The sequence below is a fragment of the Numenius arquata genome, chromosome 11 (genome assembly GCF_964106895.1).
Source record: "Numenius arquata chromosome 11, bNumArq3.hap1.1, whole genome shotgun sequence".
Taxonomy (NCBI): Eukaryota; Metazoa; Chordata; class Aves; order Charadriiformes; family Scolopacidae; genus Numenius; species Numenius arquata.
The window spans coordinates 40,329,081-40,401,013 of record NC_133586.1 but is presented as its reverse complement, the minus strand read 5'-3'; the positions used below and the strand labels follow the sequence as shown (position 1 = coordinate 40,401,013).

At 43.4% G+C, this 71,933-nt stretch overlaps 2 protein-coding genes across 2 annotated transcripts; both read right to left on the bottom strand.

Moving 5' to 3' along the window:
• Positions 1–7,197: 7,197 nt before the first annotated feature.
• On the bottom strand, positions 7,198–19,204 carry CLK4 (CDC like kinase 4). Its single transcript, XM_074155380.1, has 14 exons — positions 19,088–19,204; positions 16,987–17,046; positions 16,189–16,346; positions 14,897–15,122; positions 13,592–13,682; positions 13,128–13,194; positions 11,321–11,437; positions 11,061–11,227; positions 10,865–10,959; positions 9,999–10,128; positions 9,571–9,653; positions 8,996–9,075; positions 7,636–7,723; positions 7,198–7,550 (listed from the first exon to the last, which is right to left on the bottom strand). Exons 2-14 carry the CDS (start codon positions 17,038–17,040, stop codon positions 7,413–7,415), a joined length of 1,494 nt encoding a protein of 497 aa, XP_074011481.1. The 5' UTR covers positions 17,041–17,046; positions 19,088–19,204; the 3' UTR covers positions 7,198–7,412.
• Positions 19,205–31,130: 11,926 nt separating this feature from the next.
• RASGEF1C (RasGEF domain family member 1C) lies at positions 31,131–59,548 on the bottom strand. Its single transcript, XM_074155862.1, has 13 exons — positions 59,357–59,548; positions 57,610–57,732; positions 54,890–55,027; positions 49,282–49,494; positions 47,084–47,158; positions 43,370–43,465; positions 42,198–42,300; positions 42,017–42,096; positions 41,271–41,366; positions 36,002–36,097; positions 34,689–34,812; positions 32,549–32,621; positions 31,131–32,117 (listed from the first exon to the last, which is right to left on the bottom strand). Exons 1-13 carry the CDS (start codon positions 59,531–59,533, stop codon positions 32,093–32,095), a joined length of 1,419 nt encoding a protein of 472 aa, XP_074011963.1. The 5' UTR covers positions 59,534–59,548; the 3' UTR covers positions 31,131–32,092.
• Positions 59,549–71,933: the final 12,385 nt, after the last annotated feature.

The window sequence follows — 71,933 nt, the reverse complement described above, 5'->3', positions numbered from 1 at the left end:
GCGGGGTGGACACTGAAAGTGAGCCCGGGGTGCTCACCCACCCCCAGATCCCCCCAAAGCCCAGTGTTTCCATCTCCAAGGTGGAAAGCTCATCACTGGAACTACTAGAACATGTAAAAATTCACAAAACTAAAGCAACGTCTACGTGGCATACTGCAGGCAGATGTGAGCGCGCTCTGCCTGCTCTATAAGCCAACCAAAATGTTCATGCCTGCATTCAGGACACTGCCAAGCCCCAGTTAATAAGCCCTGATGACAGGTAAGTTATATTAGCTCAGGCTTCGCGGCTGGGGCAGCCCAGCAAGGGTGGGAACAGCTCATCTTCACCCCCAATCCTTGCGCTCTCAGTCCCCCAGGAATGCCCTGTCTCACCTAAAGTATTTACCAGGAGAGAAACCAATAATCTGATAACTGGAGTCCCTACATTTCAAAGCGAGAAAATTCAGAGTACTGATTGAATTCAGGGCGTTCAGACTTGAATTTTATACTGCTGGCGACCCGGTCTGTGTGCAAATATTTGAACACTGGACTATTTGGGAACTAGGCTACCTGGGAATTAGGCTCTTTTCCTTTTATTCTGGGGATTAAGTGGTTTTATCTGTTGTCGGAATCCCATGCTAGAATTCCTCTCCAGCTGCTCAGATATGATGCTAAGAGGTCCTGAAAGTATCAATGCGGTTTCATAGCACCTGACAGAGGAGTTGTCCTGAGGGAAGTCTGAAGAGGAGACGGATCCAAGCTGCCTCCTGCAGCGTGTGTGCTTTCCTTGAGAAAAAGCGTCAAGAAAGTATCTAAAGGGACTTTTCTGACAGCCAGCCTAAATGTTAGGGAGTTGCTCAATTTTTCTGTGTTTATTTTAAAGTAATTTGGATGATGAAGATGCTCGAGGAAATGAAAATAAGTTCTTCTATCCTTTTAGTTCAGCGGCAGCACTGGGAACAGCAGAGGGGTCTGAATCCTGAATCCTGGAGCGAGTCCTCTGTTCTCCCATTGAATTGTTCTTGTCATGAAACTGATTAATCTGGACACTCTCTCCCTACCGTGGACAATAAATCCTTTGTGAACAAAACGGTCCAGCTTTGTTTACAACAACTGGATGCTTCTATAATCCTCCCGTTAACATCTTCCCTCCAGTACGAAAAGCACGCGCTTCAAATTGGGGCTTTTGACGTAGAGCAAGTGGAGATGCTGCCACAGTTGGACCACGCTGTTCCAGAGGGCATCAAAGCAGGACCCAGCAGCATATCCTCCTAAAGGAACAGCCAAGGGAAGGGCAAGGTCCCACCGCATGAAAATCAGCGATTTCTCCAAAGTCAGATGGATGCCTGTCACGGGGCCAGAAACTAAATCCTAGTTGTCCAAATCGGCTTTCATTGCCTTAACTACACACTCACCCTTCCTTTATTATTTCCTATCCTCTTTTACTTGCCAAACATTAAAACAACACTGGAAGGAACAGAGCCAGCATGTTGGTGTTGTAGCTGCTGCTCTTTATAGGCAGCTTTGCCATAAATTACGCCGGCAAAGCCCTCGATCGGGATATGGGGTAATGCTTTTTGGGCAGCAACAGAGAACAAAAGTCTGCCGGGTCATGCACAGGGAGCGTATGGAGCTTTGGTTTCGCTTCTGAAATGTTGTGGTAAACTTCAAAGGAGGACCAACGCAGAATTTAACAAAAAAAAAAAAAAAAAAAAAAAAACAAAACCAAAAAAAACAACTGACCCCAGGCACCAGTTGATGTTCACGATGATGGAAATACTCTCTCGCTCTCTCCAGAAACTCCCAAGCACAGAGAGGAGAGAAGTCGCCCGATGAGCGAGGGGCTTATGTAACAGAGAGGAGTTTGGTCAAGAAACAGACACTTTCTGAAACTTTAATATAGATGAATAACTTCATTTCAAATGACTGTTAATAGATAGCACAATCGCGACCACGCAATTCCTTCAATCTGTAACTCGTTTCAAAATTTGCTTTCAGTATTGACAAAAGTTTGGGCATACTAAATGTTTCAACAAGCTCACTCTTGCATTAGAGACCCAATTATGTGGTTTTGCTTTATTTTCCCCTGTACAATCTCCATCTGAGCGTTCCCAGTACAAAACAAGCTTTCCACACTTAACTAAATCTCAGCAAGAGGTTGCACATGATCTTAGGCAGTGCCACAGAAACCATTCCCATTGCTAAGCACATTTATTGGAGTAATTGGAAGAGAACCACTGCCACGACTGGCAGGCTAATTCCTGCCTGGAGAAAAAGACGTTAACTAGGTTTTGGGATTACGCCTCACAAGCACCCCTCTGTTCTGGTATTCAGAGTTTTCACACACACAAAAAAAATATTTTTTAACATTTCCCTTTTATCAAGGCACATCCACCAAGTTTCCAGGAGGACGGACACGCTGCGGCGGTGCCAGCAGTGCCCTCGCCGTAACTCCCAACAGTAAGACGCAGCGGGAGGGACCGTGTCCCCGTCCCCCCAGTGCTGCTTCCATCCCCCCTCCGTCCCACCCCGCTCCCCAGAGCCGCTCGCAGCTGGAAGGCACTGCATAAAAAAAATACATTTTTGCACGATTGAGGCTCCGTGGCTGTAACGATTTTAATGCCGTGCCGTGTTTTGCACCCCAGTCAGGCCATTAATAAAATCCCAGTGTAAAACCTTCCCCAGATGTCAGAATCGATCACTGGGGAGCGTCCCGCGGCAGCTCCCTGAGCCGTGTTGGATTTTCCTGCGCTTTATGAACTACTGTTTACACAAATCCAGCAAACCGACTGCGGGATCTTCAAGTGTTTCCTATGAGTGATGGGAGCCCTCCCCATCCCCCTTGCCTGTAAAAAGCCCCAAACCTAAACACCAGAGTCGGGGGAAAAATATAACCCTGGGATCAAGGGTAACTTCTCCCAGAGATTTGGTTTAGTTACGGAGAAGGGCGTCAGTGTGGATAATTGTCCTCCGAGTAGGAGAAACCTTTCAGCACTGAAATCCTTATTGAATAATTTCAGAAAACCCTGGGACTGAAAGTGAAGTAACCAGTTGCTGGTCTTCTCTACCCGCCATAAATCAGTTCAGCACCGCTGGACCACATGATACCCTGCGATAGACAGTCCAGATAACAGGGATCACGTTCATAAATTTCTAACAAGGAAATTATAGTCCATTACATCCAAAGATAAACAGTATTTAAGCGCTCGGGTTACCTTTGCCAGTGAATAGAACGAGGGAGAGAGTGGCGTGTTCTCAAAGATTACCCTGCTCGCCTTTCCACCTGGGGCATTTGCCCTGCTAAAAACCAGACGGGCTTTGCCCCGCCTCGCCCCACGGTCTCATTGACGGCAGCGGCAAGAAAAAGGGGAAAAAAAAAAAAAAAAAAAGAGTTTGGTAAAAGGGAGTAAGTTTTTCCAAAGGGGAAGTTTTTCCACAGGGGAAGCGAAGCCGGTGGCAGAGGGAGCGAGCCCGGGAGCTCCCCGCGCCGCAGCGGGACCGGAGCTCCCTCCCCAGGCTTCTCCCCCCGGTCCCGCCCGTGGGTGCCGCGGGGGCCACTCACCTCGCGGAAGATCCGCTCCACGCGCGGCTGCAGCGCGTCCAGCAGCGGCCCGTGGCCGGCGGCGCCCCGCTCCTCCAGCGCGGCCAACCGGCCCTGCAGCTCCGCCGTCTTGGCGCCCAGCAGCAGGGAGACGGCCACGGCGGTGAGGGAGAGGAGCAGGCAGAGGGCGGAGGTGGCGGTGCCGGCCGCGGCGGCGGCCCCGCTGCCCGCGCTCATCGCGCCCCGCTCCGCGCCGCTGCGCGGGGACCCGCTCGGCAGCCGCCCGCCTCCCCCCGCATCCAGCGCCCGCCCTGCGCGCTGCGCGCCCCGCCGCGGAAGTGGGGCCGGCAGCTGCGGAGCGGCCGCTTCTCCTCCGCTCGCCCCGCCGGCCCGGGTCTTAAACGGAGGAAGCGGGGGGTGGCGGCTCCCCCGCCGCCTCCCCCGCGCCGGGGAAGGGGGGGATGCTCCGAGCGCGGCCCGCCGCCCCCCATGGGGGATTTACGCCGAACAGATCCCACCCCCGCTGCCCGGCCCCCCCCGCGGGGACCGTTCCCCTTTTCCCTCCCCCCGGGGATGCCGGCGGTGCCCTGCGGGGCGCGGGCGGTGCGGGGCAGGGTGAGAGCCGGTGCGGGGTGCTGCGGGATCGGGCGCCCTCCAGCGGGGCCGGGGCGGGCGGAGCGGGAGCCCCCGGCCGGACAACGGGCACCCGGCCTCCCGCGGGGGGAGGCGCACCAGGCTGGGAAACGACCTCTCCCCCCCCACCCACCCCAACGAGCAGGACCTGGAAAAGGTGTCAACCGCTGGGGATTTTCGCTCCTTCTGTGCTACAGCCCCTGGTCGGGCTGCGAGGCGTGATCTGCAGAGCCTTCCACCACCGACACTTACCGATTTTACCCCAGGAAAGTGGCCCATCTGCTTCAGGGAGCCTCCGAAGGAGAGAAACTCCTTACACGAAAGCAGTTAAGTACCCCCAGATTTTGCCAAACACCCCTCGCTGCTACAGACTGCATCGCACCAACCCTTAGCTCACCTGTAAAACACCCCCAGATAACTTAATGCCTGTCTGGACTCTGAGCACGAACTATTCGAACCCAAAGCTAGTCTTCGCCTCTGGAAGTCCCTGCCCTTCTCGGAGCAACTCTTACTTCTCCAAGAGGTAGGTGAAGCCCAGGACAGAGTCAGAAAATGCTCGCAGGGCTGGTGACACTATCTGGTGACTGTGGTAGCGAAACACCCGCCTGCAGACCGCTCGACTGCTGTGTTGGACATCTACACTCCTTTTTTGTAGCCACTATTTCCAAAGCAGTTAGCCAGGCAAATCTGTGTCACCCGTGTCACAACTATTTCCTGCTCTTCCTCACATGCCTGAAGACACAAGGAAGAGAACTCCAGGTTTTTGTGAGCAATTCTCTTCCTTACCTTCCCCCCCCCCCTCCTTTCTATGAACCTGCTCAGACTTTGCTTATGAGCTCCATCGATCGCACACACAGAACCATCACCATGGGGGAGCTCCCAGGGCACAAAGCACCTTGTCCTCAAAGGCGTCAGGAGAACCTGAGCCCTCCTTACACCAGAGATGACCCCCATGAAGGAAGGACCGATCACAACCGTAAGCTGCTAAACCCTCCGCCCAGAACTATCTAACCCTTTCCTGTGAAGTCGAACCTCCCGCTCAGCTTCTGAAGTTCTGGACCTCGTACGTTGTTTGCACTTCAGAGGCAAAGCCTGCTCCGTTCACTTAAAAATAAACCCCAGCTTTACTTTGCCTTATCATCCGTGTTTGATAACCCACGTTAACGACCCGTTATGGAAATACACGCTGTCGGTCTGCCTGGCTCAACCATTCCCATTTACAGGCTCTATTTCTAGAGCTAAAAATGAGAAGAGTGGCGAAAGACGCGAATGGATAACTATTTTCCAACAGCTACAGGCAGTTAGTACAAAAATCTCATCCCTAGTAAAGACAAACCACCACCACCCCCCCCCGAGGGGCAGAGGGCAGGAAGAATCAGACCTGTTAGACACAGACCCCCCCCGGCTGCTCCCCCGGGAGCCTCGGGATCCCGGATTTGTGCCCCTTCAAACTAACACTGCTTTTGTACACACCCTAAGGCCTGCAAAACTACTCAGCGCCTCGCTGCAGATGCCGTATTCATCTCAACAGCACGTTTTTTTAAGTTTATGGGGAGGAGGAAAGTGGATTTTAACAGGTTTTTATAACACTTTTTTTTTTTTCCTTTAGCAAGTGCAATGCACTTTAGTAACTACATTAACAAAGGCTAGCGCTACTCCTTAAGCAAAAGTACACAATCTTTCCCTAATTTTGATAGAACTGTTTTATAGCTACAGTTTTACAGTTATAACAGCACATAAACTCTTCCCCCCCCCCCCCCCCCATCTGCCTTTGATTTGCATTGCTCAGCTGATAGGCTCAGCCAAGTGCTTTGCCTCTGGAGGTGTGGGAAGAAGCGAGGGAAGGAATTCACTCCTGTCCTCCCGTGGTCACCGCTGCCCTGGAAGGTACCAGCTGTTACGTTTGCTGTCACGCAGAGAAGAAACAATGATGTAAATATCAACATCCCAGGAAGGAGGGTGTCTATTATGAGACAGAATCGCGCACGGCAGGTGGCACTGCTTACAGAAGATAAGCTTTCAAAGCCCGGTCCCGGCTACGTTCTACCCCCAAGCCAGAGATATGCGTGCCTGAAGCCTCTTGCAAATTAAGCCTCCTCCACATCAGCGGAACAAGGACATCGGTTTAAAACCTTACCGTGCATTAGGACTTACTCAGCAAGCACAAAACCTGAAGTCAGGCTCCTGCGGAGCTGAAACAATTTACTGTTTCCTTAAGAAAGCCTTGCGTGGTAAAAGCCAGAACCGCAATAAAAGGCCACAACTTACACATTACACCTACACGGACAGCCTGGACGAACCCCACCACGGGTCCTTCCTCCTGCTCAGAGAGCCGTCCAGGCTGTGTCACACGGGCTAAGGGAGCCTTGAGCAAGACCAAGAGAACATCAACTTAAACAGGGAAGAGCAAAAACTACCAAAGTGCATTAAAGGGGCTTGGAAAGCAGTGCCATTTTCTTCTCAACTCGGCATCCGAGTTCAGAGTCTCAACTGAGAATCCATCCTTCTCCTTCCTGTGTTACAGTCCGATAACAGCGTTTCTCAGTTGCCAAGGTTACTAACCAGTAACTAGAGATCAAGCTCTACAGAAATATGAAGACTTCAGGATAACTTTGTTACTATTGCAAGAGAAGGGCTTAACTGTACCACAACTCTGCAGCGTGTGTTTTTCTCCAGGGGCAGTACAGTCCTTTCAAAAACCTTATGAGAACGCTGGAAATTCAATGGATCAAAATGATACTGTAAATATGTTACTTTTCAGACCTTAACAAAAAAAACTACCTATAAATACTTAACAGTGAAAGCATCGGACAAAATTCCAGAGACAAATTAGCAGCCACCAAAGAGATACCTACTTCGAACACACACTGCTTCCAACCACGTTTCAGAATGCTGTCACCAAGTACTACACAGCACGACCAGGCAGCCTTAGCCCTTCACATCTTTTCTTTATGACTAATAAAAGGAAGGTAGTTCTCAAGTCAGATGCTTAACTAGCCCCATCTGCAAAAGGAGATGGATAGTTTCAAAGAGAAACCCATTTTCAAAAATGAAAATTACTTTTATTTTTCACTTCGATACCCATAAGACTACAACAGTTCAACAAGGTAAACGTAACAGTTATACAAAACATATATAACTATTTACAGGCTTAACTGTACAAAATAATTTAAAGTTTACAAAAGTTTCATGCAACCTCTGTTGACTGACACAGTCTAGGAAATCTCCCTGGAGAAGCATAAAAGATCTTCAAATGTATTTATTTATTTAATGGTTCAAAAAAAGGATGCTGCAAGGCTTCATCAAGAGTAATTCTTTTGGCAGGGTCATATTCCAGCATCCTGCGAACAAGGTCAAACAGACTCTGATGATCCGTGTCTTGGCAATGCATGAATTCCTGAAAGAAGGAAAAAAAGGAAGTATTTTAGAGAGATCTTTCACAACTGCCAATCGCACAAAATGATAAAAATGCTGTCTCCTACCTTTAAGGGCTTACAGCGTCTCCGAACATATCGTCCTGCAGAGCTGTGTTCATCCCAGTCCAATTGATCGTGGTGAAAATAATGCTTTCTGCATGACGAGGAAAATAATTTTAAAATAGCGCCAGTGTGTAAAGTTCTAAGTTACGTAAAAAGTGGTCCTGCACATCTGCATCTGGGAGCTACCATCTCTTTTAGCTAATATTTATTCAGAGACCTGTTGCTTTTATATTCTCATTGTCACATTATATAGAAAGCAGATCCTTCGGTACCCCAATCACCAACCCAGCCACTGAAAACATGTTTTCCATTACTGACATTTAAAGAAATGGATGCTTTCAGGTGTTCCAAGAGAACAACTCGATCTCATCTGCTAGTAACAAAGTCAGCTTGTCAAGCTATCAACTTCTAAAAAACACTTCTTATAAAATATGCAGTGTTAAATAGTTGCTAACCACTTAAAAAAAAATCAGGTATTCCTAAATGTCTTCAAAAACCGTACTGTCGATACATGAGACTACCACTGCAAACCAAGTTCTGACAAATCCACACCTCAGCATCGCATTAAACACTGCTATATAAGTAGCATCTTATTTTTTAATACTACCCGAATCCATTCCAATTGCAGCTTTCAAAGTTTTTTCTCATTTTTTTTAAAATGCATTATCAATCAGCTGGAAAACTGTAAAAAACTAAATACACCACCCAACCCAGAATTATTGGAAATCTACTATAACACGAGTGACAGGAATATCTAGATTAGCTGGCAAGAGGACAACTTGTTTCAGAAAGAGAATGGACCATCAAGTCTCATGAGCTCTAGATTTTGGACATCAGGGTTAGGGGAAAATCCCATGCTGGCTGCTTCTCCTGGCAATGGAGGTGGGAACCTCCTGCTGCATGTAGTTGTCTTTGAGGAAGAAGGAAAGATCACTGCAGCATGTGCCTGAGGGATATGAAGGGACAGTGGAAGAGGCTGGCAGCTGTATTAGCAAGACAGGACCCTCTTTTTCCTCTCAATATAAATGTGGTCGCAGCAGGTTCTTTATTCTCACAGTTTATAGAAAAATGGGTGTCTAGTCCTGTTGTGGTGACCATACCAAACTTAGCTTTAAAGACTCTGAATATTCATACTCAGTTATTGTTCAAGAGGCTGACATTTAGACTAAAACCTGAAAAGAGGACTACTGTCAGCTGTTTAATTCACCTAAATCTGACACGATTTCTTGCAACAGAGTAATAGGTAACGAGAAGCCTGCAACTCTTTCTTGATCTTCAGAAGCTCACGGCTAACAATGAAAACGTTAAAGACTTCTCTTATAAGAGGAAAGTATTAGGCAACTTACTTCTATGACAAACTTACCTGGATTTCTTGATCATGTGAGTTGGCAGAGGCCCTAGTATTCTTTCCATCATTGCCAAGTGCTCTTTACTATCATGTGTCTGTGGAAAAAGCAGTGAATACACTTAACACATTTTTCTACTCTCAGCCTCTTGGTAACAACACTCATCTACAAACAGGGTGTTTGCTGGAGTACCATCGCAGTATCTTTATACATCATTACCTTAAATTATTACAAATAGATCATGCAGTGCAGCTTGTTATAGAGCACTTTCCACAGTTAAGATGGACCCTGAACAACAGAGTTCATACACTAAGTTTTGTACATTTTATTTACTCTTATTGCAATAGCATCCTCAGAATCTAGACAGGCTTCGTCACCCAAAAAGCCACAAGAGATCATCTTATGTAGTCTGAAGGATGTATCCCAGACATCAAATTACCATATACACATGCTGTCTTTCCAATCTCAGGTACATAACCTTCAAAAAGCCTGTAAGATCATGCCTTTTACAGTAATAGTTAAGTACACGTCATTAAAAGATGAAATCAGTAGTCTGGTAACAAAACCGTTCAATTTGATTTTATCTACATACCTGAAACACTGTAAATCCCAGGTAATACTCAATTAGAATACACCCAATACTCCAAACATCACAAGGCTGAGACCAACCCAGTGCTGCAAAAGAGGCAAAGTTTACATGTTACTTTTTAATACATTCTCAAAACTTGTAATCCACAAAGCATATGCCCAGTTTCCATGCATTTACTGATGCCCATTTTCCCCTCAACACCTCTCCTAAAACCTTGGTGGGAGAGGAACTCATTTGGACTTTGTTTTTTAGAGTACTGCTAAAATAGTTTAGACTATTTCTTTTACTGTTTAGTCTCAAGAATTCTAACATCACAATCTGTGAGAGAGGACTTTATTATTAGAAGCACGAGCAACTGCTCCAGTTTATGAAGTAAAGGCATCTGAATGAACCGTAATTAACTGTCAGAAGGTTTACAAGCCTTTACTGACCTAAAATAACCTCAGGAGCTCTATAATGTCTTGTAGACACTAGTGTGCTGTGATGCTCATCATCAAAAGTTGCACTTCCAAAATCAACGACTTTGATGTCTGTGTTCTTTAAAGTGCGTTCATCTCGCTTCTGCAAGAAAATCAAAATGCTATTTGTTAGTGTATTTTAAAGGCATGCTTAGGCAAAAGGTATACATGACATTATTTCATCTTCAAAATATCAGTTAACATAAAACATTAAAAATTAAACCTATGTAAAAGAACACTCCTTCCAAATACATCAATTCTTATTCAGCTCAAGGTCTAAGAAAGAGGAGCTGGTAACAAAGTGACTGAATCTGAATACTCCAAGCAACTGAGCGAAGGCCTTTCCCACAGTAACAGAGCTCCTTTCCTCTTTTATTAACCCTCAAGTTAACTTCAGTTAGTTGTTACCTTAATTTTTTCTATCTATTGGTGCATATACTCATTTATGTAATTTTAGCTCTAAAATAAAAAAAATAAAATCAAGCCTTATGCATAAGCTAGAGAGAGACTGAAGTCCATATTGCTTCTCTGTCTCAAATAGGTTTTTATACTTTGAAAAAAGATCAGCAACATGAAAAGAAACTTGTACTTCGGTCACCACTACAAGTGATTTGCGCAGACGAGTTCCCATCCTAACATCATGTCTTCGTGTTTTATTCAGTTTAGTTTGAATCAAAGCAAAGTTACTTCCTTAGCAAAAAGCCAGCACATCTCAAAGAGCATAAAAAAATTCAAGGAAACATCACTTGATGTTTCTACACAGACTTTTTTTTAATAAAAGTTTAGATGAAGACAGAAGTAGCCCGACTCAAGTTGGGAGAAACAAAGAACAAACTTACCATTTTGGCATTGTACTTCACTATGTAATCAGACTCCACAAACAAAATATTTTCAGGCTTTAAATCAGTATGAGTTAGTTTATTATGGTGTAAAACTAAAAGGAAAAAAAAAGAACAGTATGTCGTAATTAATCCATTTCTTTCCTAAAGAAAAAAAAAAAGAATATATGTGGTAAGAGTATTGAGATTTACTTACAGTTTATAGATTGGCAGATTTGATAAGCCATATTTCTAATGTCATTAATATGAAATGGCAGAAAGCTGTTTTCCTTAATGAAGTCGTAAGTACTAAGTCCCAGTAGCTCAAAAACAATGCAAACATGGCCATGATGATCAAACCACTCCAGCATCTGGACGCAGCGGCTTAAAAAAGAAACAAAAACCAAACCAAATGAAAATTTAATTTATTGAATAATTATCTTCTGCAAATCCGTAGTATTCTAATTTTATACTTACAAAGTGCTGCTTGGATCCATGGTGTTTAAGTGTTCCAACACCTGTATTTCTGAACGGGCTGCTTCCCGGTATCTACCAACATTTTTCACAATTTTAACTGCTACATGCATTCCTCTCCTTTAAAAGAAAGTAAAGCATCACAAACTGAGCCAATTATTGTTTAAAGACCAACAACCCCAAAGCAGCTCGATTTTAATAAAAAAAATACAGGAAGTTTAAAGGTCACAGAGAATTTTGAGTTGTATTACGGGAATTTGTCTTAAGCACACTGCACTTAACCAGAACTGTTTTTATGAAGAAATGCAATACTGATCTTTCCTTTGTCAAATACTCATAGCATAAATTAACTACTTCTCAGTCTTACTGTCTCATCTGAGGCAGAATAAATATCAGGAATCCACCTGCAACGTGATTAAAAAAGTTCAGCAAAGTTCTCATTTGAGGAAAGCACTGCAAAAATCTGGCATTTTTTCCTGCAACTTGCAGAACTTGTTCTGGTTCTTTTCCAGTTCTCCTATGGCATCAGGGGAATTGAATAACTTCTGAAGTTTAGATTCTGAGTATTGTGTACCAGTGAAAACTGACCTGCACTCACCGTAACATTCAAAATGTAAGGCTGTTACTGAAATGGAACACAGATACACATCGTTCAATCTATCCTATTCAGTGACAGACAATTTTTAATCGTCTCTATATTTAGACTCCAATGACTTAAGCATACAGTCTCTCCTCACAACATGATCTCAAGCTCCTGAACACACTTATTTTGTGAAACGACACAACAAACAAACCAAAGGCAGAGGAAAAAAAACACTAAAACCATGTCACAGAACTGCAGATATAAAACATAAGGTTATGTGTTAAAATAATCTGAGGTTTACTGTTTAAATCTCCTAGCACATACAGAAGTAGTGGAAACACAGTAATTTTCTTCTCCTCCACCAAACACATCATTACCATTCCATCAAAAAAAGATTGGATACTGGAGTACTGTGCATTCAGTAAAAGTTCAAAGGATAATTCTGATTATGGAGACAGAGGAGAGAAATTTACAGCTCAACCAATTCCATGCAGTTGCTTTCACTAAGAATCAAAACTACTTTCTCAGCATATCATTGCACCATCTTCTCAGTCTCCCAGATCAATTCTGCACTCCTTACATACCCTCAAATTCTCTAGTTAAGGCAACAGCACTTGTAGAACCAATAGAAAAACATAATGAAGCAGAACATAGTTCTCCCTCTTCAAAAAGGGTGGATGACATCTATTTAGTAATTAGTAGTTTGCACCATGCAGTTATATAGTTTGCATAGAAAAAAACTAAAATCAGGACAGTTATAAAAAGGTTTATTTTTCAAATAAACCATTTCCAGGCAGGTATTTCCCAAGAAAAACATAGTTAAAGAAGTGTATTGTTGTTAAAGACAGATTCTCAAAAAAAGAAATTTTCTCAGAGGAAAAACAAAGTCTATATAAAATCTTGTATGAAGTCAATACCACAAAAGGGCCTTTCACAGAGCAACAGGAGAAACAAAACACATTTTTAGTATTGGAAAAGATGACTGAAGAACCTTAAAAACTATCAGAGACAGATTGGTATCCCCTGAAAATCCTTAAACATTTTCAACTAGAAATAAGCTTAAAAGGTAGCTCTCAAAACCAGTATAATTTCTTTCCTAAATATACTGCAACACTGCAATTGACTGTGCTTAAAGTCAATTAAAGAAAACATCCCTGAGCCTTAATTTCTGAGCTAAGGGGTGTCTTCTGTCACGAGATCCACTTATAAAAGATAATCGACACTTACATATCATGATCTATGCACTCCACTACTTTTCCAAAAGCTCCTTCTCCTAAAGTTGCAACAATTTCATCTAAAAAGAACAAACACAAGTTAGAATTATATAACAATTCAAACAAGAACGAATATTATTAATGTAGATTTAAAAATGTGCCATTACAAAAGCATAATTACTTTAAATCTCAGCATCTGAATGCATTATTTTATTGGACAGGTGTCATGAAAACAGTTAGCCAAAAAACTATCTCTTGTTCTAATCTCAAGATTCAAGTTCAGTTACTAATTGGAACTTTTTGAACACAGTATTTAAATTCTACAGAAAAGAAGATATGCAAAAAAACAAAAAAGCACAAAAAAAAACAGAACAAAAAGAGCAATGAAGATTTCTTTAGCCCCCCTCCTCTGACATACTATTCTAAACAGATTTTTTGCTGAAAAGTTTTTAAAAAGTGTTGAAAAATGTTCTATACATCTTGCTCTTAGAACGTCTCCACTTTCACAGATCAGGTGACCCTCCTCATCATCCTCTACACTCCTGGATCTTTTCCTTCGGTGACTCTTCTGGAAACGGCACCAAGATCGTCCAGCCAATCAATATATCAGAGTGAATTCAGGGCAGAATACGCAATTCATTCAGCGGGGAGATATTCAGGCATTCAGTTACACACCAGGCCACGAACAGTTGGCAGGAGCAATTTCAAATTCAGTCCCCAGAAATTCACAGGGCACAGTTTATGTTACAGAAGAAAAACATGGCAAGGAACAGATTTTCAGATAAATACTTAAAGTGATAAAGCAACAGAAAAAAACAACACAATTTTGTCTCTCAAACAGTGGCATAACTGAAGACAGATTAAGAATGCAACATCACTATTTCTAATACTTTGCTAGCAAATAGCAACAAACAGTATTTATTTACATATCTAAGCTTACAGTCAGGTGAAACGTTTCTTTTCTCTAAAACATACATTTTATATAATCTAAACATTAAAATATATCATGTAATTTTACTTCTCTCATGTTTAGAGAGAGAAGAAAAATTATTCTGAAGTCCTCAATTTGGACTGTATAATCTAATACAATTTGCTGTTTTCTATTGCAGAAATGCGACATAAAACACCTGGAGCTGAAGATGTATCAGTGTGTATCATGTCAATACTAAGAAATTGAGAGAGCATGCCTTCAAAGGAGGCAAGCAGCAAACTTATCCCATCTTCAGTAAAACATTAGCTACCATTAGCCAGGCACTTGGCTTATCAATTTTCTGGAATCAGGTATAGAACTGTAGAGTTTGTTCTTACCAATTTACCAGACATGCACGTTTCATAGCTCCAATTAAGCTTACATTAGAAAGGCATGTCACTTCAATTACTTTTACTAATAGGATGTATGGAAACTCACAGTCCACCTGAGAAAACACAGTTCACTATGCTGTAACACCAAAAAGGGACAACTGTACTTTGAGATAGGATAGTTACCTGTTTTCAATTCTGAGACAACATTTTTTCTGATTAATCCCACAGATTTTTAACTACTGGCCGCCTCTGTTCCCATTGTATAACTAGTACTAATGATAATGCCACCCCCCACCCAACACTCTGATCCAAAAGGCTTAAGAACATATTTATATGCTCATAAACGGACTCAACTACAAATCCTTTTTTAATAATATAGTATTTCTTAAAGTACTGTGACCAGGAATTGAAATTCTAACACTCACTTAAGACGTCTATTACCACTAATTCATTAATAGTAAAGTTAAAAATTACTCATACCGAATGCGATTGGTGACTGGAGCAATGATGCCTCTTATGCTTCCTTTTATGACTACTTTTCCTGCTCCGACCAGAGGATTTGCTATAGTGATGATGGTGACTCTTTTCATAGTCTCTGTGATAATGCCTGTGGTCATATACTTCACAGAAGTCATTTCTGTATTCCTCAACATATCTCCGGTCGTGATGGTCTCTTTCATCTATGGCTCTATCGTCCAAATAATGACTGAAAATATATTTTAAGTGAATGTTCTCCACTTCAAAAACTTGAGGTTCCAACAAGATAAGTGACTTGAGCTGAGTTACAGAGTTACATGGTATGTCTTTACATCAAGAATGTTTTCTAATTGACTCCCTCCCCAAAAACAGCGAAGCTTTTGATGTTACTTTATTAGGAATCTAACATTTGTCAGTCTCAAATACATCGCAGCCATCCACATGAACAACATATAATTCGTCCACAGTTTGAACAGTAAGAAAGAAACTCAGACTCAAAAAGGAGAAACGCTTCCTAAAATATACTAATTACAATCTCCAAAGTCACAGGATAAAACTCCATACAGCAACAATCCCTTTCTATGCTTTCAAGGCTCAAAGTGTTAAAATGGAAAAATAAAAACTGGAGACTGAAATAAGTAGCATTAGTCTTAGTGCTCTGCATTAAACATTAAAATCCTCAGAGAGTATCTGGATCAAGGATCTTCTGCACAGAAAAAAAACCTTTAAGAAAGCTGCTGAGGCCAAGAGCCTCCATATTGCTGTACACCTACCCCTCCCAGCATTTTATAAGCATAAGCTTTTAAAAGAATTCCATGGGGTCTTCTTCTCAAGGAAAAAAAAAAAACCAAACCAAAAACAAGAACAGAAAAAACACATCTTTCCAGTGAAGGCAATTTAGGAAAAAGGCAAACCATCTCCAAATTAGTAAGAGAAACTCATACTTACCATTGTATTAAATGATTTAACAAACCTTCTCTTCCTTTTGTTCACATTAAGTAAATTAAAAGGCATACTTTTTACTTGAAATGTAATACTGAATGTATTCAATACACCAATACTAAACTGACAACAGTGAAATGAACTACTAACATTTACTGGTTTTTATTAAAGAATTTCTATTTTATGTTTCAGGTACTGTGTTAACAAAACCAACTACCTCTTAAGCTTGTCTTAAAGTGAGCCAAACCTTAAGGAATTGCCAACTTTGGGCACTCAAAAACTCTTATCCTGAAAATATATTTATTGTAGACACAATAAGAAACATCAGCGCTACTCAATTCAGAGTCTTATACCTTTCTGAAATGTGATTTGGTTTATAGTGCTTGCTTTCTTGTCCACTGCTGTGGGACCTTTTCCTGCGCTTACGGCTGCTACTGTGCTTTCTTTGATCCCAGCTCTTTCTGTCGTCCCATTCAGGACAATGAGATTGCTTTGAGTGACGCATCTGCGACTGAAAAAAAAGAAATCAACAAAAACACATAAAAGACAAAAGCATTAACACTGGTATCTGCAGATGCAAGTCAACTACTGTAATTTGATCAAATACAACTGAACTAGAAAGAACCATTTCCTCAATTTTTTTGTCCTCAGCTTCCCCACATATTATTTTGGTTTGGCAAATAGACGTAGCTTGCTCATCCTAACACTGTTACGAAACACAAATCAAGATTAAATAGGCCAACTCATCTTCACCTAATAGCTTCAAACAGGTCATAAAGCGTTGTTTTAAATAAACTCTCAAGTGACTAAACAGAATAATTTCCTTAAGGAGTCTTCTGTTAGAGAGAGGCCTTAATCTTCAAATATCCTCTCTGACAAAATCTGAATTTAGCTCTTCATACTATATTGTACATAAATTACTACATGGAAGTCAAACGTACAATTAGTCTAAAACCTTCTCTCACAAATCTGTTTACAGATCACTGTTAAATAGACACTTTTTGAAGTTTTCGCGACTATCACAGTGAACTCCGACATATTAACATATAATTCTGTAGTACTATGAGCCAAGATACAGTTTTTAAACCCTATTAGCATGCAAGTATGAGGGTGCTTTATAATTAAGCTGATTCGCCAATGACAAAACCCACCAACTTCTGCTGCTGGATCTCAGATGCAGGAATTCTGTGTTCAAACAGGTACATGCACAACTGAGAAAAAAAAAAAAAGGAAGGTAAAGCACAGCTATAGAATTAAGAGTATAATAAAACCAACCATCATTTGTTTACTCTTCTTTCACAGGAGTTTTTGAAAATAAGAATAAACTACGTAGCTATTTCAGTATATTTTGAAGAAAGAACTAACACAGGACAAATAAAAGTTTCCCATAGTAAGCACTGACAGCAAGAAAAGTAGTTTAAAAATAGACAGCACTAAAAAAAAATAAATATCACTATTGTGTAAAGTTACACAGAACAAAGTTGGTCACCTCTATACCAACTGGAGGCATTAAGAAGCAAACTTTTAGAACATGTAAGTGGTAAGCCTGTTCTGAAAAACACATTTTCTGATACTTTCGTAATATTTTTGACAGGCTGGTAGTTAAAAATAAACCACAACTGACACCTGCACCAATGCTTTTTCACAGAAATCTGTTTTTAAAATACAAATAAAATGGAATCAGAGTGACAAACTGTGCAAAAATAAGTGACTGGTACACCCTTTGAGTCAGTCATGATCTAGGTCTCCTAAAAAATTTTCTTCACTTACGATATGTTAATAAGAAATAAAAATACTAATATATTGAATGCCTGAAGGATAAAGACAAAATTAAAACCAATTATTGTTTCATTTACATGGCTGAATTTCTTCTTACCCAGCTCCAAAGCCATTTTCCTCTATTTTCAGCCTACATAACTCAAATTATGAAACACACTCAGGCTTCAGTTATTTTACTTTTGAGGTGAAGAGTTCCCACACTCAGTTATAGGCAAACTAAGGATTTTATTCAGGATTGCCTTTTTCTTTTTCTTCCCCATTTGGCAGAAGACAGGCTGCATTAAGGTTCTATAGTGGACAAATATCTAAATAAATATCTAAATAAATTCACCATTTAAGCGTCATGCAGAGGGGGGGTTGGGAGTGTGAAAAGATGGACATTTGGCACAGAAAACTAGAGAAAAGGTTTAGCTGAAGACTAACTGCTGCCTAACCACGGTTAAGTGCACACAGAATTACTGGAATTAAGGCAGAAGTTGCCAATTCTGCCCCTAAAGGAGCCAAGTAAATGCAAATGAAGAGGAAATCGTTAGAATCGGTCTATGCAAGGCCTGAAGTGTCCACAATCCATTTTACAGTAGGAGCCACCTTAAGATTTTTTGACTATCGTGCACTCCCTCTAAATTTATGCACCGAAGCGCTTCGATTATGTAATACTGACAGCTGACACGAACATATGCATTCCTATACGGCATGTGGTCCTACTCCATATCACAGGCCGTTTTCACTCCCACATTTTGCCATAAGGATCCTCAAATAGGAACCATGGACCTTTTGTAAAAGATCCACACGTAAAGCGCGTCAGGAAGGCCACAAACGTCCTGCCATAAGCTGCCTACGCAGCAATTTCTAAATGTCTCTCCTCGAAAACTTGGCAGGCTGTACGAAACGGAGGAGGTCAAAGGCTTATTCTTTTGAAATGACCAAAGTCCTCCGGGCCAGGCCGATCTGAGCCCCTGGGGCCCAGACAGGCAAGAGCAGGTCCCACAAAAGACACACACTACCCCAACCCACGGCCACTGCCACGCCGGCCTTCCCTCGGGAGGCCTCTGAAACCGGGGGGAGGGGACGACGACACCCCCGTGAAGGCCGAGCTGAGCAGCCGAGCTGCCCTCCACCCCCCACCCTCTCCCCAAAGTAACTACCACACACGAGGCCCCAGCTCTGCCCGCCCTCCTCCGCCCCCCCCCCCCCCCCCCGGCACCTCCCCAGAAGCCTTCTTCCCCCTGACGGGGGGGGTGTCCTGTACCGAGAATCCCTCCTCCCACCCTAACACCTCCTCAAACAACGCCTCACGCAGGCCTCTACCCTCATCCTGCTCCCCAGGCCGCAGAGGCGAAGCGACTCGAGCAGCCCCCTCCCCCAAACCCTCTGCTCCCCCCTCTGCTTCAGCCCCCTAGAAACGTAAAGGAGAAAGGAAAAAAGCGAAGATAAGAAAAAAGCCCGAGGAGGAAGGCCACTCCCGCCACTTACAGCTCAAAAAAAACAGGCGAGCGAGCCCCGTGTCCGCCCTGCGCGCACAAACAAAATGGCGGCCGCGACCGAGCGCGCAGAAACCGCTTCCTCTTCTCCCCCTCTCGCGTCTTCTCTGCGGCGTGACGTCAGACGCACAAAGGACAGGCCCCGCCCCTCTGCGGCCCCGCCCCGGCCCTGAGGCCCTGCTCCCGTCACAGAGGCCGCCACGGCCGGCCCAGCGTACACCCCTCGGCCTGGCTTTTCCCCGCGCCCCTCTGAGAGGGGAAACCTCAAAGGAGCTGAGGCCTTGTGGTTTGGGGACCCAAATTCATGCAGGGGTTCAAGCAGGGAGGTCGGGTTCAAAGGTTGCCACCGAGCGGCGGGGCCGCCCTCTTCTGGCGCCCAGCGTAGCCTCACATCACACTTCCTCCTAAGGAACTCGCCAAACGTTGTGTTTTAAGCAGTTCGGTGTCCAGGTTGATTCCACTGTTAGGCCTGACTTCAAGCTCACGCTAATTGTTTAAGGTAAGTCCTGGGGGAGTCATTCCTGCGTGATGCTAACAGGCCGTACAGTAAAAAAAAATAATAAAATTGATGATCTGCTCAAGTCTGCAAGTTACAACTGCCCCGTTGTTCCCTGAGTAATTGCTCTGACCGCTGAAGAGAGTTTGTGAGTTGCTGCGTGCAAGCAAATGGATGTTCCCTTGTCTCCGGAACAGGTCTGGGGTGGCCGCAGTGATGTGAGGAAGGCGGGGAGCCAGGCCTGACCGTCTGGGCCTTCCACTGCTGGTGCACTTACTCATTCATACCCCTAAAAATGTAATGTGGGGAGTCAAGCTCAGTCGTGTGCTTCCAGCAGAGAGAAACGCTCGCCCTGAGAAAAGCAAAACCCTGGTGTCCCAGGTCTGCGTTAATGCAGTACGGTACAGTGGAAAAAATATTATTACCAACTCCTCTAGCAGTCATTCAGACGGAGAATTGTAGTAAGCCCAAAGAGATTGTTTTAAAGCAAAAGGAGGCAAACGCAACACAAGGTGAAAGTGGAACTGAAACGCAAGCTTCACATTTATTAGCTCATGTTTTATCCGGGGAAAATTACAAATCTCGGAAGGCTAATGGATAAATTGAAAAAATCATGAACTCAGTGACTGAATAATTTTAGCAAGTTTTACTTCTAATACAGTAAGATTTTGCAACTGAAGCAAAACCCAGAATACCTAAGGTATAGTGTAAGTGTACTTTTTATTGAACGAGTGCTGGTGTCTTTTTAATGTCAGTCCCCCAAAGTATTAGCAAATAGTACTAAAATGCAAACATACATTTGGTTTTGTGTTTTTAAAATTTCCATTAAAATTTGTTTGCCAGTGAGCTTAAGATAAGCATTTAAAAGCAGTTTGCACTGAAGTGAAAATCCTGTTTCTCTTCTTCGTTTGTTTTTTGGGGTTTTTTTTGAGAGAGACTAAGATACGGAGCACTGATGGCTGTTTGTTGCTACGTGGTTTTTTTAAAAACCTTTTAACCTCATAGTCCTTGTCATACATCAAATCTGTCAATGCCAAATATGGCTTTGGTGCCAGTGGTTTACTGTTTCTCATTTAGCATGTAAATGATTGGTTATTATTTATAAAACTAGCTATAACATCTGCAAAGTGTTAAGAGTTTTCCCAACACCCGCTGATACAGCCCCCTGCCTGAGGAATTCTCTCAGACCGAAGCAGCAGAAAAAAGATAGAGGAATAAAGTTAAATACAGAGAGTGAGCATGCACAGGGGAACATGCCTGCATAAGTGTTGGGAACATGCAGAAAAATACCCGTTGACCTGACACTGACCAACTGTGCCAGATAATTACAGTTTCTCACTGATTTCTTATTCCAAGAGGAATGTCTAGGAAGAGTACCTGGATTTTATGGAAAGTTCCTTGCTGATGACAAAGCAGTAGCTAGGATCCCTGGCAGGGGGGAGAGGATGGGATGTGGCAGGATCATGTTATCCGCCTTCCTTGCCTCATTGCCCCTTCTAGGGTTTTACTAGGTCTTACCTTTGCTATTTTTGTCTTCCTGTATAAATAGATGACAGGCCCTCTGACAGGGTACAGCAGCTCTGGGACGTCCCATTTAATGGGAAAAAGTAAGCTAATGCTGAAGAGACTATCGGAACTGACTATCTTGAAGCAGGAAAATTTTGGTTCTGGGGTATTTTACTTCTCTCCTATCAGGAAGAAGGATCTTCAGCCTGGAATAGAAGAAGGAAAAATAACTATTGTTCATTATGAAAATGCAAGGAATGGGAGCTAGTAAAAATGTGTAATTTTCAATCAGAGGTTTTCAGCTGACAATTGAAAGAGGAACAAATCTATCAGGAGAATAATTAACTTTTCGTTTGAAACTGTTGTGAACAAAACTGTGTAAAGGTTGTACCACCTTCACATCAAACATACATAAAGGAAAGAAATTTCACTCTGAAGCAAAAGCCTTACAACAGATTTTATAGAAAGTAGTCTCTATAGGCAGGCTGCAAAGCAATTTCAGCTACTGCTCTTTGTGCTGAACAAAGTGCTTTCACAAATACCTCTAGAGACATTCAAAAGAAAAGCAGTACTGAAAGCAGTTAATTTTCCTTCCTATTCAGGAGGTGGCAGTGGAGACCTAGCAGCAGAGGAATCTCCGCTAGAATTTAAGCGGTGTCTCGGAGAAGGATAAAGTCAGGAGAAATTCACTGGCTGTGACAGGTTACGTCGTGCAAACAAAGCCACAGCCCCTCTAGGAATGGCCATTTTTAGGATAGGAACAATCTAACTGTGAAGAATCAAATTAGTCTTCACAAAACTGGGAAGGAAACTCATTTGAGTGTAGTGACAGCTACTTCTGCTGTCAAGCCTTATGGTATTTACTTTTGTTTATATGAGGTATTTCCTTGTTTAATTAGACTTTACACCAAATGTATGGACAACTTGAGGAGAGTGTAACACAACGCAACTGTGGTTGAGATTGCTTTGTACGGCAGAACATATTACAATTCAGTGCAATTATCCTAGTGGGACACATTTGGGCATGTAGGAAAAGCTACATTCAAACCATTTGCTTCAAAACGCAATTTGGTCTGGTCCCCCTTTCAAATGCTTTACAACAGTAGGTGATCCATCCTCACAGCAGCTATTCGGGAGACGTAAATCTCATTTAGTTCTCTCATTGTTCGGATACAAAATTTAAAGCAGGGCTTGTCTGCCTTGCCCAAAGCCTCAGAAAGACTCAACAGCAAAGCCAAAAATTCCTGGCTTTCAGTACTTCCAGCGCTGTGCTTGCTTTCTCTTAATTAAAGATGGTTTTGTTTTTCCTCCCTCTGCTTAGCGTCAGAGGCTGGTTGCGTAGTAGGTGTGCTTTGTCTTTAGTTCTTTATGGATTTTCATGGTTTGGTTTTTATATCGATGGAGAGAATTTTGTAGATCCCCTTGACTGGGTGGTACCAGCTGTAGCTTTCCTTGGGAGCGCAGGGTCAGGGTAATGACGATACTCTCTGTTTAATAGAGACTGAACTGAACGGGGATGGAAAAACCACCAGGAGCATTTCTGAGATATATCAGGGAAAATATATTATTCATTTCACAAATCACTGTAACTACTGATCAAGGGAGCCGGTGTCCTACATTGTTGTGGCATATGCATATTCAAAGAAATAATAGGAGCTTGGATGGGTGGATCAGCACAAAGGCAAAGTGAGAACTCACTGACAGTAGTATTTCCACTCCGTGAGACTTTATTCTTGAAAAGGATAATTTTAAAATAGATTATTTTTTTTTTCAGATTATGCTGTTGAATAGAAAAAGGCAAACATTCAGCTGGGTCAAAAAGAACAAGATATGGTTATGGCTCTGGGACACATGTTCCTTGTTAATGAGTTATTAGAATTTTTCTTAGAAAAGCATTGACCCAGAAACTTTGTGTGAGCACGGGCACTTGTGTTCATTCACACGTGCGCTGGTGAAAAGGTGTGGCCAAATAATATGATGTTTCTGTCTGAGCTGTGACCAGTGACAGATTGGAATGGCCTACACTGCCCTGAGCGCGTTCATACATTGTATTAAGATATTAAGGGCAATCGAAACACCGTGCCTTAACCGGCTGGCACACTGCCACACAGGCAACAGGTTTTCTCTCCGCTGTTTAGACACGGTGTGATTGTCCAGCTGGGATCACCCCAGGCTAAGCTGACCCCATCGATTCCCTTTTACTGCAAGGCTCACAGGGACGGCTGAAACTTGGACTTTTCTCACTCCCTGTTTGTGGCACAACTGAGGATTGAGCCTTCTGAGAATTGAAATGTTTTAGCCTAATACAGACTTGGGGGCTTCGCACTGGGGAGCCTGAATAAGCTACAGTTTAGAGGAAAATCACACTTCTGCAAGCTTTGGAGCCAGAGACACACGACTTACCCAGAGCAGGAGTCCTTATGTGGTAACGGCAACCAGACCCAGGCTGTGCTGAACACAAGTAACACGCTCACTGAAGCAACGCGGTGCAGATGCCTAATGGTACATCAAGGAAACTCCACTGCTTACACCTACACATGAGTTTCACACCTGAGCCTCTTCTTTATTTAAAAGAATTTTGAGCTACTTGAAGCAAGGCTGTCTCTTGCTGCACATTATTACTGAAATGGGTCCCTCGTCTCAGTAAAAGCTCTCAGTTTACTGCAATACAAATAGTCAAAGAACAACATTTAAACACCAGTTGTACCACTGAGGTGGTATACTCAGGAAATACTCAGGCCCAACCTCAGCTTTTTCCTCTCATTATGAAGAACTTTTGAGCCTAAAATTCCTATTTGGGAAAATATTATGGGAACTAAGAGAATTTCTCTCCTTTCCTTGCAGTGTATGTGCAGTGCAACGTTCTCAATGTGTGGGGATGAAGAGAGAAGCAGTGAAGGGGGAACAAGAGAAGAGCAGAAACCACAGGTACTTTTGTGCCTACGTGCATATTCATGAATTGCTGTGCGGAGTCAGGGACATCTTTGTACTTTGGGAGTTTCAAAGCAATCCGAGTTTCTTTACAGCCTATTCTGTAGATTTGTAGTTGTTGAAATCTCTACTACAAATAAAAATGAAGAACAAAATCCACAGAGCTGAGCCTTTTTTTTTAATTATTATTCTTATTTGACACTCACATTACAAAATTTAGAAACCATAGACAGTTCAGGCAAACTGTTAAAACACAGTATAAATTAGGGGGGTTTAATATATAAATTCTATACATAGGTAAGTTAGCTCGAACATGACTGACAAAAGGATTTCATAACAATCTTACCACAACTGTATAAAAAGGCATGGGAATAGGATGGGCACTATAATCATGAATGCAGGTTAAGACATTTTCCACAACAGCTATAAAGCGTAACAATGACCATGCTATTCTCGCAGTGTTTATGTGGGGTACAGGATGCATATTACCATTAACATGTCGCAAGGGCTATGTACAGTCACAAAATCATAACAGCCACTTTCAAGTAACTTTACTGTTTCCTGCCTGTGCAATTAATAAAGTGTCAGTATTTGTTCTGAGGACTTCTAACAAAGCTACATGGGTCATTATGGATGGTAGAAGGATTTTAATTTAACCTGAATATGCTAATTAGAACATGAATTTTCTTAATTGAAAGAAAAAAATACAGAAAAAGCACAGCACCTCATTACTATCACTTACATGATCAGTATATACCAGTCTTTTAATCCATATTTATTTTCTACCTTGATTCTTTTTAAAAAATAAAATGATAATTTAGTTCCCATTTTTCTAAGCACAGTTGTAAAAAGAAGTTACATCAGAAGAAATGTAAAATGAAAATGTTGATATCTTTATAGGGTAATTTTTTGAAAGGATGTTCTTCCCAGGAGACCCTGGACATGTTACTCAACCTTTGAATTTCTCAATCTGAAAATAAGGACAGTTCTGCTTACCCATTTTTACTCTGTGGTTTTAAGTCTGTGACTAAATGTTTTAGAATGGTATCTTCTTGGAGTTTAGGTTTAAGACAGCTGGTGCTGTCACTATCACTAAAAGTAGAAAAAAATCTTAAAATCCGATTTCTCACCTTTATAAGCTGATGAACACTCGATAAGAGTTCTGAAACCCAGAGGATAATTTATTACCCATTTGTGTTGTGCACTAGCAATAGTCTTTTTGGAGACAGAGTCCTAAGGGAAGTACTTGTACATTTGTAAGAATCGTATCTTGAAACAGGAGAATTTAATAGCTCTGCGTGTGCATCTTTCACTAAGTTTTAATAATTAGGAGGATTCTATTGGAACAATTCCTTCTAGGAGAAGGCAAGGACAGACTGTAAGTAATAACCCAACTCGGGCTGTTATGGAAATACGTATGATGTCAACCGTCCAGACTATAGCCTGTGTTTTCTCAATTCTGTTTCCCCCCAGGGCAAGCATCAAGAAACCATCATTTGTTTAGTTGTTTCAAAATTACTGGAATTTTAGAAGCATAATTAAATAATGAAAGCAGTGATGTAGTACTGACCAGTAACAGTTCATTGAGGAAGTCACATTTCTCTGAACAGTAGCTGGACTACAGAATTTTCTGGTCAGAAGTCCGTTAAAAGGGCTTTGCACATTTCAGAAGGAAGCTTCCTGTACAGGTATTTAACTTACAGGACTCACGAGCTCTGAACTCTAAGTCTCCTGCATCCAAGGCCGCCTGGGAACACTGCTGTACTGCAGTATTAGTCTGGGTTGGCAGTTTTAGGGTCACAGGGATGAAGGGAGAAGGACTCCTATTCTATTCTGACAGCTCTGGAGTATGATTATAGAGCCCTTGTATGACAGAGAACTAGAAAAATGTTCCTATGGCATTTTGCAAGAGCTGTTTATGGAGTAAAATACTGCTTCTGTGGAGGGAAAGGCATCAAGGGAAGAGTGAGCCATCTAAGCCACTCTGAATTTAGAGCATTACAGTCTGCGCCTGGGCACAGTGCAAGGCAGGAGATCTAGACAGGAGTTACTCACACTTAGCTTTTTTCCGTAGCTGAGCTTATAGCCTGAGTTTCAGTCTTGCACCCGTGTAGAGTGTATGAAATACCACTCATACGAGCTATTAGCTTCTTATCTACATCTTGCACAATGCAAAAAAAATGCAGGATGTGATGCCTTGTATGAGCATTAGCTTAATGTAGTGAGTATTTTTTTTGCAAATCTGAAAATATGCAAAAAGAATTATAAAAGAAATTAATAAAAACAGATTAGCTTCCAGATCTGTTCCACCAAAAACTTGTGTTTGCTGCCTCCTCTGCTCAGCTCTGAGCTCAGCTGCCCCACACGGCAGCTACCAGTGGCTGCAGGGAAAGGGACACGCTCTAAAGGCTGTGTGCTTTCTTTCCAACATACCCAACATGAAAACAAAAATATTGGTACAGCTTTTTGCATCCGTATTTCACTGTATTCTCTCCTGCCTCAGCCTGCCCAGCTGCCACTGATGCTAACAGGAAGATACGCTCGGATATCTTATTCCACTCTACTACCATGCTGTGAAATCTGAAAGTTAACAACCATCAAGGTATTTCTCATAATTTTTTTAAGTATTTATTTTTCCACGTTGCTCAGATCTTAAAATCTCCGTCACTAAGTAACACATTGTTCACTGTTTCAAGTCCTCTAGAGGAACCTCTTTTAATTCAAAGAATCTTCTTGTAATCATTTTGTTGGACGGATTAGGAAGTAGGCTTTGCCCCAGGTGAACTTCCAAGAACTTCTTACCTTTCCAAAGGGATGTGTCCCAGCATCAGAAAGCTAAGAGTGCAGGCTTAGATATGAATTTGCATATCAGCTTTGTACAGGATCATCTAATCCCCTTTGCATCCCCCTCTTAGTGTATGTGCTGCCATATGGACACCGGATACATGTGTGCTGTTCCACAGCCACAGTTCAATAATGCCCTGCACCAACTACTGAGGTAATTTCACTCAACAGATAAAGAGACAAAAGAAAAGAAAGTCTTTGGCCCACAGTGGAGCCTCTAAGCAGTGACAAAGGGGCTTTTCCCTGTTTCCTTGTCACTCCCTAATCCCATTCTGCAATTACAACAATGGAATAATCATTTCACAATAAAAGGGGGTTTAATTTCCAATGAAAGAGGCACCTGAGACAGTAAGGCTAATTTCTACCAGACTAAAAGGAAAAAAAGGTTCTTAAACCCAGAAAGTCAAAATTTGCTCTCAGATGTGAGTTAATTAATTGGATCTGATTTAGTCCTTGAATTTGCTGCTGAAACTTCAACAACGTCAAAGAAAACTTTTTCTAAGGCTGGATTTTCACCCTATTAAGTGCAACCTGCCCATCTGAGAGTCGCACCTGGCTCAAAAGAAAGGCCAGGGACTATAATAGTTGTCAATGCAATTTAATCCCTATGAATAACTTAAAACTGTACTATGGTTAATGATTGCAAGACTGCTCCAAAGCCCATCAAAATCAATTGGAGTTTTTCCTCTGGCACGTCGCTGTGCATGGGATCAGTCTCGTTCTCTGGAACAGAGTCATTATTAGGCCAGATACTGTTAACTGTGTAACATTTTTACACTGATATGCATAACTATCTTTTCTACTAACATGTCTTCTTTTTGATCACTCCAATTCCATATTCGGTAATCTGAGCCCTGTTCTAAACTGGATTCACAGTCGTGTGCAAACCAGTGCTCATGTGGTTTAATAAAAGGTGCGTAAACTATTGCAATAAAACATGGCAAAGTAACCAAGGTATCGGTAAGGGACTGCCTTGACTTTAAGTGAGTGACTATCTTATCACCACTGACCACACTGTAAAATATTTTTGAGCTGAGAAAACTATCTCTATGCTTAAATTGTTTCTTATTTGAAGTGCTTTAGCAGCTGTGTCCACGCTTTGTTAAAGTGCCATTTCAGCAGTGGCTGGGATCACAGTCTGCTTCCAGATCCACATGTCCTCTATCCGTGTGGGGAGCTCCCAGCCTGCTGTAGGTGTTAATGGTTCAGGATGGTGTTAATGGCCTGACGTAGGGGACAACGATACTCCAAACTCAGTGCACTCTCCTACACAGGGTTCTTGTGTGCTAGACTCAGTTCAAGAGTTTTTTGCCCGCAAAAATCAGTCCCGCCCAGCAGACCTACATCCGTCCACCTTTAATTAGGTAATGTGATTGATGCTGATGTGAAATTGAGGGCTAGATTGTACGATTAAGTGTCTTTTGAAAGGCATTGAGCAAGTTAATCTACTGACTTCAACACAAGCTGAAGGCACACAATTCCCTCATTGTTTTTCACTGGGCTTTTTTATCTAGCATTGCAGAATGGCACACTCGAGAGGAAAAAATAGGGCTTTTACTACCACTCTGATTACACTAGAGGAGGTGCAGAAGTGATTTAATGTATTTGGGTCTTTTAACATTTTGCCGTATATGCAGGAGCTAAGTTAATGTTTTGGAAAGACTGTATCATATATTCACATCTTACTAGCTCAGGGTTTTGATACTAACACTACAGACCTATAGGTCTAGTTTTGCTGTCTTCTCTGTGGAGCATGAGCTCAAGCAGCTGTCGGGGAGGCAAATCCCCTGGAAAAGGTGGAATTAGCAAGCCATGACACTACTACCAGTAACTCCTCTGGATGTTAGTCTCATGACTGCATGCCTTACAGTGTGTTAGGGGTCGGCGTTAAGTGATAACTGCTTTCTTTTCAGCATGGTAGGGATTCTTCATATGTTTATAGCAAGAAAACATTAATTATTTGAGGTGCTTTTTCTCATTTTCATTTAATTACTACATTTTTGGAAGAAATCTATTCCCCAAATTGTCATCCTTGTTTTCAGTTGTACTTGCGCTTTGTAAAACCTGTCAGTGAAGCCAGGCTGTAACCACTCTCCTCTCTGGAGCTGTACACCCCAGTTATGCCAAATATGAATTACAAATGCAACTGACAGCTGTAACTTAAGGCTTTACATTGTTTCTATTTAAATCAATAGGATTTTAGCTACGAAATCATGTGAAGACAAGCTATGATTCTTAAAGTCTGTTTTTTAAAAGCGCTGTCTTCTCATTTGAAGTTGCTCTGCACTCTCATCTCCAAGTTGTTTTGCAAATTGCAGCCAGCTTCTCCAGAGATCAAATATTAGGGATCAATATGCCACACACCTCTATAAAGCAATAATTGCTTCAGTATTCACCAAGAAATGAGGATATTTAGCACCTCTGAAAAAAAGACCTTTAAATGTGTGACTACATAAAGGCTTAAAGATAATTTAGTGCTTCTGACAGTCCCACTAAGCCCTTAATACCTACCTAAATCTGACCTTTATGCTTTCAATTTTAAGCACTGAGGTTTGAAAGTCTTGGACTATGAAAGTGGTTTAGTTTGCAAGACTGATGAACTTTATGAGATCTAATTTAACTCATACTTGCAAAATTGCCTGAATTCATGGAAGGTGCCCAAGAATATAAAGTAGTGTCATGAGAAATCACATTTGGATTCATCTTCAGGGCGTTATAATCTCAGCTCTACCAGCCTCTATTGCCTCATTAGAAAAGGAGTGAGGATTTCCATTTTTAAAAAGTAGGTTTTAAGAAAAGGTCCGTCCACCTACATTGGGTTTCAGATAAATAAAAAACCATTTCCACTATGAAGTCACACCATGTCTGTTAAAAGATGCAGACATTAAGAAAAAAAATGACCATTTAGCAAACACACTTAAGCATTAGCATTGTTGTAGATATATTTATGGTTATTGCTCTGGATTTGGTTGGAATTTAACAGGCTTTTAATGGCATCATTTTGGAAATGGTTCTGCTTGAAGGAATGGCTATATGTGCATGTTTCTCTATAGCTCTCAGCTCCTGTACAACAATTAACAAAGAGCATATTAGCAGTATCACCAGAATATTGATCATTCCCTGGCTAGAACAATGTTGTACCATCCTTACGCTTGGTTCTTCTGTACAAAGCTTGAATAAACACATGATATTTTTATGTTCCCCCTGCTCGAATTCATGCGCTGATAGACCTATATGAAAAGGAGAGTGAAGTTCCACCTCAAGCCCTACATATGCAAATGCAGAATAAAGTGTCCTGCTCATCTCAGCAACTGCAGAAGCAGTGGATTCCAGGTGGCCATGATCTAGATGGCGCAGGTTTTCACAGACCATAACCCACCGTAAGAAGTGCCCTGCAGACACGACCAACCTTTAGTGTATCACACAGAGAGTGTCTCTGGCTGCTCCCCATCAGCTCAACTGTCAGAGTTGCCCTCCAACACCAGCTCACCAACACCTCACATTTCAACAACTCTCCCAGGCGTGGATAACTTCTGAGGCCTGGCGGAGGGCAGGAACCAGTTTTCTGGCTAAATGCACAGACCAACACAGCCAGGTTTTGTGATTAGCCCAATTTTTCAAAACACTGAAGCCACTTGGAATCACTCTGCGTTGAAATAAAACTATTACTGATCTCAAAGAAAGGGTGACATCCTTCTGTTGTAGACAGAGAAAGACCGTAACATCTGAGAAGGCCAGCATTGTCAGTAATAAAATGCAAAGTTCAATATTGTGTGGCATTTAGGTTTCATTTAAGCTTTTTGAGGTCTTTTCTGGGGCAGGAAGGAACATTTCTTCCACATACAATTACTTTAGGGCTTACTTTTAGGTTACTTACTTTAGTTAGGGCTTACTTTTAAATCTAATATCCATATAGTTAATTATCATTTCATACATGTGTTACAGTAGCACCTTGATTATTGTGTTGATTATTGTACAACTTTAAACACAAGACATAGTCCCTACTTCATATTATCTGTAAGGAAATGGTGAACATGGTTTAGATCCTAAAAAATAAAAACAGAGAAAATCAGTTATCTGCTCATGAACGACAAATTCTTTAGTGCATTCACTCTAGTCTGAAACCCTTTTGTCTTTTTAAAGCATACCACGTAGTTCCCAAATGCAGAGCAGTTACCCCCTGCTTCCTATCCTCTTAGTATCGTGTTGCAAAATAAACAGTACCATATTAATTGGAACCTGATAGATTTTTTTTTTTCAAATGGTAATGCAGTAGCTTTTTTCTTTAAGTGTGATAAAACCCTCTCAAAGATGCAACTCAGCATCAACAAAATTAGGGAATTCACTACATAACATTAAATAGGGGTAAGGTGAGCCCAGAGTCATTTCCTTCTTCAGTTCAATGTTAGATGGGGTCGTAGGGGGGGTGTTCTTTAAGCAACACCATCTGCACTCTGTGCCCTCCTCGGATCTGCCAAGATTCACAGTAAGAAAAGCAACAACAGTGGTGGGAAGAATAACTAAGCAACAGTCGTACTTCAGATTGTTCTCTGTAAAAATTCACAGGGTTTGTACGATTGTCCCATGCCGACGTGGTCCGTATGTGACATACATGTATACGTACGAGTGAGCGATGTCAGTTTTCATCCGCTGGAAGCTTATACCTGTAGCAGTCGGTGCTTTGTTCAACAAGGCTGGGGGACTGCTAATGTAAGATTAAGTTCCTCTTTCTTCATTCAGCAATTAACCAGATTGCTGCTGTGTCTGTGGTTTGATTTCATTTTACAATCCTCAGAGGGTTTAAAGAGCTGCTGTCTGAAGCACCTGCTTCTGAAATATTCACGGGTATTTTTTGCTTTCCTTTTGTTAGACTTCTTTTGCAGTTCCACGGTTCTCCATCCTCCTGGTTTTCTTAACGTTTTCCTTCAGAGGCAAAAGTTACAGTGATCCTGACGCAGTTTGGGCACAGCCACAAATAGTCTGTTTGTCCTTCCTCTCTGTGTCTCGTAGTTAGAAAAGCGTCATTGTGCACACGGTTCTGTTGATTTCAGTGGATGAATCCAGTTCATCCATCATGTCAGGCAGTCAAAAAACCCAACAAAAAACTCAAACAAACAAACAAAAAAATTGTCTAAATCCCAAACAGGCATCTTTGGAATCAGTAGTGCAAAATGTTTGCGGATTTCTTTTCCTTGACCTACTGCGATAATCTCTTAATCTTCAAGTCTTTCCTAAAATAGTGGATCTGTAAATTTAAAACATAAGAACAATGAAAAAAAACCCCAGATATAAAGGCAGTTTGTTTGGTTGGTTTTTTTAATAGCTCTCTTCAGATTCTCACACCAAACCATTACACATCTCTCATAAGAGATGCGAACTGTAGGAAGATCCAGTTAACCCAGGGCATTTTTCATCTACCCCAGGACTCTTTTGCGTGGGTACAGCACTGTGTAAATGCACAAGTGGAGACTGTGCCATTATCCACTCTTTAAATGGCAGATAATTTGAGATTACAATTAGCTTTTATCAGTGCAGCCTCAGCTCTGTAGACTAGGTTTAAATGGAAAAAGACCTCCATCAGAGGTCACATTTTAAATGCCAGCACTTTGCAAATTTGACTATCAGTGCAGCGTTTTGGAGGTTCTTTAGAAATGAGCTGATAAAACGAGTGATTACCTTAAGGATTTCCACCTGTCCTTTTCTGTCTGGTTCTCTGGACTTTCACTTTCATAGGAAGCCAGATACAAACCTGGAAAAAGTAAATATGTGTTATTCCAACAGCAACTGTAACTCCCTATCTCTCTGCATTCTTATATTCCTATATTGTACCAGGTAGCTGGTAATCAGAAGGACACTGGTATTTAGCTCACATGTCACGCCTTTGAAAAGCTGTTAGGTTAATTTTGATGGAACAGTAAAGGAGCCCAGAGTTAAAATACGTTAACAAGACCTTCTTATATAATATTAAGAAGTTTTTGGGTTTTTTTTTTGTGGTTGGACTCGATGATCTCAAAGGTCCCTTCCAACCAAGAAGATTCTGTGATTCTGTAAACGGTCTCTGGTTTTGCAGATAGAGATCTAGGCCTATTTTCTCCATCCCAGCACTGCTACCAAAGTGTTGCATAAACATTAAAAAAAAAAGAGACAGTGAGAGCTGACAGCTAAACAAATAGATTTTTTTAAAATTAAAGATATTCCCATCACTTAACACAACTTTATCTTCCTCAATCTTTTTTAAGCTTACGGGAACATGGTATCTTAAATAGATATAAAACACCCTCAAGGTAAGAATGAGTTACAGAAACCAGAGAAGAAACACAGTAGAAGAAAATAAACAGGTCTTTTTTTTTTTCTGCGCTGTAGGATGCATTTGATGACACACCGAAATGTGTCTAGGCTGTAGAGTGTCCTCTGCAAAAGCTGGCGATGCACTAATATCTCACTGTCTTCACAAACTTTTTTTTTTTTTAAAGCAAGCTGTGATTTGCGTTCACACACGTTTCTTCGCTTGACTGTTTAGCAATGCTTTATTCTTTAATGCTGGAACCGTGTCTGTATCCAACTCTGTGCTACAATTCAACTGCATTTTACTATTGGAGTGTTGGCCCACCGTCCCGCCACGCTGCAACCAGCTCAGTGCAGCTGCATTTCACGTGCCACCGCTGCAGCTCTCGAACACGTTCTCCCACCTTCTACTCAGGGCAGCGCTTTCCGCTCTGTGCTTCCCCTGGGGAAGAGGGGAGGCCTCTGTGGCTCCTGCAAAGGGCATCCCATGAAAGCGGGATGAATACAGGGGAGAAAATCTGCAAAACGATTAGTGGGACCATTTTTGGTCCAGCAGCCTGAAAACTGTACTTTTACCTGACTTACTTACTGTCCCTTTAGAGCCTAAAAACAGAACAAATGCCTCCATCCTATCTCATTTTGATATGTATTATTTTAGCCACATTAATTATTCTATTTTGGCAGTCATTTTTCTTAGGACTTAGGCAGGATTTTTGAAGCAGTATTTTGTGTTCTGAAGTAGTCTGTGAAATAAAAACCTGTCGGGTCTGATTAACTTGGATTAGTATAGAAAAATGCCTATAGAATCAAGAAAAAAAATAAACCCAACACCAGTATAGCTTATGGGAATATAAGTACAGACAATTCTGTGCGTGACAACGTACCGAGAGGCAACTGACACAAAAGCAATATGAAATGACACAGTCTGACATTCTGGATACCAAACTGAAGAAGACAGATAAGTATAAAAAGACAGAGAACCAGAGAAATCATTTCAGAACAGGGCTTTCGTAGCTACAGCTTAAATTAAATACTAGCAAAAGATTTTCTTAAAATATTCTTTTCTGTAGATAACCTATTTCTTTGCTGCAGTGGAAGAGGTCAGCGGGACCACCGTCGCCCTGGGCCATGTTCACTGAAGAGATGACAGCGTTGGTTTGCGGAAGAGATGAGTTCTGGCTCCATCAATCACAGAAGGAGTGTCCAAGGGACAGCTGACATTCACAGCAGTCCACGGCACGGTTGTGTGGCCTCTTTTTGTGATTACAAAAATAGGGCCAACAACGGCAACTTCCGAGACAGTGCCTTACAGAGAAGTTACGGACGAGAGAAAAGCAATCGGGCAGCAGCTTCATGAGCTGGAAGGTTGTATTTGCAAAACCACATTGATAGACACAACCCATGTGACAGGAAAGCTTGGAAAGAACCGGGACTGGTCAGTGAGAGACATCCCCAAAGCACGGATCAGGCTGTTAATTAGTAGTGATGAAGAGACATATTTTCAGTAATTAGAGACTGTACAAAGTCTTACCATCTTCAGTAAAAATGGGAGCGGTATGTAAGTAGTGGATGATGTTAGGGTCTTGTTCAAAGGGACACTCCACTTGCTTCCATGTTATAAATTCTCCTACTTGTTTAGCCAGTTCCAGAAATTTCTGTAAACATAAAACATTCCACTCAGATACAGTTAAGATTATCTCACTAAAACAACTACATCCAAGCAGAAGGCTGGGATCCAGATCCCTCCTGCCAACCACAAAGACATTAAGAGAAAAGACCCTTCTATGTTTTAGATGGGTACATTTTCACAGTTCGTTTACAAGCCTTCTAACAGTTCTGATAGAATTTAAGGCGATGCCAGGCTCAGTGTTTTACGCATCACTATCTCGCAATGCCAATAACAGAAGGGGAAATTTAAAGCAACCAAAGAGATGCTGCAGAAATGACTTACAAAGAATTTGAGAGCTCAAGAACTATTTGCTCCTTGACACTGGGCATTCCTTTCTGAAGCACCTCCTTTCTGCCCCTCCAGCAGAATGCAGGGACCCAACCATCGTGATGCCCAGCACAACGCAGAACCCCCGGGTGCCCGCACGCTGCTGCCGGCAACAGTTGTACCACTGTAAAACCATCTGCTCCAGCAGAGAACTTGGCTTACTCAGGATACCTGACTAATACTACCTACGGCCAGAGTCGGGGGCGGAGGGAGTGGGGCAGAATATAAAATCCTTCTACTGCATTTAATAGTAATTCTTCTGTGTAAAACCTACAGGCAGGAGGTAACACCTTGGAATCCTTACATCGGCAGCATGACGTTTACCCCATGGACACAGTGACTCTGTACTTGATATGTGATTCTCCTTGTATTCTAATTTTTCTGTAATGACCACATGCAATTTATGTCTTACTTTGACAAACCTCCTTATTAAAAATGAGAAAGGGCTAAAAAGGCAGCTAAAGTATGAACCATTTTATACTGATTTGTGTGTATGTAAATGTTTTTTACATTTTCCCATGTTTTCTGAAAAAGTCATAAAGTACAATCATTTGTACTCCATTTTGTACTCCAAGCCATAAGTACAGTAATTTTTACTGCTGACACTGTATTTCTAGCAGCCAACTCTCATCAAGCAAGGTAGGGTGATCTGCTTGTAATGTTTACATAAAATATACATATTAATTCTTTTAAGAAACATTCTGGGATTGGTTTAACCTTCACAAAGTCTCTTGAGATCATCCACGTTGGCACGTTCAGTCTTTGCTGGCCTGCACCAAAATTGCAGGCAAACAGTTTCAGATGGTGCTATTGGAATGGGATAGATAAAAACATTTTTCACTTCTTACTTCAAAGTTGACATGTCCATTTGGAAGGCGATTAGCACATCCTTCGTTCAAAAAATAAATGTCTTTGATCAATAGGCTGAAGAAGGGGATCACAATCTGTGAAGAGAAATGACACAACTATTATCTTTCCAGTTCGGTATTTTCTCTGCATGAAAGAAGAACTCAATCAGGAGAGAGGAGAAAAAAAAGAAATATTAACTTTTCAGTGTGCTCTGCGCTTAGAAAGCAGCACAGTGGCAGGCAAGGAAAAGGGCAGTGGGGTGTAGAGACACCTTCAGCCATCAGGAGAACAGATGCTGAAGTGAATATGAACTGAACACAATGTTCACTGAGCAGAATAACATGACTAAGAAAATGCTAATAACCCAGTTTATTATCAAGAGCATCACTGTCTGACGACAAGATCAGACAGCAAAGAGCAAAATAAAATTGCAGAACTCTTCCTTTCTCTGTTGGGTCTTTATAAGCAAAGATGCTGAATACACCAATCGAGCACTTTAAAGACAGCTGGAAACAAAAGAACCAGTATCGTCCCTGAACAAGACAGAATAAAATCTGATGACCAAGGACTTGTCTACAAACAGTGAATCAGGAGCTCTTTCATTTTCAACAGCTCCACGCATGGCTACCTCTTGAGGCTGTAATTTCCTTCCTGGTACCTGATTAGTGCAACCTGCTCCTCCAAATTAACTTGCAGACAGTAGGATTGGAAATATTAATTTCGTTGGCAGGAAACTGCCGACAGTAGCCACAGAGATCACTGTAGCACTCAAAATAAGCCCTGGGCATCATCCAGGGTAAAGTGGCATATAGCAGTGATCCAAGCCTTCTCTCTAAGCCATCAGAGTCAGCTCATAATTTGCTACAGAAGAAGTCTACTTCTAGATAAGACTCTTGAAATTAATGGAATTACAGCAGGGATAAATTTGATGCCAGATGTTCCACAGCAGAAAGCAGCAGCAACTTTGCTGCTGAAGCGCACCCCCAGGGCTTCAGCAGAGACTCAGAGTCCCTGCGGGTCCTCCTGTGTCACAGCTCAAAGGGGAAAGAAAGAGAACACAAAGGACCAGTCCGGGACAAAGCTGACCCCCGGGACTTTGGGTTTCGATATTCAAACCTGAGCCTACCCACCTCTTCAGCAGAAAAAAAAAGAAACACTTGGAGGGTTTGAGCTATAAGGGCAACAGCCACCTCTGTGAGCATTTTCCTGTGGCAGCAACACCTGCCTTTTAAGCCATTAAGTATAAACTTAATCACCATGAACTTGAAGGAAAGCACATGGCATGGTAGAGCGTCCAAATGTTTCCACTGGCCTATTTGTACATTGACTGAACTGCAGCTTGTTAAACGCGCAGCAAAGTTGAAGTGCCTCCTGGCACGCAAGACCAGCCCTGGGAGCTGGTGACAACGAGGCAATCCTTTAGTGAAGGATTTAATGTCGCACCATTATTCCATCTCAGGCTGTACATCAGCCGTAGCGGGATATGAAATGGACCTAGAACAGGACAGCAGCTGTTATTTTCCAGTCTACGGCCTTCGCGATGCAACAGCGAGTGTCGCAAGTCACAGACGCAGAAACACTGAGGCAAGGAATCTACAAGCCACCACCAACTCTCGCAGCGAAAATGGAAGCCAATTTCTGTTTCAGCTAAAACACCACATGCAGTAAACTGCTAAAGATCTGCATCTCTGCCGGCTTTTTTATGGGACAGCCATAGATAAACTCTGAAATGTCAGTGCGATAGCCATAAAAAAAGCCTGGACTGGCACTTGAAGAGCCACTGGTATTACCCTGATACACCCCACTGATATAATATAGGAATGGAAGAAAGCACAGCCCAAGCTCCCAAAATGCTGAGCCCGGGTGAGGTGTAAGGGTGAGGCGTCAGCGAATTCTAGTCAAACCGAGCTACATGTGTTTCAGGATTCATTTTTATATCATCCAAACTAGATCAATCAACCTAAGGTAACGAACACATGCAATCTATGTGGTTTGTTTTCTCCCCCAAATGATGATAACTGTAACCAGTGTGGTCTTATAAAGTGGAAAGATACAGAGCTGGAGGTGGACACTGATCCCCAGCTAGAAATTCCTGCCAGGTTCTGTCTACGTATCCTTTGCAGGCAGATGCCAGCTTGTTCTGCCCTGCTCCACGCTGCCCGGGAGCTCGGTCACCACCATTAGCGGTACTAAACATAAAGGAAAAGCCTTGCTGAGAGGGAGGGTACGTGTGAATGTGGGCTCAATGCCACAGTAAAACAGCTACAAAGCCACCAGTCAGCTCAGAGCACGGGCAGAGCTTGTTCTCATCTGCATCCAAAAGGCATCAAAGACGTACCCTTGGATACCAATTCTCTACACGTTTCCAGGGATTTTCTGTCTTTTGGTCACCATTAATTTCCCCAATAAAAACATGTCACCCAGTATGTTTTGTTTTTCCAAATTTCTGTAGGAAAAGCAACAGAAGTGGATATAGTTACACGCTAACGTTGGCTTCCACCCAGGCACTTCACTAGCATAAAATCTGGGTTAGTGCCAGAAATTCGTATTTCATTCCCTTCTGATTTCCACCCCCCCCAGCCCTCCAACCCACCCACACGCTGAAGGACAATTGCCTCCTGCAGAAAGAAGCAAGCTAATGAGATCTGACGCGTTGTTCTTCCTCCATCGTATCAGACAGCAACAGCACCCGGTGCCGCACCGTGCAGAGTCCCGACATTTCAATGCCAGAGACATGTCGTTAGCACAGCGCAGGCTTTCCCAGCGGAACGACTTAATTTTGGAGGTGGCGCAGGTCGGCTCACTGCATAGATAGAACCAGACTCGGTTCCTAACAAGTACACCCCTCTGAATTCTGCAGGAAACATCAGCCCTTCTTCATTACCAGCTCTCTCACCCTGCACTTTGGCAGGTTTATCTCTGCCGCCGTACTGCATCCCTCAGCTTTGCTGTGCCTTTTTTTACAAGCCCGCTCCTGAACAAGTAACGAGTAGCTATAACTGCGCCGTTTACACACTGAGAGAAGGGCTGGATCAGAACAGCGTGGACTGAGGTCAGGGGATCCTCCATGGATTGAGACGCTTCTCCTACAACCTGTGCTGCAGTCTGAGGATGAGGATGGAGCGGGTGATGAAATCAGGCCGTGCTCTTTGAGGCTGGTGGCACATGGGGGATCTGGGCGAGATGTGTGCGGAGGAGGAGGAGGAGGAGGAGGAGGGAGGGTGTCCCAGGTCACTGGCTCACCCCGAGGATATAATTTAGCCCCTGAGCTGGGCTTCTGTTCAAACACTGGGAAAAACCCAGCCGCCAAGACACCAGCCCTGAGGAGAGAAGAAAGTAAGGTTTCTGGTGAGTCTGGCAGTTAGAAATTAGCTCCTCTGAGCCTGCAGGCGGATCTTCTTCCTGCGAGACATAACCCGCTGCTTCCTCTGTTGGTCTGTGACAAGAGCACTCCCCTCCAGAGCACCCTCCTTCTCAAGCAGATGGACTGGGGCCTGAAGCCTCCATCTGTGCTTCTGGGGTGGCCACTTCCCGAGAAGAGGGGCGCAGGGGATCGGGATCTCAAACTCTTGCGAGCGCTATTCAGTTGGAAGATAAAAATTTTCTTCAGAGTGAGCTTTGCTACAAGTTTGCCAAGAAACTACATATCATTTTGTTTCAAAAAAATGATCATGTTCTTTCAATTTTATTCAAACTCATTAAAACAATAACTGATATTCTTGCTTATAAAAAGAGACAGAATTCTTTTTGTAGAATCCTTAATTCCTACAGCAAGAATTACATGATCTGCTGTATCTGACGCTGTAACATACCCAGTGCGAGTAGCTACCGAGTCATTTCTTGAACTAACGTTATCTACAAAAGGGGAACAGAATATGAGCTTTTTCTTATGTAAAAATAGATACCTTTCAATCTAATAACCTCTCTGCCCTCAGTCTTAACCAGGCAGGGGTAGAGGCGTGACAGAGATTGCTAACTCCCCCAGGAAATTAAGTCAAACAACAAAGCAACTGGTTTGAATATATATGATGGTGGCAAAAGAGCTAAACTGCAGAAGCATCTCAGCCAGGCCCTCGCTGCGGTGTGTGCGAGTGAAAAGCATTTCTCTGCCAGTCACAAAGATCCAAAGCCGTCGTCTCGTCTTTGCACAGAGAAGTGCTTTTCAGAACAACTCAGCGTATTCCCATTGCAGCTGAGTCAGCCTGCGACCAGATGCTGATCTCATTTCACCGTAAATGCTGTGAGATTCCATTAGCTTCAGCAGATTTACATCAAATTTACAGGGATGTGAGATTAGCATCTGGCCTGGCTCCTCTGGTGAATGAATACTGAATTCTGTATTACGCTTGTTCATGCAGGATCTACTTTACCTTCGCCATGCTCTGCGCAGAGATTACCCGTTTATGACTATGTGCAATTGCGATGTTCAAAACAAACCCTCTTTCATAAAACAAAACAAAACAAAAAAAGATAATTGAATGGAGAAATAAGAACATGAACAAGAAACAAACCGGGGGACAAACCAGGAGGATCCTGCGCTAACATCTTGCCCATCTGATTTTTGCAGCGTCAGTGACATCTCAGAAAGCTACGTATCTGCCACCAACACTGATAAAACACTTCAATTCTTGCTCACCGAGATGGCAGCAACAACCGAATGAAATGAAAATTCACGTGGACAGAATTTCACTCCAAGTTTGCTGCAATGGATTCAGACTAGACTTCTTTGCAGGACTTGTGGTAAGTCATCTTTCCCTAACGTAAAGGGAGAACCACCTCATCTCTGAGTGCTGTGTCCTTCCCTCGCTATCTCAAACCACACACACGCAATAGGTACTTGTCTGCACAGAGGCCCGGTGGCCACAGCTGGAACCAACGAGCGGTTCCACCTGGGCCTGCCAGGCTGATGCTCCACACCAAAATAAAAGCCATTCTACTCTGGAATACCTGTTCCATCAGGTTTATCAATCTAAGCAATGTGAATATTCCAGGGATATAGAGATGCTTGCAACAAAGTCCTCTGCGCTGTGTGTCCTGCCCTTTCTAGCTCCCCGGTGTCTGAGAACAAGTCCACAAAAGCCCTGTCATCCATTCCGGACTCCTCTTAGCCACATATTTGCATTTCCAATTGCATTTAGCAGCGCAGGAGCCTTGCACTGGTGACCCATGGAAGGGAGGAGAGCGTTTGCATCAAGTCTTTGAGCCACTGACTCTCAGCAGCAAAGCACACCATCCCTTTGGAGATAAAGGGGATGTGGTCACACCTACCTTCTCCCTATTGCTGTGTGCGGTGAGGGACCTGTGAGCAGCCCCCCTCAATGCTGTTCTGTAGTTATAGAAGTTACCAGTAGGGTCCATCTGGTGCTAGATACACAAAAGAAGACACGTTGGTTAGAAAGCGACCCGGGTCCTCTGAAGACAACTTTACCCTCTGTTGTAGCAAACCCTGAAGAGAACCTAGCCCACATCTTCAAAAATTCACACACACACACAAAACCCCATGAACCAAAGATACAACAAAAGATCTACAGATCATGGCTGTTTGTAGCTTTGATTTTTCTAGCGACAGCTTACTGAGCTGTTATGTGAAGAATAAGGACTGTGCATTTTACCTATGCCAAATCCTGGTTTCCTCAATACACAACACAACCTTGGGCTGTGTTCACTCAATGTCCAAGGTATAGCTTGGGAGCTTTACACTCAGCATTGTGTCCATGGCCAAACAAAACTGGCCACTGGAAGCACTTTGGCTTGCATATAAGCTCATATTTTTGTTGGTTGTTTTTTTTTCCTCCTATTTGTTTGAGTGCTTTGATTCTCCTCTACGTATCAGCAGCTTCACACCTTCCTCACTACACCTGGGAAACTCCAGCAAGAATCTGGCCCTCTGCCTGTGAAACACATCTGCAACCATCTCATACCTGGATAACAATGGGAACACAAACAAACCAAAAAACCCCCAGAATATGTAATTCAAGCAGAGTATCAGCACTTTTTTTTTTTTTTTTTTTTACCTCAAGAATGAAAAATTTGGCTGTCTTCACTTTCGACCAAGTCTTCTTTAGTCTGGAAACTGGACTCATGTTCATGCCAGCTAAGAGTGAGAAAGAAGAAAAGAGAGCCATGGATCGGAGTCAGGTTTCGTTTTTCATCTGTGACAGTTGACGGAGAGGTCTGGTTAGAAGCTGTACTTACAAATGATTGCCATCAGCGAATTAAAATTCCCTATGTTAAAGCACTCTCGGGCAACGTCAATGAAGAATTCAATGACCTGTGCTCGCTGTTTCTTTTTTGCAGGCTGCAAATTAAAATAAACGAATATTTGTAATAAGCACACACAGAATTGGAGGGCATCTTAGTTGTTCCATTTACATCTGCTATCACTCACTGGCCCCAGTTCTGTTCTAGCAATCCAGTGGATGCTGGTGAGTGGCAGTCTCTAAAATCAAAGCTTTCATTGCAGCGACATAGAAGAAATTCACGGCAGTTGCCAGGCTTTGCCTCAGTCAATGTCTCAGCGTTGGAACAGGCAGCACAAACAGCCCTGCAGCAGCTCAGCTCCCCGCTGCCCTCCCTCAAGTCAGTGGGCACATCAGCCCAGATTTTACTTAAGGGCAGGTTTTCACACCCACAGAACAGCAGCATCTTTGCCCCAGAAAGACTTTGTTTCACTGATTAATCCCTTTCCCCTCTTCTGGCCCTTTCAGCAAGATGGCCAGGACAAAGGGAAGCTTGCATTTTAAATCCACATTTTAACTGGACTGGAAACACCCCACTTTTTCTAAAAATGATTTTCAAAATGGTAATGCTTTTGAGTCAAAGGCTATCTAGCCTGTTTATACTATTACTATTCCTCCCTTCCACACCCTTTTCAAAGGAGAAAACATTAATTTCATTTCGATGAGGCCAAGTTAAACAAACTAAAACCACTACCAAGTTAAAAAACAACTAGTCACAGCCTCGGTAATGGGCAGCAGGACAAAGAGCCAGGCAATGCCAATTCACACGCACAAGAGAGCTTTCGGATGACAGATAACAAATACTGCTCCACTAGAGTCTTTTCCAGCACAAGTCTCACAGGATAATTCAAGGCATCTTTTCCTCTCTTTTTCCCTGCAGGGTTCATTATTCCGCACTGTGCTGCTACTACATCAAGAGAACAGTGCATCCCCCGTGTGTCGCCAGCTCTGTTTTGCAATATGTTTGTCATTTATTAGAACGCTTCTGCGAGTGCAATATTAGTAAAACTTACCACCAGATGCTTAGCTAGGTCATAAGAAATAAATCCCCAGGTTTGCTTATTAATGTAAAATCTCAAACTGGTACTTCAGGCATGTGGTAAAACACACCACGTACTTTTCCCTTACCATGCAAATTTCTGTTGCTACAAGATAGCAGAGTCTATTGAACCATTTCACATAGGCCTCAAGGTTACTCGTCTTCTTCTGTTCACTGAAACAAGTCTGGGGAGAAAAAAGCACAGAAAGACATATAGCTGTGTTTCAGTCAGCTGCCTGATCGCTAAGGTAAATACTACACAAAGGTAATTATTGGCCACATCTTTCTGACGCACAGGGAAAACTGTGCATTAAGGGGCCCTTTCAAAAATTCAGTGGGTAGGAGGCAGATGCAGAGGGTCCAGCTTAAGAGCGTCACTCCGCACAGTTCACATCAGCGTATGGAAAACAGCCCCTGCACTGACCCTTCTTCACTGGGATATTAACAGCCAGGGCATCACAGGACTCGGACAGCAACAAAAGTATGCAGAAAAAGTAAGATAAGTGCAGTCTTCCACAGCACACTCAGCTTGTGGCTTTGATTCCAGGAATTCCTTCACTTCAGGAAATGCAATCACCCACAGCCCTTTTCTGGAGGGCACAGACCATAACTTAGTGAAGCGAACAAGAGAGAAGCAAGAGAAAACACAGTTCTAGTTGCTTCTTTTGGAAAAAAAAATATTTTCCTTATTGAGTTTTCAGAATAAGAGGCTCTCTAGCGACCAGCTCTGTCTCGATGGCTGCTCTTGAACAGGTCACTTACACGCCAGAGATACTTCACTGATAAAAGCCATTACAAGAAGAACATTTTTCACTTTTTCATCTGAAATTTAACATAAATTCCCATAACCGATACAGTCTGTGGGAGCAGATACTTGGCTGAACTCTTCCACTTCCTTTGACATCAACAGATAATCTGACTTCAATGGAGCGACAGGGCAGTTCACACAGCCTGGAGATGTTGCTTGGGATTATAAGAATTCAAGTCCTTTTTCCAGCCCTAAATTCTTAGACTGTCCATATAGGACACACTGCTCCCTAGAGTTCACGTGATTTATTTGAACATTCATTAACAACCACTAGAGGGTATCAGAGAATACTGATTTTTTTTTTTATTAAGACGATTATTTCCCAGGGCTGCCATAAATACATGCCACTAAGAAGAAAATCACAATACACAAACACAGATCTATTACAGTCAATGGGATTACCCATATGATGCAAGTTAAACAAGTGACTTAAGAAATGGGCTTTGTACAATTCCCAAGGTAATTCAAAGTAAGAAAATATTCACCCGTGGTTTTGTGTACAGGCATGTTTAGAAACAGAAATCACAGTACCATGCTATGGAGCAAATCTTAACCAGCCTGAAATTCCTAGCCACTTTATCAGTAGACTATATATAAAATAAAAAACTTTTTAAAAGCATCTCAAAATTACACGTCAGCAAAAAGCATGTAAATATCACACAAAACAAAGGAAACCCAAAGCAGCCCCAGTCTATCCACAGCAGTTGCTTTTCCTGGGCTCTGTGGTATCATTCCTCCTAACAGCAAAAAAGGACATGAAACCTAGGTTTTCTTCTGAATATGACATTTCCATCTCAACGCTGCTGTCCTGTCCTGTGCCAGGACGTAAGAACCACAGCTAATACCACAAAACTTGTCAAAAATGTGCAGCAGTTAAAGTTGAGACAGACTGCTTTTTAAAGGTTAAGCTTTATAAACGGCAACAATATTTAGCACCTCCCCAGCATCTCCCATCTGCAACTCAGAGTGCCTGATAAACATTCGTAAGTGAAGCCTTTCGAAGCCCTTGTGCAAGAAAGATACTTAGTATGATCTCCAGCTGGAGGGAATTCAGACCAGAGCCAATTCTCTGCAGTTAACAGGGGAGTTCTTCATGGGTCGGGGAACGATACATCACTCCACGTAAGGTTTGTGTCACTATGTATGACACACTGCCAGGTCCCACATGATCCCTGGGATAGACCTTACCCTGGTGCAGATGCTCTTCTAAATCATCGCTGGGACCTCGGGTCAGCCCAGGCAAAGGGTGGAGAAAAGTTCCAGACTACCTCTGCTTTCATCAGCCTTGCTGACTCGAAGCCCAGTAATTTGTTAGTGCCATGTCATGTGTGAAAATCTTACGGCAGTTTTACTTTACTAAGTAGATCCTCCTGGGGGAAGACATTGCCTTGAACTTAAAAGGCCACGCAGCGGAGCATCCCTGCTTTGCACCTGGTATTTTCCCTGTTATTATGCACCTCATTGAAGTTCCAGAACTGCTACTGGGCAGCTCCTCGGTGTTCAGATTTGCATTTGAAGAACATGCATAACTGTCAAATAGCTTGTCACAGTCCATCGAGATGATTTGCTTGGACTTTCCATCCCACCATTATTTTCAGGCTCTCCACCTCTCAGTCTAATCTTTCCTGTCCACCTTGGCTGATGTTTCCTTATGTTTACTTGGTAACCTCAATTTCTCTTCACATCTTTGTGGTATTCTGTGCTGGCTCTGCATTTGCAATCCTAGACACAGCTACAGCTGTTGCATGTACATTAGGTTATTACTGAATATTTCCTTTTTCCTCTTAGCATCCCTTCCCCTCTATGGCTTTATGCAATTTGATTTCACTCACCACTGCCTCCTTCCCACTCTTCCAAAATTCACTCAAATTTAGTGCCCTCATTTGACTTCTCTCACTTTACTGAGATATAGATAGTGACGACTGATCATTTTCAGTCTTATTCTTCATGTTTGCAGCAGGTTGCTGAAATCTCACTGTGGCTGGTTTGATATTCCATGTTTCTGACACATCTTTGCTACCTTGGGGTTCCTTCCTAAAGGATGCAATCAACGCTCAAAATACTTGAAACACCAGTTCTGCCCACTCCCCTCTCCCCGAAACCAACTGCAGAATCTCCATAACTCAAATAAGATAGGGAAAGAGTCCAATGTTGCACTTTTTATCTATCTATCTATCTATCCATCCACCCACCCACCCACCCACCTTTTCACCATTACAGGCTATTCTGGTGCTCTTTGGGCAGCTCTATAAACAGAGGTCTTCCTGTTATGTTCAGCATCTAGTGATGAAATTCTGCCATTGATGTATGATCTCAGTGGGAGCCCATCTGCAGTTCTGGGGAAGAACTTTTCGCTCTCTTTCTTTTCTGGCAGCATGTGAAATCTCCGACTCTCCCTCTCCAGCCAGGAAGTCTGTTTCCTTATTGAGGCACTCTCTGAAATGCTGCTTCAAACCCCACTGGAATCAGTGGAAAGACTCCAACTGGCTTCCACGGACTTTGGATGAAGCCCTGATCAGGCACTCCATTCCCTGCGGTGCTTTGGGCTACAAGCTATTGTGTAGAGAGAGAAGAGTATGTTGATTCATGACGCACTGACTCACTACTGTGGTGTCTGGGCACACACTATGGGCATTACATCACATACAGAGTCTTTACGCCTTCAACGCTGGGAACAGACATTCCCTGGTTGTGTTCAGCCACAGGCCACCTGCCCTGGTCAAAGCAGGTTAGGAGGAACAAAGCCAGAAAGCAGAAGATCAGGGTGCTGACCAGTCTCAGGCTGGGACATACTCTCACCAGGAAGGAATGGCAACAACCTGCCAGTGCGAGCTCTACCAACAGGTCCCACCCTTGCTGTGAGAATACAGGTCATCGCTTGGCCTGGCCATGGTCAACATGTGCCCCAGGCCCTGTTCTTATGGATCTCATCGCAGCAGTTCATCTAGAACAAACCGTGATCGCAGGAGACACTTTGCATGCAGACAGATCATACCTTGGTGCCATCCAGAGGGTCTTTATGGACAAATGCCTGCACAAACTCCTCAGGTCCAATGTGACTTAGCCTCTCCTGTGAGAGGGGGGAAAACAGAGAGAGAGAAAGAAATGAGAAACCACCCCAGAATCTCTTCTGTTTCTCTTGGTAGGACATCCCCATTATCTGTCCGCTCTGAATGGTGTTACTGAACTGGTAGACAGCCAACTAGCACCAAACATGAAAATTTGTAAGAACAATTAGAGTTATTTCAGTAGAAAGACGAAAATGAGAATAAATATGTCTCATTACTGACAAGCCACAGTAAGAGCCCTCTCCAATGCACAGAGAGAAAGGTGCTGGATGCACAAGACCCCATCTGGGAGCCAGCAGACCTCAGTTCTGTGCTTGGCACTGCCACAGACCTGCTATGGTCCAGCATCACTCAATAGGCTTGTTCCCCCACTGTTAGAAGGGCAGCAATGCTGTCCTCTGTGACCACAGTAATCTGTTGCTCATCTGCAACACAGTGCTCTGACCCTACCTCCCTACCCAGGGAAAGCTCGGGTGATGCCCTGGGGTGGTGACTGTGTGCCACTGGGGAAGAAAGGCATTGAAGATGCACAGATTTACATTAAAGACACTGCTTACACTGAAGAGCGCCCCAGGCATTAACCAAAACAAGAGTAAATAAAGAATCCAGGTCTCAGTAAAAGAGAGGCCATCTCCACCATTATGGAGGTCTTGAGCAGGTCCTGAACAAACCTGGCAGTTCCAGCCACACCACTGGCCTTCTAAATAGGCTTTTCAATTCTCTTAAATATGTTTATTAGAAAAAAATATTTTAAGTGGGTTGTAGGTCCCAAAGGTATTTCAGAGGAGGTATTTTGGAATTCCTACAGCCCAAACATGGGATACTCAAGCAACAATAAAATCAATGGTAGTTTTGCTTCAGTGAAAATTTTATGGCTATTCCTATGTTGTTTCTCTTGGCTTCTCACCTTGCCACTGATAACTGTGCAGGACTCTTACCAACAAATAACTGTTATTAAATAAGTAGCAAATAATTCTTACTAACAAAGAAGCATCAGACAGTTTTAGAGCAGAGTAGTTGGTGTACTGGATGCAATAAATGAAAGAGAAGGTAGAGACCAGTGATTACAGTGAAGTGGAGTGAAAACCCCTGGCTGCACCATTTTTAAAAGTGCAGCGGTGCCCTGGTTACAGAGAATATCCCCTTGGAAGACAGTTATACTGTGGAGGAGAAGAAAAGCAAGATAAAGACTCCAGGCAAAAGGACTTCTACTCTCTGGCCCAAGTTGCATGTTCTAAAAATTAACCAAGGTGAGATGATCCTAAATTGGGGTTTCTGAGCTATTCCACTTCTTGACAAATAGAGTATCAACTACCTTCAGAATTCCCAAGGCTAATTCCATGATAATCACTCCAATCCACAGTCCATTTCATGGTTTGTTTTTCTAGCCCTCCTCTCAAGGATGAACACTGTCTAGAGGAGGACAGGCAGCAGGGAATCATTACAGCATCAAGAGATCTGCAGATGGCAGCAATGTTTTATGTTCTTCTTTGAACATCCAGGAGGTCTACACAGAGGACCTGAACCTGGGAGAAGGGTGTGCAACACAACAGTCCATCCAACATTTTGGTACTGTAACTAGAGCAATGACCATCAAAAGCCTGTTTGAGAGGGCAGTTCAAGGAGGGCAACAGCAGGACTTCGTGTGGGTGGCACTTGCACACCCTTGAATGTCCATGCAAAAAGTCCCAAAGGGAAGAATGAAAAACACATGAGACAACTCACATGCTTTGTGGATCTGCAGGAATAGATCTGAACTGTTAAAATGTCTTCCAAATTAACAAAAAGGCTAATGACCAGCCATTTCAATAGAACCCTCAGGTTGTGGGGCTCAGAGCACCTTACAGAACCGGGAACCCTTCGACCTTTCTGGGACAATGACTCGCACTTCACAAATAAGCAAGCTGAAAAAGTGACCTGCCCCAAGATGCACAGGAACACCTGATATATACTCTCTTCCCGAGCATCTCTTAACCTGTCAAACCCTGCTCCTTCTGCAGTGCTGATGCAGCACAGGATGTGCTGCAGCAGTGCAGACATTTTTCGGTTATGTCTGGAATACTTAGCAGCTGATGGCTTAAAATGATATCTCTGCCTGCAGAAGTTGGGAACCTTTCCCACTTACCAGCTCCACATGTGTCAGCTGCTGAGCCAGAGTGTAAGGGTCGCTGCAGACACTCAGGATTTCTCTCTGAATTGATGGAGGTTTACTTTTAAAGGCAACCAGCTTATCAGAGACAGCCGCACTGATCTTAACAATCCCTTCTTGCCCATGGCTGAGGGTTGCAAGCTTCTGATTCAGGGTTTGCAAAAGCTGATTCATCTTTTTCCAATAGGCCTGGAGAGACAGGGAGAGAAAGAAACATAAACCACCCACAAAACTTGACAAAGGAGTGTTTTTATGCCGAATTTTCCCTTCTGCAAAATACTCCTAAGCCAGCAACAGGTTACCATTTTACTTTCAACAAGCCTATTTCAGAATAACCAGTTGGCTTAATTACAGTTCTGTGCTCTGGACCACAGAAAGAGACTGCAGTCGAGAGAGGAGGCAGGCAGGACTGGTGGGTTGGGCTGGCACCCGTACTCCCAGATTCCTGCCAACATTAGGATCAGAGGAGAGGTAACGCTGCAACAGGAGTTACTGGAGCTTTCTGGAGCACAGCAACATTTGGTACCTATCCTTTATGTCAGCTATGTGTTGGACGAGAACTCTACCTGCTAGTGGTGCCTCGTCAACTCTTATTTATTAGGAATAAGAAATGTTTCTAATGCTATTCTCTCCATCCTTGTGAGCTGAGAGCAGCAGAAGCATGCTGCTACTTGCTACCCAGTTGGAGTGGTCTGAGCATCGGGTAGCTTTAAGTATTTAATATCCAAAATGTTAATTGCTACTGAAGGAAGCTCATATCGTATTCCAAGCACAGCCCTGTGCTCAGCAGGATGATCGTTATTAAGTTGCCCAGGTTGTTCTCAGAGCCGGAGCAGCTCTTTACAAAAACGAGTGGAGCTGCTGGCCATGGAGGATCAGCAGAAAGAAATGGCTTCAACTCTCCATGACTGACAGATACAGACATCATAAAATTGAGGCAACTGAGAGAACTGTTGGATGGGCTCTAAAAACAAAGATTAATTGGAAATGTCCTTGGGCAAAAGCCTCCTATGGAGCATGGGGTGTACCCTGCTGAGGAACACGGCCCCATGGGCTTTCCCAGCCAGAAAAAAAGAGCATCAGCCATGGGTGCAAAGAGCACGGTCACTTGGGAAAACAGTTTGCAGGCTGGCCTACTACCAGCTCCTCTTCCAGCATAGACCCACAGTGGAGAGATCCTCTGGCTGTGCACAAGTGGAGTAACACCTCGCTCCCCATCCAAACAGAATTTAGTAACGTCAAGTTGCCAGTAACATCAGTTTGTAATCTGCCAGTGTGACACCACAGCTGGCACGAAGGCCTCCTCTGTTACATCTGTACGGTGCAGCAGACGTACTCCCTGGCACCCTCCACAGAGTAGTCATCATCACAGCAGGGACTTGGCTGGAATGTGCCTTCCCACAAAGACCTACACACACCTGTGTCGCATCCCAAGCTGTATGCAGCCCAAGTACTCCTGAATCCCCTGGTTTAGATACAGCCTTTGTCTTCTTCGGACTTTTGCAGGCTGCGGGTAGTCATCAGTGCTAGGCATTGACAGCACTCGTGTTTTAGGTGTTCAACGTACCAGAAGCCAGAGTCAGTGCTCTTTTCACCTACACAGGATCCCACCTGCACACTGGAAATAGCATCTCCTACTACTTCATGGTGAAGAATAACATGCTCAGTTCTACCCTGTCTCCATTACAATCCGATGCTGGAAACTTTCAGAACATCCCAAATGCTTCTACTTCTGCTGCAATACTATAACTTTCATACAGCTTTTCCAGTGGAAGGTTCCACATTGCTGAGGAACCTCTCTTTTCACTCAAGGAAGATGCTCTCTTGAGTTTGGCTGGAGCAGGGGCCAGATAAGCAGGACCTAGTCAGGCTTTTTTTGCAAAATAGAGTCTGAAATGAAGCAAGTACCCAGAAAGCAGGAGGGACTTGTCTTGGAGAATGACAACACTGTTCAAATCACACAGGAGGAGTGAAAATTGAGTGAGGAAGATGTAAAAATAAAGAATTCAAATAATTTTTAGAAAATTAAAAAACATTCTTTTGTTTTTTATCTGTTCCTGATGCATACTAGCTCCAAGGAGGAGAGACTACTGGCCGCCTTCACGTAATTCCTCATTGAAGCAGATGGTCACACTTGATTTACAAAGACTGTCCTGGACCCAAACTACCGAATACTATCTAAATATTTCCCTGGTTTACATCCAGGTGTGTTTGCAAATCTGAGCACAGCTTATCAAGCTCTATGAATAGAATGTTATTTTTCAGTGGAAACTCAAATAGCGACATATTTGGTATTTTGTGAACACATTTTGTAAACAGGGGAATTCATTTTGGGGTAGGGGGGCAGGCACAGCACTGAAATCCAAGTCTTCTACAGAACGTAAAACATTTGGAACGTAGAACATAAAAAACTTTTAGCTGAAAACCTGGTTCTTTTTCAAAAAGGAGTTTGGATGAGAATTCTTAGGCCAGCCATGTCTGTGCAGTATCAAATTCTTCACTGTTTGGGGGAAAATCCAAAAAGCAGCATAATATTGGTTGAAAGACAAGCATATTAGTTCGTCTTTCAATAAATCCTTATCAAGAGATCTAGTTTCACCTAGTTTGTAGGGAATATGGCATAATGATATAGATATATAAAACAGTAAACAAAAACTCAGGTAAGCCAACCACCTAATAAGGAATGAAATAAGACACTTAATGGACACAGAAAAGATTATTCAGAAATTAGAGCTCTTGAAGAGACTCACTGAAGATCAGTTGGGTGCACCCTTGCCTAGAAAGCTTTTCTGTGTGTGTTGGGGGAGAAATTAAAAAAATAATAATCCTGGTTTTGCCCTTTTAAAAGCATTTCCTGCCTTCTTTAAACTATGTTCACTAAGTGAAAACAACATTGTTCATTACCTCAACATGCTGGTAATTACCTTGCCACAAAGTGACCCCCCATTGCACGGGGGCTGCATGCTGGACTCTATCGACCGATTTCACTTCATTGCCACATTAAGAGTCAAAAGAAGCATACTACTGTTTAATATTTAAAGAAAATGTTTCATTCTTAACCGGAAAAGTTCCTCTGCAGACGGCAGGCCTCAGCAGGTGGCTTAGGAGCTCAAATTTTAATTAAAATTTCTAACTCTAAATGCAAATCACAGCACTTACTAAGAAATGCTTCTCAGCATGGACACCCTTCTAAGCACATCACAGAGCCTTTAGAAAGTGGACTCTACAAAGGACAGGAGCACACACTGCAGGGAAAAATCCTGCATTAACCTACATGGACTAGATGACCTCACAAATCATTCAATCTTTAATTTCTATGATCCACAATGGGAAAAACTTTCTTCCAAACAACTAATGGGCACCACTACTCTTTCGTGCTGTCCCTTGGAAAAGGAAATTTGCATTTCCAGCTGTTTCTTAAATTATTTATTGATTTTGTTGAGGCATAATCACTTGCAATTATAGTGCGTAGTAATACTTGAAAAACAATGATTTTCCCCCCAGGCCACCCATAAACATTGATACACAGTTCTGCGCACTCCAGAGAGAAGGTATGGGTGTAACCTGAGCAAGTGCTTTATTTGCTCAGGTTAGGGAAATAAACTATTGCTTTGTATGCAAAAAGTTGATTTTCAGCATTTATGGCTCTTCACCAGGGCAGCTGCTGCTTTTAAAGCGCATCCATAAAGCCACTGTTCTCTGCCCTTTTGGCTGGTTCCTTCTTTCCAGTGGACATGACTTTGGTGGGTCTGTATAGGTTTCTCTCACTTCAGATGCTGAAGGGCAGCAAGGCACCTTTCTTGGTGGCTGGCAGGAGCAAGTTCATTGCCTCTTCCCCTTGAGGGAGATGTTTTACTGCTCTGGTCAGTGGAATCGAGGCCACCTTGGCTCTTTCAGAAAAAGTCCTTTGTGTTCCCTTCACCTCCACTGAAGTGTTGCGCAGCTTCCCGTTCCCACCCTTTCTCTCCCATGGGCTCGGCAGCCCAGCCGGCCAATCCATGCCACCCAAAAGTGCCAGCCATGATACCAGCCCAGCCCAAGAGCAGCTGTTTCAATTTATCTCCTGTTTCATGTGGGTAGGAGAGTCCGATTTCATTTCCGTTGTGCTGCAACCCTGCTAATTCCTTCTCTCTTCTCTCCACCCCTCTCATTCTTGGACTTACGGGTATGTGCTTTTTGTTCTACTAAACTGCACCCATCTGTTGGCCTGAAGCCAGACCTTGATGTAGCCAATGGAACTGAATTCTTCAACATCCCATGGTTAACCTAGAAGTAATTAAAGACTTTCTATGTACTATTTGCTCTTATCCTTATTATTTGCATGGATTTTGTGGTATTTTTAATGTTTCTGAATTAATTTATGGGATTCACCCACCTGAATTTGCAAGCAGGTCTCCCAGACTCCGTTCACTGTGTCCTACTCTGCCACACACATGGCTCGTGCATTGGAACAGAAAGACCACAGAGCCATCTAGACTGCGTTTTGCCCAGCAGGCCATACACTGTTGCCTTCTGCCACTTTCATGCTCCCAGAAAAGCCACACGTCCATAAACATTTCTATTTTCTTTACATGGAAGGACTGTCCCTTTCTATCTCACCGTACCAGCCAAACCGGCTGGGTTCAACAGGAGCTATCTCTTGGCCCATAGATCCTGTGAGCTTTGAAGGGGATTCCAGCGGCATCAGTCAAACCGTGATCAGAGTCTGCTGCTCGGTGCCTGCTCGCCTCCTGTCTGTGCCCCTGCTTTACAATATCAACCAGTTCCAGCACAAGGCCTGAGAACTCTGTTACACAGGACAGGAAGGTGTAAGCCAAACCCTTGCTAGATTCACAAATGAAAAAGATGACAAAATGCAAAGATTGTTTTAAAAAAAACACTACCAGACTGAAGACATGTAAAGCAAGAACGGAAAATTAGATTTCGGCACAGGTGATCAAGGACATAAGCAAATGGAGGTGGTGAGACAAAAAAGGACCATAAATGCCCTTTGGTGGTTACTCTTTCACAACCAGTCATTTTCTTAGAGAAAAGAAGCCTTCATCAGGTACCTTCAGGCAACTGATGATCTTTTTTAGCTTCCCAATGCAATCCCTTGACAACTGGCTGCTTGCTCCAGTCTTCATTCACTAAACTGAATATCCTGGAGCACTTCGTGAGCCACTGCTTGGCCAGGATGGTTGGTCCCAGGTTACAACACTTCACTCCTCTGCTCAACTGTAACTTGGGGGATCACAGTTCTGTTGCTGTTTGAATTGTGACCACCACATTCACTCTGTGGTGTGCCTCAGATGTTCCAATCTGTAAAATGGGAATGGTATTCTCTTACAATTTGATGTGCAGTAGATAAATTCCACTGATCACTCCAATGTGTCCCCATGTCACTGCCACAGGGGTTCCTAAACTGAGAGGTGTGTCTTTCAGGGGAGGTACAACAGGTTTGGACTGTTAGAGGAGAATAAAACAAGAGTAAGAGTTCCCAGGAAGAGGCACGGAACAGTGTGGCAAAAAAAGGAAAAGCAGGAACCAAGTAGGAAAGTGAACATAACATTGGGACATAATGTCCCAGGTCAGCCATCCTCACCTCATCACACGGGGCTATCCTGTGAATCATGTCTTTCAGATGGCCAATCATCCGCTCTTCCTGAAAGTCATACGGGAACGTCTCCGTCCACTCTGTCAGCAACTGTAAGATTTTGGGTCCAAATTTTCTGATCCGTGCCTGAAAGAGGAACCAAAATGATGGACAGGGATTGAAACACGTTTGCTCATTAAAGTCTTCCAGCAGATATGTATCCCGCTGAAAGCGGGGCCAGATTTTCAAAGAAGGATCTGACGGTTGCACCTGCAAAATCTGCCCACGTGCAAACAAATAGAGTGGTGCACAAATGATATATTTTGGCACGCAAAATACACCAGTACTTAGATGCATGCACAACCGTCTGGTTTACATGCAGATTTAAATATTCTGCACATGCAATTGGCCAATTTATGGCTGGATGGACATTCTGTTGGTGCAACCTTTATACCTTTTTTAAAAACGTCTGGCCTTTTTGCTCATTTGAACCACATGTTCTTCCCTTTTGTACTTACAACCCTCCTATGCTTTCATCCTTTCCTGAAAAATTGATTGCAATGTATCTCTTGACCAAAGAGGTGAGTATTTTGCTTTCTGGCCGTATGAAAAAACTGCTTAGTGACCACTGGCAGATGTAACACGAGGAAGAAAAGACACACAAAACACCAGCACTTCAGTAACTTTACCTGGGCTACGAATAACATTGTTCTCTGCCCACATGAGCTCAAGGTCATGATAGGACAAGGACAACCACTGAGATAACACACAGCTGATGCCCACTTTACTTTCAGTGGAGATCTATCTGAGGATGCAGCAGTGGGAATAGTCAGGAAGATACGGAGCAAGGAGGAAAATGTGGGGAACAACACAACTGGTGCTTTAGTATTATCTCAAAAGACAGCCAGTGGGGCTGCTTCCAAAGCTTCCATTCTCCGTTATCCAAGAACACGTGAAAAGGAAATTGCGTTAAACAACAAACTGCCTTTTTATTTACAGAAAACACAGACCAAAACAAACAGCCTTCTCCTGCATCCTACGTACTGCAGCTAAAGTGTACCCTGTAATCAGAAAAAATTATACTCTTGAGCTCCACAGCTCTCTGCTTTTCAACCAAGGTGGTTAAAATGCATATTTCAGCTTTCCACCAACAACAGGTTTCAATGAACCACATCTCTAAAAATAACTGCTGTCAGCTAGCATTAAGCTCATGCTCAAAGACCAGCAGGTGGCTGCTAAAGGGAAAGCTTTATTGGGAACTACAAAGGTCTGGGGAGACATTTGCTCCAGCTGCATAAACTGCTATGACGAATTGAAGGAGAGGACTTTATGCACGTCACAGGACACAACTCAGGGGATGGGAGGTTGCTTATGTGCAAAGTTTCAAAGTCAGCCCCGCTCTCAGGAACACAAAATCAGCTGTGTCCCACCACATCTGCATTACCACAGTCTATTCCAAAATGCAGGCTCATCTCAGGCAGATTGGGGATCTTCATAATAAGATAACATTTCTCATTTCTTGTAAAGTTTAATGAGCAGCAAAACCTTACGATGCTCACAATGCTCCTCCTAAATTTGCATCTGCCGTAGCATCAGAGAACAGAACCCATCACACCTCAGAAAAAATTATGTGGATGCTGCACCTCATAATGGATATTTCTATTAACACAAACTGTACGGGCAACATGAACATCAGGTTTCTATGTAGCCTGGCTGATGGCTCTCCATAGTCACTATGGGTAGAGCTCCAGTTACTGGGTAAAAACAAGCACACATGTTCAGTTGTTGGTGATTCAGTATTTGATGCCAAAAATACTGTCTCAAAGCTGGAAAAGCTGATCTTGAGAATCATTTCAGAATTTTGAGGGTTTTGGAAAGTTGCAACTAATGCACACTCTTCTTCCCCCCACTGCACTGAAGTGCGTCTGCTGCGCCAGGTAATGTACTGGAGAGGTCTTCATCAATGCACCGAGGAGAGCTTGGGTGGAATCCAGCACTGAATAGGATCCAGTGGGATCCGTCTCCGCCGTAGCGCCTGTGGGACTGCCAGAGGATGCACATGCGTTGTTACACACCGTATCAGTCTGCGCAGTCCCTAGGGCAAAACAGGAGGAGTGCTGACGCAGTAACAGCTTGGATTTTCTCATTCTGGTAGCTCGTCACAGCCTCGCTACTGCTTCAACCCGTTCCTGGTGTGCCAGACAGCGCCGCTCCGCAGCACGGCCGTGCAGGTGATCCGTCAGTGCTGGCAACGGGAGGTTAGTGGGGAGCTGCATGCTGTTACGTGGCGTTCGAAGTGACAGGTAAGGCCAAGAGGAAATATTTCTGTACCAGAAGCACGAAAGCAAAAAGGGCAGACGCGTTCAGTAAAAATGGGAGAGTGGTGCGTTGACATCTGCAACTGACAGTCTGTGAAGCTTACGTCCTACCTCCTTGCATCCCGCAGGCTTCATCAGAGCCTTAAAGAAGTTAAGAAGTAAAGTCACCTGGAAAGACTGAGACGGGGGAAAGGGAAAATTAGATGAAGATTTGAAGTGACTAGTGCCTGGAGCGCTGCTCTTGGACATGGATACTAGGATGCCTCAATGTCAGGATCTCAGCAGCAACTGTCATCCTTTATGAGAAAGTTTCATTCAATCCAAAGGGAGGCAAAGGACACACACCAGAGCCCCAGAATTCTCCTTCCATTGAAAATACCTCACATTTTTCTGCTGTAGAGATAAACTAACCTTGTCCAGCACGGGGTCGTCCAGCCGCTGCTGCTCAATGCACTTGTGACAAACTCGGGACAAAAGCTCATGGGGCTCGATGAAGAGTCTGGAACTCAGCAGGAATGTAAAGATATAGGCTTTCTGCGGGAGAAAGACAAGCAGACCTGCTGTAAGCAGCCACACAGTGCGTAACATTAGCCATAAAAGCCCCAAACTCCATGGTTTTTGCATTTCCACTGGGACAGACTTTTATGTCTAAAAGACATAAGGATTCCTGACCGTGAAAATGGAACTGGTTACAGTGGGTGCAGGAGGCAGTGGCATCTCCTTCCTTCACAGCACCCAATTCCAGCCTTTGGTTGCCCAAGCTCTGTGCAAACATCCAGCGAAAACAGTGCGTAGGTCCCTCTACAGGAGCAAGCCCAGGAGGGTCTATAGGAGACAGCACAGCCAGGGATGCACAGAGGCTAGTGAAAGCTAAACATGTAGACGCTTGGGCATCTCTGTGTTGTACTGGTTTGTGAGCTGCAGACCCCCCCAGCTTAGTCACATCTTGCTATAGCTCCCCAGGTCTCACCCAGCCTGTTTTAAGGAATATTTCATTTATTTTACTAACTCCCCAAAATTCATTTCCATCAGCTAAGCCATATCGCATGCAGTCTCACATCTGTGAAGCTGTGGGAAGCAGGACTGTTGGATAAATCCTTGGATTATTTAAAGTATTCCAGCAGTAAATTTAAAATATATGCATGAATCCTCAGTTGTTTGCATCCTGACCCCTCCTGGCGCCTGAATTATCTTCTTTCCCCCAGACCTAGCCATGTTCCTGAGCAGCAGGTGTAATTATTACATTTCACACGTTGCTTAATGAAAATCTCACAGCCTAATCTGTCCATTTCCTATTTTTATTGCCTTTCTGTTCTTTTTTTAATTGATATGCTTCTTTATTACTTATTTTTAGCTGATCAGAAACTGAGCTGTGGGTAATTTTAAAACATGCTGTCTGCTCTGCATTGATAACTTTTGTAGTCTTCTAAACTGCCCAGAAGTCAATGATACTCTGTGCTTTGAGCCTTTCCATAGAGATATATTAGCACTTAAAAGTCTTCCAGTCAAACTCTGTCCTGAATTCCACTGAGGACGTGCAAAATCCAATGAAGTCAATGGCTTGCAGGACCATAAACCTGCTTCCAGTTTAGATCCTCAAAGTGTTGGTGAAGAAACGCTGAATATCCACTGATGGAGCAAGGATTAGGATCTGGACAGTGCCATCCAGTGACTGCACAGTCAGCAGGGATATAACCCGAGGTAAATTATGTACCCATCAGAAGAGGTGTCACTGAGGGAATGCTTTGTACATGTAGACAAACCTGGATGACTACAGCAGCTCCTGAAATTCAGCTAATTTAATGCCAGTTCAGACTTGAAGTTTTTTGCTTCAGTCTCCATCTAAACCTCTCTGGGATGCACTGCTATTTTTGAAGTGCTCCAACTGCTATATCACTACTTCATCACCACCACAGCTTCCCCCGACCCTGTTCTCTTATTTAAAGGCAGCATCAAGTTTGGGATCTGCTTTTTCATGGGAACAATTATAGAGCAGTGAAACAGCATTTAAAGCAATGCATCAATTTACCAAGCTTTAATTGTATGCAGCTTTTAAATTAGCCTTCTTAATTCAAAATGTAACACATTTGCACTTTTGCATAAAGTGCTGCCCCAATTCATCAAAATTAAACTGTTTATTATACTGTGAATTGCTTACTTCAGGGTAGTAATCAGTGGTAGGTATCAGATGCTGAATTAGAGCATCCAGAGATGCTGAGGTAAGGTTTCCATCCTGGAAGATCAGTCCTCCTTGTTCATCTTCTTTTGAAGTATGTAGATGAGGGCTGAAGCCACATGGGGTAAACATACTGGTAGAACTCAGCGTTTGGGGCATGCCTTCCTGCAACAGAGAGAAACTCACGTCAGGGACAAGATCCCGCAGTTTCCCTGCCACATCTGTCTTCTGGTTGATTTGAAAAACACAAGCCGCTAATGAGAGCTTCCTGTTCACAAAATTAACATGATCCGTTCATTATAACCTCCTTTATAGTTGTCATTGGCAGATCATGCCTGTGATGGGAAATTAACAGGAAAATGGGACATTTAGATGTATGCTTTTGGGCCAGGAAAGAACAGCAGCTGCTCTGGGCTCCCGCTCCAACTGAGAGCTCTGCGGTGATCCCGTTTTGCTGCCAGCCCTGGTCAGTTCCATGTAGGAGAGGCCAGACGCTTGGGACTTGAATTGAGTTCCTAAGCAGATCAGCGGTGTTGGCTCAAACCTCTGTCCCCCTGAGAATGAGGCAGGGAGGATTTAGGATGAGAGGGAGAGAAAAAGGGTGCTGCCCCAGGCTTGCTCAGGATGGACCTTGAGAAATGCTCTGTGGCTCCCACGGGACAGGAGACACGCTGGAGTGAGCGAGGGGAAGCAGCAGGAGCCCAAGTCAACTGGAGGAGGATGGAAAAATGAAGGGAGTTGGAGGGAAGAGAGGATGTGGGAGCTGAATGAAAGATTAAAGAGCAAAGAAAAGAGAAATGAGGAAGAGGGAGAAGGCAGACACCTGCTCTATTTTTGGAGCCTGAAGTTAGTCAGTCCTAGTTCTATACTTAGGCACTAAATAAATGTTTCAAAAAGATCCTGAGCACTCATCAGCTTCACTAGAGATGCAGAGTCCGCAGCACCTTTGCAAAGGAGGCCAGGCAAACTCTGAATGTGTAGCCCAGTTTCAAGCTCCCTGCATTTCAGCTTTCTGGGCTCCCTGGGTTTCATTCCAGGCTCCATCTCAATTTTGTGGCTTACAATCAGATTTAAATGTTTCTTCTGCTGAGTAAAGTTGGTTTGTTCCTGATTTGGTGCAAGGGGTTGACAGATTTTGCCTTGAGAACTTTAAAGCATCTCCAGCTGTCTCTGGAATCCCACCCCTCTCCACTAGAAGCAGCATTACAGGATGTGGACTGGGAACAGGACAGTGCATGTTCACTCCCAGGGCAGCAAACAGACCTGACTTGACAATTTGCTTCTAAATTTGATTTTACTTGGTGCAAGGAAGGATGGGAAAGAGATGATGGAAGGGAAGAGTCCTGGAGCCAACCTCTACTCCCCTGAGCAGCTACAAAACTTCTCCCAGGCCTCCAGCTCTCCCTCCCAAGCACAACCTCTTTCTGCTGGAAAAGCAAGATCTACACCCTGTGGCCGGCTGAGCCGGCACCGACCGCCCACAGAGGGAGGCACGGGGCCACTGGCCGACACCGCCTGCCGCTGCTTCTCAGCCTGCTGCTGCTCAGTCACACGCAGATACACTTTTTTTTTCCAACATATTTCTCTGCCCTATTCTTTACCCTGTTCTGTCCGGTTTTCTGCCCCTTCACCATCCCACACAACTTCAAAAGCTGCCCCATGGATTTGGCTTGAAAACTGGAGCTTGCGTTTCTCCCTCATATACATGTGCTGTGACTCAGTCAGCACAGCTTTAGCTACACGCACACGTGCTGTGTTTACTCCTGCAGAAGCACCTCTCTGCCTGGCACAGCCTGTCTACTCCCCCAAGCTCAGGCTGCTGCAACATGCCAGCTCCGAGCCACCGTGGGCCACCGAGGCTGAGAAGAGCAGCATTCCCGTAGCCAGGCAGGGTGTGAGGCCCTGGGAGAGGCTGGGAGATGGGTCCCAGCACCGTGGGAGATCAAGCTCTACGAGCAAAACTTGGGTGACTTCATCCTTCAAAGGAGGGACCGTTCCCCGGGAGCCAGCGGTTCAGTTGCTGCGTCTTATCTCCTTCTGGGAGGCTGACACAGGCGGGGAGCACGGGATGCCCCCGGGATTTGCAATCAAACAGAAAAAGAACCAAAATGTCAAAACCAACAAATTCCTGCCTTGACTGAAAAAATGAAATAAATGTCAGGGATTTCAGTTTAAAGACCAGACTACCAGAATGTCATCCCAGCCAGAAGGGAAGCTGAAGTATCTAGTTTTAATGAATGTGCAGATGTGCCTGTTAATAAGGCTCCAAGAGCAAGTAATTGCTGCTTTTTGTACACAGCTCAGACTCTGTGTAGTAAATGGGAACGGCTGCCAAATCTCATTTGTTACTTCTAACACACTCCATGTTACGTCTTGTTTCTATGGCAATAATCCCAAGAAGGACCGCATGTCCATATAGATCAAGAAATAAATCTCATGGACATACAGCTGTCTAGATGTGGAAAAGTTAAAGCAGCTGTGAACTTAGAGGACACATCCTGGCTTCAGCATAAAACAGAACTCAAAGTAATAATTTATTCAGTGCAATCCTTTACTGTCAATGTCATTTTTATTATGAAATAGAAATGTATCTAAACAGGATATTGCCTGAACTTTTCCATCTCATTACATGAGAAATCTTGCCCAAATACATAGTAATGCTTCTTAAGAAAAAGTTACCTTTTTTAAACTGAATAAAAACATCTGTACAGCTCTCACTGAGACATGCATGTAGCGTATTGTTAAGAAATTAAATTTGACTTTTTATTACGAAGTTCCTGGTCTAATCTCAAGTTTCTGGGCAAGGCCTGTATCACATCTGAGCTGGTACCTGGTTGCCACCTTACTTGTCACCGAAGAAGATCTGAAGGTTTTAACTTCATGCCTTTTGCTCCCTGTTAACTGATACGATTACATTCACAGCAGGATGATGGCCAACTGTACAGAGACTAAAAACTTCTTACACTAGTAAGCTTGATAATAACTAACATCAGTATTTGGCAGACAGGAGTTTAGGACAGGGACTTCTCTGCTCACAACACCTAATTTCTTTTTCTGTTCATGCAATTTCCAAAGTACTCTTTTCAAAAGTACTAAATAGAAATAAGGTCTTGCTTTGAAAGAGCCCAAATATGCGATTGCCTGCAGGAGGCAGAAGACGAGGTTATGCTGGCAATCACTCACAAAACACAGAAACAAGGGAAGCACTAAGAGAGGAAAACAAACAAGCAAACAACCCCAAGGAGATATGTCTTATTGTACTGACAGTGGTTGGGATGATGGAAAAGGTAAGTGGTGTAGGCAGAGCCAGACCCTTCTGAGAAGAGCACAGCGGCAGGATGAGAGGCAACGCCCCCAGGATGCAAAAGGGAAACTCCAGTTGAATGCAAGAGAAAATCCTCCCCTGAGCACAGCGTGAAATTGGAAGAGGGACCTGGAAATGACGTTCAGTTTCCATCCTGGGAGATTTTCAAAACTCAACTAGACAAAGACCTGAGTAACCTGAGCAAACTTTGAAGTTAGCTCTGCTTCAAGTGGGAGCTTGGACTAACGGCCATGAGAGGTCCCTTCTGATTAACTTTCTGTGATTCTAATACACATCTTTCTCGAACTGTTGCAGTACTGCCCCATTTCTGGGCTTTTTAATATAAAACATGGGCAAGTAAAAATTGAGTCCAGATCATTAGATATTTGTAAGGAAGTCCACATTGGACATAAAAACTTTTTTCCACTTTTCCTGGAAACAACAGCTCACGTGGTAAAAACGGCCCAAAATCTCACTTGGACTTAACCTGAAGTCAATGAGATTTAAGCACGTGAAGAGTCAGCAGGTGAGTGCTTCCCTGAACTTTAGTCCAATTCAACACACAATGTTTTGCTGTTCCTCTCACTTCAGAAGTGGATTAATCTTACCAAAAATGTTATGTCCACCAGCAGCGACACAGTACAAACAATAATCCCAGCTCTGTGCAGGTGGTGCTGAGCAAGAAGGGACAAGAAAGGTCCCTCCACACTTGTTGGGGCACTTTACAGTAAGGTGTCCTCGTGACCCTCTATCCCCAAGAACGAGGAGGACAATGGTTTCACAACATATCATAGTGGGCTCCTCAACGTTCTCCCAGATCTTGGGATTGCACATTCTGTGGAGGATTCTCTGATTGGGAAATACAACAGCTCAAGCAACAGCTTGTCCAACTGTGGCTTTTTTGGACTATAAGGTTGGGTTTGCTGGAAGTGAGCCCATTGCCACTGCAGAGGAAATGCACTTCTGGGGTTTTAGGGTAATAACTGGAGTGGGGAATCTTCTCCTGTATTTATTTCTAACTCTGCTCTTTTTTTTTGCCGTTCTTCTGTTTCATCATTCTTGGCTTTTATTGGCTATTACAAAGTGTCATTTCCTTACATTCTTCTAGTATATCTCATATGTTCATGAGATTGGAAGGAAATTAAAAAATAATGGCAATATACTGCTTTTTAATCTTTCTCCACTGGCCAGGACAGCTCGGTATTCCAACATAATGATGAAAATAGGTGATCCATAGACACTTCTCACTACAAATCATGCTGCTTGCACAAAAATATTTAAGGACTTGATTCACTGAGCCAAAGCATGGAACCAAAGGATCACCAATTCTTGGGAGAAAAGCCACCCACAAACTCTGCACATATCTATATCTGCAAGTGCCTTAAAACCACTGGAAAACGAGGGCCCAAACCTGGAAAACTGAGCAGGGCATGGCTTAAAGAAAGGACTGCCTAACCACGCACATAACATGGGCCCACCAACCTGCAGTGAGAGAGGTTCAATGTGCTACAGGATGGCTAACAGGCTGCCAGCTCTGCCTTCTCGGTGCCAGGCAGGTGACCTGCAGAAGAACCATGAGCTGCCCCACCAGCGTTCCCCAACTCCCACCGCCTGCTTTTACAAATGTCCCCATGGCAAGCAAAGTTAGTGCTTACGTGGACACGAAATGTTCAGGAAACATTTAATGTGTTTTTCAGCGGCTTTGATGTGATAAGTGTTTTATCCTTTATCAAAAACTTAATCATGCTGTTTACTTTTGATCTTCATTTCATCTCTGCCTTCCATCTGCTCTGCCTCTCTCAAGGGGAAACAAGAGCTGGTACCATGTGATGAACGGAGCGGGGCTGCAGACTTATCTTCCCACCCACTTAACTTTCAGATTAACAAAATAAATAAAACCCTTCCCACTTCAGGGATGAAAGGCACAAGCTTTTGACAATCTCCCACTGTAATTACAGGACAGGATGGTACGGGAAGGTGTGGAGGCTGGGGTGTCCATCTGTGCCACGAGGGAGACTCCAGTTTCCCTCGCTATCCTGACCATGACAGTGGTCTCCTCCTTACAAGAGGATGTGCAAGTCAGTGCTCAGTGAGAACGAGGGGATAAATCAAGGCCATGGGAGACTCAAAGTCAAGCATAATTTGGCAAGCCATAGACTTTAACAAATATACCTAGAGTGAGCTGGACTGGTTCTTACTCCCATCTGGGAACAGAGGTGGGAGACATCTCCCATCCCATCGCAATCCTGCAAAATTCTTCATTGATCAAACTTTCACCAAAACCAGAGTTCAAGGAAATGAAGAGGGTTCACACTAAAACATTCTGGAAAAACATCTTCGAGAACTCTTGGCCAGCTTTAGTAATCAAACCTATTATCCAACCACCACTAATCTCTCTATGTGACATTGGAAGAGCTTTGCTGAAGGATTTGCTCTGTTCCAAAAGCATCAGGAACTAAGGGATGGAATAGCAGGGAAAGAAAAAGAATCTCAAGCAACCAGCATCTTCTCTGGATTGATGTTGGCCCAAACGATCTAATGGACTCCACAGGGCTGCAGCTCTGAGCAGACATACAGATCTCTTCTCCTTCGATGTTTAGTTGCAATACCCCCAAAACCAAGGCCCTGTTTTGTTCTAATTCACATAGAGGTGAATCCTGCCCCAAACGAAAGTCATCATTGTGATGGACAAACAGCAGGATAGGAAACTGAAGCCAAAGGTGATCTACTTAATGACACAGGTGGGAGAAGACCCAACTCCCAGTCATATTCACTGGAGTTTAGGGTCTAAGCGGTAACCAGAGTTACCATCTAGGTAGCTTGGAAAAGACTTTGACTCCTAAACTGAGACTCCAGTAGGTGATGACTGAAGGAGCAGAAACAGTGGGGCTCTGGAGCAGGCTGCACAGGGAAGGAGAGTTTCAAACCCTCCCCATTGACAACTTCACAGACAGCCTGAACACACAGACTACAGCCAGAAGGATTTAGCTGTTTGTAGCTGCATTATTTGGCATGAAGACATTTTTATCAGTGACGTTTTTCATCTCTGCCACACAATCCCTAAGCATCAGGATACAGCGTGAGTCCTTCAGCTGTTCCCCATAAAGCACTTGTTTTCTGCCCTGTCCCCTGGGGAACAAACCCTCCTCTGTGCTCTCTGCCAGGACACGAGACAGAGTCTGGTCTCATCTGCTTTGGTACCTGCCCACTGCTATCATACAAGCCCTAAACACTGGTAAGCTCAGCAAAAACTTCAGTAACAGATGCACATTTTTCTTTCAGTAATTTTCCAGCTATTCATCTTTGCAGAAATAAAACTTCAGAAGATAATCACAATGAGTTAAAATTCAGATTTTTCTCTATTTCTTTTGTAGGTAGGGAAGCACAGGAAAGAAGAGAGAAAGAATTCTAATGTTTCAGAAAACAAAAGGAAAACCACTGCCAAGTAATTGCTTCCAGTTGTCAAGGCCATGCTTATAAACATTTTTTTCGGCAAGAGTACCTGCCATTAACAAACTCGTAACGTATTTGATGCTGATGTAATTAGGAAACTGGTAGCAGATGTAACTTTCTTTTCCCCATGCCATAAAACATTCAATTTACAATCCATGAAGTTGTGAGATTGCAGAAAACTCAACCTGACAATCCCAATGCCGTCACAAATGGTTAAATGAGCAATATAATGAAGCTACACAATTTAGAAACATGAAAGAATCACAGGGGAGAAGAATCGCAGGACGGGAAAGGTGGGGAAAAACACTTAACTGCAATATCCACCAACTCAATAACGATTACATCTCGATGCGGGCTGGCTCCCTCCCCTTTCCTACCCATTTCTTGCAGCAGCTGAGGCACTTAGTACTGAGATTCACACGAATAAGATTACAAGAGCAGCAAGTGAATGTAAGGGGTTTGGGTATCTAATCAGATGACAATTCTATTTCCTTTGATCCCACCTGGTTTTCATCTCTTACTCACCTCCCCTCCCAAATCACTTCCCTAAAGAATTCTTCCCCCATAGCCTCTCGTGTGGAGCCTCCTTTGGGTGTTGCAGATCAGGAGGGGAAGGAAAACTCCCGACAAATCTAAACCAGCAATTGCGAAAAGCAACCTTGAGTAAAGGAAGGGAAAGGAGAGCAGAGCAGCAGAGAACGAGAGCACAGCTCTGCAACATGTAGAGCGCAGGGCACTCCAGAGAGGAGAGGGATATGGGCTGGGAGCCTCAGGGTGCCTGAAAAACTTGATTTCTTCTGTAAAATTTCTTTTGGGGGTGACGAAATTCCACTATACACCTGGTTTGGCCCAAACTGAAGTGCTCCGAACTGCCCTGGGAGTTGCTGGAGCCCAAAGTTCAGGTGAGTGCTGCTGCCCATCCCCATGGCATGGGGCAGCCCCAGCCCTCAGGACATGGTGGGGAGGGGGATGCACTGGGAAGATCAGACCCGGGGAGAACAGGCTATGGGAGCAACCAAGCTGCAGCTCCCACGGGGCACTCAGGAAGCAGCTAAAGCCCAAACTCTATTCATCCAGTTCTTCAAGGAAAAACCCAAACCAAAGTGACCTCTGCTGTAAAAAGCAGCTACAAACTCACACATTAAGCAATTCTTGATAGGCTTCCAACTTCCCCAACAAAAAGTGTTCTAATCCAAAGAGTAATTCTAAAAATTCAGTCCAGAAACTGGGCCCAGCATCTCCAAACCAGCATTTACACCACCCCAGGAGCAACCTGAACAGGCAGAGAAGCTCTCAGTCTCCATCCTCTCCCTGCTAGCGCTTGGACAACCCATGGGGCAAAGACCACAGCTCATGGCAGGCACAAAAGTGATCCCGGCTTCCTCCTTCGCAAACCTTCAAAGCAGAAGGGCTTGGTGTGAGCGGTGCCTGCGGCGTAACTTCATTTCCCTAAAGACATTGCAATGTGACTGGAAAAAGATTTGACTCAAACCCCATAGAAATCACTGGGGTTTGCACCCTGCATATTTACTCCAGCCTAGAACAAGAGCTTTTATTCTCCAAGATATGCACATAGCTGCATTCAAAGCCAGCCAACGGGAGAGGCACGCGTACATCTGCCCTCTGAATTTTTTCCATCATGTCAGTGAGAATGATCACAGCTCCTCTTGTACTAGAGGTTTATGAGAAATATCTTGCAGCCAAAATAGTACAGTGAAAAAATAACCATGTCAACCAATTACCTCAAAATCTGATGGACATGCCTCAGAAAGAGGCCCAATTTATAGGTAAGGAGGCATTAAATCAATTACCAGCACGATGCAAGCAAGAACAAGGTCACCTTGCTGAAGGAATATTTCTGATTATACTCATGTCGGAGTATTTTGTTCGATAGAGGAAAATGAAAACCTGATTATCATGAATTTGGTAGAATGGTCTGAAGTAGAATGTAAATCAGAAACAAGAAGATTTATGGCCAATTAAATTGAACTCCAATCAAAATCCCATTCAGGCAACAGTTCCCTGGGGGCTTCAATTTGTTAGTGCCACATTTTTTTAATAACTTTCTTTTTCATGTAACATCAGCAATAATAAAAGCCCTTCAATAACAAGCAAAGCCGCAAAGACGTTATTTATCTTAAAATGCCATCATTGCCTGGAATCAGAAAGCATTGAAAGGACGCCCTGTAATCGCTCAGGAACAACCCCCCCAAGAAACTGCAATGGGTGTAAAGCTTTTTTTCTTGGTCTCAGAACAATTTCTCTTTTCATTAATCTGGTTCAAGTTTGAAGTAGATCTCCTGAGTAAGAGAGAGCTGGCATTGACCCTGGCATGAGACTGAACACGGCGGCCCATAATGTGCTGGACCCTTTCCCAATATTGCATGTGCATGTGAAGTATGGGGCCGGTGGCGTATCTGTGCCTCATCTTTATCAGATTTTTAGTAATATTAGAAGGAGAACGCCTACCAATATATTCCAGATGCTCTTGACAGTATTCAAATGTATGCTAAAAGCAGCAGTCTGGATTTCTCTCACTTTAGGCCAGGAAATCTATTTTCTGCTCTAATGTGCCTCTCTCCTCTTACGCCTCCCCCTTCCTCCTGAGTTGCTGGTAAAACCCTTAGACAATGTAAAAACTATTCTGGTGTATAGGATTTTTTTTCTTTTTTCCTCAAGAAAAAAAATTATCCTTTTTCTTTCCTTAACGAAAAGAAGGATTTCCTTTTCCTTAAGGAAAAAAGAAAAAAAGGATAAACAGAACATAAACGGAACAAGGAAAGTGGGAGCGCTTAAGAGTGGGAATGAATTACTGCACCTTTTGTTAAACACAGAATTGCAAAATTTGCCCCGAGTGAAGTCAGAGCTCAACCAGGCGTGGACAGAGAGGGAAATCCCGGAACAAAACCATGCAGGCAGCATTCCCAGAAACCACTGACATCAACAGGAGCCTTTTGGCTCAGTCGAGTCGTCTCTGACGGGCCACCACTGTGACTGCCTGGAAATCAGTCAACGCTTGGATTTTCTTGCTTAGGCGGTGGAAGTGGTGAGGAGAGAAAGTTATTTAAGGATAACTAACAGTTGTCAATCTGAAGGGCTGTGTGGTTTTTTAGGGTAGTCTAGGCTGCGGCACCATCAAACTCACACCTATGAACGAGAAAGGTGCTGTGGTTATTTTATTTAATGACTAAATACATGGGCATGACATTGCCACTGCCTTCAGACCTCACCACCCACCTCTTCTCAAGGAACAGCTTCTTCCAGGCCGAACCTGGAGGCATCAGAGCAGCTTAAAAGCAGCATGGCAGAGTCTGGCCCCTGCAACACCGATAGCTTTGCGTGAGCAAGGATGCCTCTCCCCATCCAAATGAATGCTGTCTCCACCGCATGCTGTCAGAATTACAATGGAAAGCCCGTAAATAAAACAAAAATGCAGACCTCAGTCCTCCTCTCATGACATCTTGGTGAGAACAAGCCCTGACAGGAATAAAAAAAACCTCCCACACTAAGCAAAGCAATTCTGCTATTTATGCAGAAGGAAGAAGGAAAGCTGTATATCAAACAAATAATTACAAGAGCAGCTTTATCAGTCCCTGCTGATTACTCTCAGCTCGGTTTGATGATTCTGCCAGCGCTCCGCAGGTTGTTCAGAGAGGTGCATGTCACAACATTTCACTTGCAGTTCTTTCATTTATTAGCACCTACTGCTACCTGTCTCTTAGTCAAAAATCTTGGCATACGTTTAGAAATTGGTCTCCTGGAGTCTGTCAGAGAGGTTTAAAAACCTGTAAATCATATTTTTATACATACACATACATCCTCAGACAGACTCCACATGCGGATATGAATGCATAATGATGTATTTTGGGCGTTACGTATATATACACAGTTATATAGAGGCACACGTTTTTATATAAGTATACTCCCCCTCCCCAATATGTAAATACAGCAATTCAAGTAACTTGCTTATCACTGCTCCAGTTTGGGTGGGGCAACATTTCATTCAACCTTTTTTTTCTTCCCAAATTCACTAAAATATTAAATGGAAAAGGGTCTAATCTTTATCTCAGAAAACATCAATGCCTTCTGAAGAGCAGCATAAGCTCTGACCGTCACCAATGTCAATTTATCACTGCTGTTAATTACATTGCATTTCAGCAATGCTCAGTTACCAGATTAGCACAAATGTCTCTTAGATGCTTGCTCCTAATTGCCACGGTCTGCAGGCATCCCTGAGATTTATGTCCAACTGCAAGGCATCCTTTGTGGTGAGCACCTCTGTGCTTCGGTGTGCAGTGCCCAGCCGAGGGGACAGACAATCAAGCACCTGATTTATGGTGCTCACATCCCCGGTCCTCAACCCGCCTTCAAGAGCTGTGCGCAGGATTGTGGCCAGGAAAACTGAGAGGTCAAGGCACAGGGGCTACACCAGTGCAGCCAGGCTCCAGTTTTAGCTATAGACTTGGATTACTTCATCCTAGCATCCCCGGAGTGCTCCAGACTGGTGAGCAGGCTCTTGTGCTCTATGGATGGCATATGGACACGTCTCCCTAAAAGAAACGAGCTCGTGAGCTTCTGGATTTCCCCTTCTGGAGCACCATCTGTGCCCGCTCCCAGTCCCACCACCCGCTATCGCGGCGTGACCCGAGGCAGCCGGGGACGTGCCGGCGCTGGGGCACTCGCCAGCCCCACGATTCTCGCACCAGGCGAGAAAGCAGCAACATCATCTCTAGCTGTCCCCAAATTACAACACATTCACGCTGGAATATGCTCAACCCACGCAAGTTCAACCTTCGTTTGGGCAGGCAAGGAGTCTTCTGCTGACAGATTTTCTCTGGCTGCATTAAGTTTAAAAAAAAAAAAGAATAAAGAAGAGACTCTGCTGACATTTAGGATAACACAGTAAGCCTGTAGCTGGGAAATAAATCCCTCAACTTCAGAAAGAGGAAATTTCAGCTGCAGCACAAGCACCAATGCAGGTGAGAGTGCTGGGCCCCAGTGGGTGATGCTGGGGCTCCCATTCCCCACGGAAGCACCATTCTCAGTCCCACCACCTCTTCCCCAGCAAGCAAAGGGCAGGGGGGAGTCACCGCTGAGCTGACTAATTGCTCATTAGCTGAAATTAACTCTGCAAGACACTTCTGTGATCACTGCTGTAAGCCTGTCATTAAAAGGGACTGCAGACATTAGTTCTTTGCTTCCTATCAAAGCACCAGTGATGTGATGCTCTGGCTTCGGAATCAACAATCTGCTCTCGGGGAAACATGGGAATCGCCCGTGTGGAGCTGCCTGCGGTCCATCCAGCTCACCTGCCTGCCTCCCGTGCTGGTCACCATCAGATGCATCGAAGAAAGGGGCAAGAGTACCACAGAGAGCAGAAATACAACCCTTTGCTCACTCCAGCAACCTCTTTCTGCTCTCCAGTAGTTAGAGACCAGTTCATACCCTGAAGCACGAGATTTAATATCCATCCAAAATCTGCTATTGTTAGTTATTCTCCGTGCCCATATGAAAATTATAACCTTCAGGAACCAGCAAGCAGAAGCCTTCCTAGAGCTACGGTAGGGAGCTCAGTGAAATACACGTGTGTTTGGAGGAGCTGACTTTAAATATTAGGGGATGATTTTTTTTCTTGGCATCATTCCACTGATTTTTGTGGTATAAAACCCAGGGGTGAATATGGTCCAAGATATACACAAAATGAGCTAAATTCTGAACTGCACTTGTTGACCTCATAACTCTTCAGCAGTTGAAATGTGGGTTACAAAGCCAATTTCCATAAAGGACATGTTCAGTTAACAG

Coding starts and splice junctions, on each gene's coding strand:
- CLK4 (XM_074155380.1), bottom strand. CDS start 17,040: ATGTACCTGTTTGAACACAGAATTCCTGCATCTGAGATCCAGCAGCAG. Junction 10,960..11,060: donor AATCTGCCAATCTATAAACT/GTAAGTAAATCT, acceptor TTTTCCTTTTAG/TTTTACACCATAATAAACTA. Junction 9,654..9,998: donor AGCTCCTGAGGTTATTTTAG/GTCAGTAAAGGC, acceptor CCTCTTTTGCAG/CACTGGGTTGGTCTCAGCCT.
- RASGEF1C (XM_074155862.1), bottom strand. CDS start 59,533: ATGCCCCAAACGCTGAGTTCTACCAGTATGTTTACCCCATGTGGCTTC. Junction 49,495..54,889: donor GGATAGCCCCGTGTGATGAG/GTGAGGATGGCT, acceptor CTGTCTCTCCAG/GCCTATTGGAAAAAGATGAA. Junction 36,098..41,270: donor CACACAGCAATAGGGAGAAG/GTAGGTGTGACC, acceptor TTCTCTTCACAG/ATTGTGATCCCCTTCTTCAG.